The 72089-nt window shown below is 37.9% G+C and overlaps 1 protein-coding gene and 1 long non-coding RNA gene across 2 annotated transcripts; both read left to right on the top strand.

The window, feature by feature from the left end:
- The first annotated feature begins 9919 nt into the window (after positions 1-9919).
- LOC104106235 ((+)-neomenthol dehydrogenase) lies at positions 9920-56061 on the top strand. The gene is made up of 4 exons (XM_009614733.4): positions 9920-10103; positions 10295-10553; positions 13072-13254; positions 55480-56061. The coding sequence occupies exons 1-4, from the start codon at positions 10048-10050 to the stop codon at positions 55876-55878; spliced, it is 897 nt and encodes a 298-aa protein (XP_009613028.1). The 5' UTR covers positions 9920-10047; the 3' UTR covers positions 55879-56061.
- LOC117279190 (uncharacterized) lies at positions 11811-12480 on the top strand. The gene is made up of 2 exons (XR_004509608.2): positions 11811-12104; positions 12264-12480. It is a non-coding gene; the product is annotated as an uncharacterized lncRNA (long non-coding RNA).
- Positions 56062-72089: the final 16028 nt, after the last annotated feature.

Here is a 72089-nt window from a genome sequence, read left to right on the forward strand (position 1 = left end):
TAAGACCCATGAATAGAAGATATAATAATAAGACACATGGGAATTCAAGAACATAGGCACCCCTAGTGCTTCTATGAATAGAGGTATTTATGAAAGTTGTGCGTTTGCTCGTTTCGTTTGTATCGTATGAATCATGCCAAAAGGAAAGAAGGGGTAGCCTTAACATACCTGAGCCGATTCTCTTGACAATCCCTCTAACACGCGTCAATTGTGACAAAACACATAACGACGGATCGAAGTAGGGAAAAATCCGTATGATATTCTTGAGAAAGATTGTACCGTGCTCTCTTAGAATTTCATCACACGTTGATGTAGCGTTATGAAGTTTCCTTTGAACTCATTTTTGAAAATTCCCCCAGCACTTAGCAAATCTTAGCATCATACTTTTAACAAGATAAGAAGACCTCTTGAAGTTATAGGTTATAGGCCCCAGTTTCTGGCTTAGTCTTGGCCAAAGAATTCTCTATTTATGCCACCTATCTCATAAACCAAAGAGTCACCATTAGATTTTGAATCTCTTTTCACTTGCTGCCACGTGGGAGGCCTTTTAGGCTCATCCATATCCATAATTTTCAATTACATTGTTAATCTCCCACCAAAAATTTATAATTAACCAATTATCCGCATCATTAAGAATTATCTCAAATTACTTAAAATACTACTCAGTTTTAACACACTTTATATAGCTTTCTATCATGGTCATGTGGTACCTTGTATGGCACTAGCCCATAAATATGGGGTATTATAGCTTGGACCGTATTTTATCACAAAATGTCAAACTTCGACGAAACTCATTTCTTCGATTCGCTTACCCTCTCACCTTTATTAATTTACTTATCACTTGTTTGAAATAGCATAATACTTATAACCTCAAAATAATCTCATTCCCGAGCTTACGTCGATTAACTTACGACGAAACTCTAACGTACGAAAATGCGGGATGTAACATCTTATTTTCGAGCTTTCATTAATTTACTTATGGCGTACTTTCACGTACGAAAACATGGGGTGTAACATCATTTCCCCCTTTGGAACATTCGTCATCGAATGTTGACTGATGCACTTATCATTATCATAACCTATAGCTCTTGCGAATACTTTAGTACTCTCCTTGCCATCTAGGCAATTGTTATGTGAATAAATCTAAAGGCCAGGGCATTCCCCCCTTTAGGCATCTTTCTCACACCACGACTTTTGGTCGGAATTCTTCCAATCTCGTAACTGTTGCTACCTTCTGTCATGCAGCCTGTAGGACTTTTTCCTTGTATGTGCGCCTATATGACTTTTCCCTCCAGCTTTTAGCCAATTTCTAGGCCTCACTTTGTGAACATATGCATAATTATGACAAGTTTCCCATTTGGGAACCTATATGTGTACTGATGTTCTTCACTCGGTACTTTGTTGAACTTACGAATATTGCTATATCTTATTTCATAGACCTGATTATCTATCTATATGATTTTACTGCATCTAGGTAGGTCATACTATACCATAACTCTTACTTCAATTTATCGCTACTGAGGTCTGCTACCAAACTCCAGTTTACTCTTGTTGCTTATCCTATATGTATAAATCTAAGTCCTGTAACGCTTCTCTTCATTATTGTTCATCTTAAGACTGATGGCCTAATCTCATCTCATACTTTGTAACTTTTATCCATCCATTGTTGATTGGCCTCAATGTTGATCTACAATCTACCACTACCAACTTGAAACTTCTTACATAATACATTGCTACTAGGGCTTACGTCTCATCGGGGGATATCTGAATTGACTTGCCTAATCCACCTAGGGGCGATACTATACTTTACTTCAATAACCATATTTCATAGCATCTCAACGTGATTCATCTTATGGGTGGGGGTATTCTAATCTCGTGTCGTCCATGAAATCCTCTTTTTTCCCTTCAAATCATCACTCAATCGAAGGCCCAAATGTCATCCTTTATCTATCACAATTACACCCTCATTCTATTACCAGGGCAGCATTCCATCTCTTCTAAATGCTATTAGTTTTAGACTCCTTTGAGTTTATTCAGCCTATACTGAGCTTTCTATAACTTAGAGAAACCATTAGCTCTCTTATTTTCATGAGCTTAATCCTGAGGACTTATCCATTCTCGTCACCTTCTCACTCGCTCTTTCTTATCCTTACTCCTATCTTCCATAAACCTTGTCGTTTTACCATACTTTAGCTTGTGACCTACATATATCTATTTATATTACACGCAACCTTCCTTCAACTTACTTGCACCATAAATTTCCTTGTGTTATTTTGGAATATCAAGCGAGACATCACATCGTTTCTAACTCTTCTTTACTCTCTTAACTAGAACTCTCAGTACCTAGAAACTATGGGCTAGAAGATATGCCACTAACGATGCCGCTATCATTCCTGGATACTGAATCCCAGCGCTTCTAGCCTTCTATCTGAACTATTTGAGTATTCATAACCTTCTGCATTTGAATATCTCATACGTTGTTCACCTTTACCTTACTCACCTTAAAATCTCGCATCACATCTGCTATCTCTTTCATGACCTCCCTTCCACATAGGTATAATTCACATCCATAACTTGAAACTCTATTATAATACTTGCACCTCTGGTGTATACACAATCCGGTGGGAGCTTCATACTAACTTCTTATGAGACTGGTACTCTTCTAACTAGCTTTCTCGTATAGCCGTTATAGAATATGGTTGTTGTACTATCTCTCTTGTATCTATGATACTAAGAGTAATTCTGCAATGTTTTCAATCACGATTTCTATAATTTTCTAGGTCCAATAATCAGACTCCTGATTTACTTGGTTGATGTAACTCTTTAGTTTCCTATTCCCTCTGATCAGCCTTTATGTAGGCTTAAGCTATCTTCCGATCTGTGGCTCATGGTATTAGTTATTACTTTATCCTTTCATGGACGCTATGAAATATTCATGATACAATCTTCTAACAATTCAATCCTTTGTCTATGACCTGGACTCAATTCTTTCTTTTAACTTATACCAGAGTCTTCTACGGTTGTATGATTGTCAATATATATGCTGCATGGATAATACTCTGAAATCTTAAGTGTGTTCATAACGTAACTAACTCTGGATCATTGCTCGAATAATTCCTTTCATTCCTTCTCAGCTTTCTTTAAATGTAAGAAATTACTTTTCCTGGTTGTTCTGCCACTTGCTGCATGGATACTTAGCTCATCTTAGTGCCCACACATATTGGAATTCCATACAACCCATATGATCTTGAATATCACCTTTTGATATTTTTTCTTCTTCCCGTTCATTAGCCACGATAGGTGCCACTTTCTTATAGAGTGCATACAATGTTGTTGTGAGACTGCTATTACAAGACCATTTCTTCTTCAAGTTACTATGCTTAGGTTGAAGCCTTCTTCCATATTTCCTCAGCTAGTCTTCCGTTGTAGTACTCTTGTAAAGCTACGAGCTTATTACATCGTATACCCGATGTAATTTTTGATGTTCATACTCACCTATAATTATCCTTAGTTACTTACCTCCACACTCATATGCTCGTAGAGTTGCATTTGAACTGATGTTTTTACTGTCTTCCCAGTGGGACTCTCTTTTATTTCCGTAATACTCATATGTTACCTTTAACTACCCCAACTCCTATCTAAATATTTCTCAAGGGTCATGATTTCATATCTGCGAGACTGAATTTCCTATGTTGGGTTTTACTATATTTATCTTGCATGATCTGCTGATGTGTTTGTATCCTCTTATCTAGACATAACTAGGCTCTTCCTGAATCAACTACTAACTACTTATTGGCCCATTATCATATCAATATTCCGCGTAATCTTTCTTGGATTATTTCCTTTATCTTAACTTATGTCTCGTACTGGCTCCTTATTTATCAATAACATCTCGGGCAGGAACCCTTTTTTTCTCTCCTTGACATCGTGTTTGCATAATATTCTGGAATCGTAGCATATTTGTGGGATTTGAATAAGTGCAATCTCATTCGTTTCTCATTTTTATCGCATTCTTCCTTTACCATTACATAGTTACTAGAACCACTTAATCCTGACTTAATGTCACATCACTCCATATTCCCCCCTTTAGGGGAGTACTAAGATTTAGTGCTACGATGATCTACGTATTGTTGTTTTACCTCTTCATCTTTGGCGTCTTTTCACATCATCGATGACCCTTACTCGCCTTGCGATAATCCTTCTGTACCAAGGATAACAAAATTCCTTACTCACGAGGGTGACACCTAGTCTGACTGGCACACATAGTCCCCTAAGCTTAACTTTGCTCACATTGCTTGCTTTAGGGAAGCGTCTTCCTGAATGACCTTTAAAGGTTCTGTCATCCATTCTATTATTTCCAGAACGCAATCTCTAAAATTCTCATGATGCCGACTATTATCAAATCACTCAATCCCTAATTCATGTTTAGTTTATCTTGTTCATCAACCCATACTGATTTCTATTATTGTGGAGTCTAACTTTTCCTTCTGGTAATCACGTTAGAGTCACAAACTTATTTCTCGAAATGAGGATATGACTTTATGGCCTATACTCTTTTGTTATCTCAAGGCCTGTCACCTCTCATCTTTTCCTTCCCTTGACTATAGATTCTGTAATACTGTCATTTGTTTTATCTACCGTTGTCGTCCATGTATCACATCTTACACATAATGCTTCATTATCTCTCTTCTTATTTCCCTGCTAATATTTTTGTCTATCAATTTATTTTGAAAACTTCAACAAGACATTCTTTCGCTTTTAGCTCCCCTTGCTCCATCCACTAGCTCTTTGTGTTGCCTAACCTTCTGTCTCTACTAGGGACGGGAGCCATACTAAGATAATATTTATCATTCTAGGATTCCCACTGCCTATTTTCTGAATTTTTTTGAACATTCTAGTATTTATATCTGACTATATAATTCTAGAGTGCACTATGTGGGTGTCTCACAAGGAGATCTATTACCACGTTTGCACTGTCCTTTGGAAATGTCAACTAACACTAATAATCCATCCACAATTTTGGGTTACACTAACCCCAGCCGAATCCTGATATCCTATCTTTCTCTTAAGCCATATATGTTAGCTCCCATAGGGCATAACTGAGATCGGTACAGCCAATTGTACATACATCTGTTACTGTTGAAGGCAACCCAAAATACTTATATTTTTCTGCCTGAATTGTAATACTGATAATCTTCATTAACCGGGTACCTCGTACCCTTCTTTATCTTGCTTCTTTTACTTATTGAAACTTGTATCTACCTTCAAATTCTCTTTTTCTTTTTACCATATGGGTGGATAGATATTCATATCTTAGGGCGCCTTATCAAGAAGCTTACATATTTTAGTACACACATGGTCTGCTAAAGACCTCACATTTACTCATCATAAGCATGATGCAAAATCGAGTTCCTCTGACTCAACTCTTCCACAGCTATATCTCTTACCAACCGTCTTTCTAGATGTAGGCATCATTGTATTATGAATAAAATAGAGTTTAGGAAATTGAGTTCTTCCAACTGAGCTCTACCACACGATCTAGAGTAAGAAGAAAGAGTAACAGTCCTAAATGCCGTGTAGCCTCTTGCTTATAAGTGTGGTGCACAATACACCCATAAACAAGACTCTACTAGACACAACTTGTAGACTCCCTATGACAGAACTGCTCTGATACCACTTTTGTCACGACCCAAACCGATGGACCGCGACGGGCACCCGGTACCTTACTCAATCGAGTACCAACGTAACGTATCTTTTCATATCATACTATTATAGGTAAATGAGACGTTTCACTTGCTGCCATGTGGGAGGCCTTTTAGGCTCATCCATATCCATAATTTCCAATTACATTGTTAATCTCCCACCAAAAATCTATAATTAACCAATTATCCACATAATTATGAATTATCTCAAATTACTTAAAATACTACTCACTTTTAATACACTTGATATACCTTACTATCATGGTCATGTGGTACCTTGTATGGCACTAGTCCATAAATACAGGGTATTATAGCTTGGACCGTATTTTATCATAAAATGCCAAACTTCGACGAAACTCATTTCTTCGATTCGCTTACCCTCTCACCTTCACGAATTTACTTTTCACTTGTTTGAAATAGCATAATACTTATAATCTCAAAATAATCTCATTCTCGAGCTTACGTCGATTAACTTACGACGAAACTCTAACGGTTGAAAATGCGGGATGTAACATCCCATTTTCGAACTTTCATCAATTTACTTATGGCGTAGTTTCACGTACGAAAATATGGGGTGTAACAATAATGATACTACGAGACAGAAGATTTGGTAGCCATGATAGCTCTGGACTGCGGCTTGATTTGAAAGATTTGAAGGATTGGAGTTCCACTGATCGTTTTTGAGTTTGAGTTCGGATCCTTGGCCAGCTTATGAGTTTGTTGTCTCTTATAGTATTGTAGCTTGGTTTGCTGCTTAGAAGAAGTTTCACATCGCGATGTATGTTCCTGCAAAAATAAAATACACACATACCCATATATTGTAATGCAGATATGTTAAGATGTGATGTAAATGATGCAGGAATGATGGTGCCTGGATGCCGGCTAACCGCTATTTGAGATTGGGACGACGAGATACTTGAATTTGACTCGATTGTTAGCCGAGCTATGTACTGTTCCGTAGCTGTCGGAGCATTAAGTCTCCTCACATTAGGAGTATCCTCATGCGATGGAAGTAGTTGACTTGTAATGTAGAATGTATCTTCACGTGATGGGAGTAGTTGCATTGAAATGTAAAATGTATCTCCGTGTGATGGGAGTAGTTGCATTGAAATGTAAAGTATCTCTGCACGATGGGAGTTTCTGACTTGAAAATGTAATCATGCCTGTAAGCTGCGTGAGCAAAACGTCAAAACATTCAAGATAACATAAAGAAATAAGGAGCATGCCCAAGAGATATAACCGCTACAGCTGCTAGAAGAAGTAGTTAAAGACATAAACTACAATTAAAAAATAAAAGTAGTGGGTCTTCTCCAATTTTCATCACAACATTCCTAAAAAGGTAAAATATTACAGCTACAACAGCTAGGAATTACAAAAGTTGACCTAAAAAGTATTTTTCGTCTATTTATAGTGTCCAAAATTTCGCTGGCAGAAATACCCTTCGAGAGGTTCTGCGGCCGTACAGTTCCATGTGCGGACCCCACTTTTCTTCTGCTCTTGCATTAAGAGGAAATCTGCGGCCGCATAATTGTCTCTGCGGCTGCACTTCAACTTCTGCGACCGCACAATTTGGTTGCGGACCACAATTTCAAGAGGCTTCACACTTGGCCTTCTGCACCTTCTCTAAACTTATCAAACTTTGTCAGTACGACCAACTTTTGCGGTCGCACAATTTGGTGTGCGGACCACGCTTCTGCTAAAATCCTGTGAGGCTTCAAGGGATCTTCTGCGGACCGCATAATTATCTGTGGTCGCAGAATTACTTCTGCGGACCGCACTTCTGCTTGCATTTCTCCTTTTTGCCTTGTTGAGATGGAATACTCATTTTTGAGTTAGATTTCTTCATTAAGCTCCAATCCTCCAACATGCATGTAATTCAAACAATTTTATTAGATTTGAAAATAAAAATTACTACTTTCGAACTAAAACTAAAACAAGAAGGTGCTAATAAATGGTTAAAATCCACATTTATCATGCACGCAATTAATAATAAATGAAGTTGTTGGAGATCTCGAAACACTTAAATTAAGGTTAGTATTCAAAATGACCTATCGGATCGTCACAATCTCTCTATTTATTTTAGGACGTTCAGGAATTTAAATTATTCAGTTTAAACTCTTAATTTTACTTTGATCTAATGTTTCTTTGTTAAACTAACTTTCATCCACCACTTAAACATTTATTTTAAGCATCACTGGTTTCACACGCGTAAACTCCGTTTAGCCTAGTATGTCATATGAAAAGGATGGAGTGAATAAAAGACCGAAAACGACTGTACCCTTAAGACAAATTCTGTTACAAGTTATTGTATTATAACCAACTTTGTAATCACTTCAAAACCTCAAAAGGGGCTTACTTAGAGAGTATAAGACAAACTGTTATCGGTTGATTTGACAGTGGAGTTGATCATGACAATATATAGCTAAAAAGGACAAGAAAATAATTGAAAGCATAAAAGAGAAATAAATGATTTACTCCATCCGTTTTAATTTATGAGAACCTATTTCTTTTTTAATTCGTACAAAAAAGAATGACATATTTTTCTATTTGAAAACAATTTACCTTTATCAATGATTTATAGCCACATAAAATATATGTGCTTTATTTTACACCACAAGTTCAAAAGTCTTCTCTCTTTTTTTAAATTTCATGTTCAGTCAAATGAGTTCAACGTAAATTGAAACGAAAATATAACGGAGGGTATCTTTCCCGGGAAATGATGCAAGGAGCAGTTACTTTAATTTGTGACATGAGTAGAAAAGTTTCTATTTTCGTGCATTTAGTAATACCGTGGGAAGGCTGTGAACAGTGATGCACATGTAGTCTAGAAGTCATTAATTTGCCTAACCTCTAAGAATTTGGACCATAGTGCAACTTTCAAGTATTACATACTTTTAAATTTGGAAAATGGTCAAATATATTTCTTTACTTTGGTATATTATTCACATATATCCTCTGTTATACTATCGAGATATATCTATTTTTATCGTTAGCCAAACTTTTTAAAAATACCCTTCACCTACCGGAAAGCCACCAAATTAAAAAAAAATATTTTTTTAAAAACTCATTAATAACCCGTTAAACTTTTTTCATTTGCTGCACTTCTTCCTCACATATTAGTCATCTGCTTCGTAGTTACTTGTTGAACTCAAGAAGTGAAAGATATAAAAATACTGACAACTATATATTCATTTATATATTGAGTCCCGATTCTTTTAATTTCCTTATTGTATGTTTATTATATTCAACCTTTTCCATTTTTTTTCTTCTAGCTTCTCTCTCTCTTTTTTCTACCATGTCGAACTGTACCGAGTATTCATCATGATTTTCTTTCTAACATGACTTAGAATCTTTATAGCATCTTATTAGGTTAACATTTCTGAAGTCTTAAGGCAGCAACCGAAGTATTTCTTCCTCCAACAGTGAGCCTTTGTTGATGAGTATTCACGCACCACAATTTTCTTATTATACTTTAAGCATTTGGGCAACAAGTAATTATCGCCAAATCACGCCTAAAGTTAGATTTCAAACTATGGGATGTGATACTCATAATTCTTAGTAACAACTGAACTTATAATGAACAAAAATTTAAAAATAATTAGAGGAGATTCAATTTAATATCAAGCTACAGTCTACGAAGTTCATCAAGAAAAAAAAGAAAGCATACCAATAAGTTGGAAAGCAACTTAACAATCTAAGTACACTAACTTCATGTATTAACCAAACACAAGTATTATTAAAGTATATATCAGTTGTTACCAACACACAAACCAACTGTCAAGTGTGTATTACATTAGACAAAGAGATGCCATATTATAATCACACACAAAAAATAATCAAAAGTGATAACATGACATCCTAATGCCACCATGAACAACTAATAATCAAAAATATAGGTTCTTACTAATTCTACTTCACCATCATTCTCGGTCTCTCTCTAAATAAATAAAATATATTAAGACGTCGCATAAATTTCGGTTTTGAATTTTTAAATGATGGGTTTAACGGGTATAGGTAATGAATTTTTTTAAATGATTATTTTATTAATTTGGTGCCTTTCCGTTAGGTGAAGGGTATTAGGTGAAGGGTACTTTTAAAAAGTTTGGCTAACTATAAGGGTAGATATGTCCCGATAGTACAACGGAGGTAGATGAACAATATACTAATTTGCCCCTTTTCCCTTTAAATATTTATCATCCTCGTGTATTTGTTTACTCATACCACGCTGTGTGCAATTCAAAAAATAAATAAATAAACTAAAATAAAATAAAGAATCTATGCATGCTCCCTTTTACCTATATATACATATAGAGTTATTCTCTCTTCTTCTCCCCCTTGCACTGCAATGGCATCAAGACAATCAGAACTATCTTCTTCATGTTCCACCCTTCTTAAATCCAGGTAAAAACATTCATTGCTTGTTCCAAATATCTACTCCAATCTAAATAATTTATCGTTACACATATATAACTACGTTTCAACATCTAACTTTTCCATTAATATATAAGAGATGTTTCTTCCTTTTTTTTTCTTTAGATAAATGTATGAGTGTAAGAAATATATCTATTGAGTTTTGTTTGTGAAAAATGTAGATGGTGGTCGAAAGAGACAGTGGCAATAGTGACAGGATCAAACAAGGGCATAGGTTTTGCCTTAGTAAAAAGAATGGCAGAATTGGGATTAACAGTGGTTTTAACTGCAAGAGACAATACAAGAGGAATGGAGGCAGTTGAGTCTCTAAGGAAATTAGGCCTATCTATCTATTATCACCAGCTTGATGTGTCAGATACTTCCTCCATTAAAACATTTGCTTCATGGTTTGCCAAGAATTTCACTGGCTTAGATATATTGGTGAGTTTCAAAAACTTCTTTATTTCATCTGTATTCTAATTTTTTCTTTTTTCTTTTTATATTTCACATTAGTTTTAAGTAGTTAAATATCATTGCTGTCCTATTGTCTTTTTCTTTGGCATCTTTTGAAAACTGAAGTTAATATATAAGTCATTAGATTTTGAGTGCTTTCACTCAATTAATATATCAATGGCGAACGATTATGACAAATAAAGTATTACTATAACAAATTTAATTTATTTAAACCGTTTTCTATCAAAAGAATTTAGTCTATTGTGCGCGTCTTTACTATCGATGGTTAGTAATTGGTAGTTACCTGTTGTTTTTGGCAAATAAGGTTTCTTTCACGCAGAGTAACTTAAGAAAATTACAAAAATGTGACAGTTTTTGGAAGTAGTGTTTTATTTTTTACTGCTGTTTGGACCATAAACAGAACTTTAAGGTCAAAAGTTAATAGTGTTTCCCATAGGGTAAGCGAGGACAGTATTTATTAAAATTAAAATTCTATCCATGAGAAAAGCTGAATAATTCAAGACCATCCACTTTAAAAGATTTTATTTTGGGTTAAAAGGGATGTTATATCACTAAGTAGCATAACAAGAATCGTTCAAGGATGTCCCATTAGGATCAAGTCCATGGGAAGTAGAGATACTAGAACTTTGAGGGCTATGGCCAAATACTCAAGTTAGTTCATATTTACAATTTGATTCTACATATCTGAAAAGTTACTTCTTTTCCGGTTATGCACCAAAAAAGGTTATTAAAGAACCTACAACTCGGTCTAATAGAATAATGACAAACAGAAACAGAAGTTGAACCATATATAAACACAAGTTTTAAGTTTCGTGAGGTCACGGCATGTTTCTTGATTTTTGTAATAGACAAAAGTATTTAATGTTCTTCAGTATTCACTTTGATTTATCCAAAGTCAGTACCACACTAAGAAGAAATTATGGTGGTGTGTGTTTTATAAGTCGTGAATAAAACAATTGTTCCTTTCCTTCCATTTTATAAGGTTGGATAGCTTAATAAATCTCCACAAATATAAAATAAATATATAGCATTTCAAAATACCTAAGCATCTACTGGGCAGGTCTTAATATTTGCATATAAATTGCTATTAGAATACACTATACATCAATCATGGCAAACTCGGAATGTTAAAATTGAAATTTTTTAAATATACAAATATGTCAATTTTTTTTATTGAACTTATAAAAAGGAGTGGCATATAAAATGAAATGAGAGAATAAGAACTAATATGTAGTTAGTATAAATAAGGTGAAATTAAATTGTTTATTTTTTAGGAAATCAAAAACGAAAGTAAAAAAGTTATACTAATTCTAAGAAACCAAATTCATGACTGATATTCCAAAAACAAATTTAAAATCGTATACAACTTAACTTGATGGTTATTCTATTTCAAAGAAGTTGTTTCAAAATCACACCCAAAAGAAAATCCAAAAGAAGCCTAAAACTGCATGATGAAAAGTAGACCAATCTTTGCCTTACAAGACAACCAGTTTATAAAAGAATGAGTGGCGATCGAAGGTTTATTATACGTTTGCCTTTTGGACTATTCACTTGTCAAAGCGGAACGGATAGATGATAATGCAAAGTTTGAGTGTTTGACCGTATGAGAAACTCTTCTGTGGTCAGAGTCAGAGTACTCAAACTCAATAACATATCACCATCAATTTTAAGGAAAAGAAACCGAGACAGGCTGTGGCCTGTGAGTTACCCATCAATTTTATCCAAATAAATTTTTGGTGGCATATATTTATAAGGTGAAATACCTATATATCTGTTTTGTTACACATGAACTTTGGGATTCATAAGTTTAATGAACTCGATAAATGTCATTAGTTATCGTTTATATAAATTCATAATGTTAGCAAAATTTTGGCCAAATATTCAAGATTGAAAAGGGAGTAAATAATGATAACTGCTGCTATTTGTTGACTAGAATATATAATAAATATTTGCAGATATTTGTGAAGAAATGTTCTTTTCTTTCATAATTTATTAGTCATATGGGGATGCGAATGAATTAACCCAGCCCACTAGGCACATGGTTAGATTTGTAAGACGTGAATCCGCACATGGTGGACATTTTTATTAATGTGAGTGCGGGGCGCATTGCAGATGATAGATATATTTGGTTTTCCCTTTTTCTTTTGTTTACTTTCTCTTCTTCTTTTTTTTTCCTTTTCATACATGCCTTCAAGTAATGTCCCATCTCATAGGGTGAATGATGTAGAATCTTGGCATCAGTTACTAAATCCTTGCTTTTGAAAGTGAAATGTCACATGCACCAATATAACCTAGAGATTAAGCTAATGTTAGTTAAATAACTAATATTTCATTTTACTACTTCGAAAATGATCGATGAACATCCAATAATTCAGGAAAGGAGAAGAATAAACAATCTCACTTAGATAAATATAATGTATCTTGTTGAAGTTTCCAGTTGATATATATTGACTTTTGATATAGTGTTAAATACTATTTATTTCAGGTAAATAATGCAGCTGTATCATTTAACGATATTCACGAGAACTCCGTGGAACATGCAGAGACGGTAATATCTACAAATTTTTATGGGCCCAAACGACTCATGGAAGAACTCTGGCCCATGTTTCGTTGTTCATCCACTGTCGCTCGAATTCTTAATGTTAGCTCCAGACTTGGGCTTCTTAGTGTAAGTAATTTTATCAATACAACCTCTCTCTTTTTCCTAATTCGCCAATAAATAAATAAATAAAATCTGTGTTATGTGTGTATCTATACTAGATGAGGCACGGGCCCAACATTATGAATTCTTTAAAATTTACTTGGCTGGAAATCAACTACCATTTCCTGATGAGGTAGTTCGTACAAAAGTTATAAAGAAGCTAGAACTATTGAAAATACCATCTGGATAATTGCATACACTAAATTTTGCACTCTTGGGGTCTCGTCTAACATAATTGAGATCTCATATATGTTCGTTTCTCTCTCTTGATCAGGATAAGAAAATATTAAATCTCTCTCTGATCTACTTCCCAAGGACAGGGTGAGCATCTAGTTCATCCTTAATGCTTCTTCTGCTAGAACTTACCTTCTCCATTCTCTGCCATTAGCACACGCAAATTTATAATTTAAACTGCAACTACTATTTGAATAGTACATTCAACTGACGTATTATGACAATTTTAAATGAGATAGATTAACTGCACGCTTTCGGTGAAGAATGAAACCAAAAGAAGAGTCAGAAATTTTTTGGAATACCACTGAAAATTAATCAATTCTTCCTAAGTCAACTATGATGAAGTAGAAATCTAAAGGAATTTAGGCGAACTAAGTCCAAAGAAGATATAAAGTTTGTATTATTTTAGCTTGAAAGTGCATGTTTGGTATAGGTTGACAGAAAAGAACATAAAGACAGCGACAAGGAGACATAACGATAAATGGATAAAGAGTCTATATATTCTAGCACTTATAAAGACACTGTATGGAGAGCTCTAGATAGTTGAGTCACTTCCCTTCGGTCTGAGTTAATAGAATTAGTATCAACGACTTGTTACAACCCTGAGAAATTATAGTTATATCTAGAGCATAATTTCCTTGAGAAATGACTAATAGCAATATAGTTAAATCTAGAGCAGAGCTTTCAACATCTAATTCTCAACAATTCCTTTTCCTTTGTCAGGGTAGTCACATTGCTTGAAGTAGATTTAGGTTGGTTTGTCTCCGACAAAGGTATCATCAGTAGGTATAACATCAGATTTATCCTCAACTTGATCGATATATTTCCTCTTCTTTTCCTCCTTCATGCCCAAACCTCTAAATCAAAGTTTTTAGCAGATTCACCGTCGATTTGTCTCCTTTGGTAGTATCATCAGTAGGTATAATCCTCAAGCTTATGTGTTTCCCCTTTTCTTTTTTTGATGTGTTTCCTTTTTCTTTCGAACAACTCATTGTCTTCTTTATCCTCCTCCTAGTAATATTTTAAATCAAAGCTTCTTAGGGGTATATATATTATTCAATAAGGGCTCTCTTTACCCTTAAAATTTGATAACAATTAAACTTATAATGTGGTTCTAAGGACATGTGATTTCACTTAATACCAATTGATAAATATGAAGATTAATAACAGAAATGAACTATAAAGTAAAGCAAATCAGTGTTAGAATGGAACTCAGCCCTCGAGTTTGGATACCCTCGAACTGGTTGATGCAAGAACAATTAAAATATAACAAGCTGATGACCAATAGTATAAACGAAAAAGAGAATTATATTGCTTTGATATCTGTGAACAATGTGTGTTACAAATGATTAGAATCCCTCTTTAAATAGTAGAGGAATTCCACTTATGGTATAATTCTAATTACAGAAGGAAATCTCATGATTAACTAATTAACCGTTTCTGATTTGATCCGTTCCGAGATTTACGCCATGATCCTCGACCAGTCACGGATATCTCGCCTTTATGTTATTGTGCTATCTTCGATCTTGCTCGATGTCTGTCTCATTTGGCTTCGATCGCTACTAGCCTCGATCTCGACAGATACCTCGATTTTGAACTCGGTACCTTATCCTCGTGATTTAGTCAGTTCTGTTACGAGGCCGTCCTTCGATGCAACCTCCCAGTCTCGGTCAAATAGTAAAATCGGATGGGCCCGATTTTAACCATATACAGATAGTCCCCTCATTTTTTGGAGTGAAGTGACAAGAAACGAATTGAGCCTTTGATTTTCTACCTCGACCTGTCATGACGTCATCCTCGTGACGTAAGCGACGGGAGTGACGAAACGTCCCTTCGGTACAGTTACCCAAGTCATTAATGAGTGTCAGTTGGTGTTCGGCCACTAGTGCCTTTGAACTGTCGTCGTGAATCCAATAAATAGACCCCTTTCTCATTGATTCAAACTTTACTTTCACTTCCTTCTAATCTCCAAAACGTTTTACATCTCTTAAGTTCATCCCTTCTACAAATTTTCAGGTCTTGCTGTTAATCCTTTCTCAAATGTCAAGTCCTATTATCTTCCTTTTCTTCAAACTTACACAAAAATGGCAAAAACATCGAAAACGGTACCACAAAAAGAAGCTCCTTCATCTTCTCAAACGGCCGGCAGGAAAATGCCAGTGGAACCCCGTCTTAAGGAATGCATTCCTGGGGGTGCGCGCTAAACTCCGATTTCAAGACCGATAAAGCCTCGTCGATTCCTGGTCGATGCGAGCCAATGTCGATGTATATATGCTCGATAACTGAGAAATACCTTAAGCAGGTAAAGAAAGACTGCAACTGGGAGGGCAAAAAGGTGGTGATCCCGACCCCCGAAGAAGACATCACCACCCATGTGGAAGGGTTTCTAAGTGTTTACACTTACCCTTTCACGCTAGGCCACCTTGACCCCATCATCGTTGATTTTTGCCGTCAATATCAAATAACCCTAGGCCAAATCCATCCTTCCTTTTGGCGAATTATTATTCTGCACCGATTCTTCGTGAGCAAAGTTGAGGGGCTCCCTTTCACCCTCGATCACCTTGTTAGATTGTATAGCCCCCGCCTCTATCGCGGCGGGTTAATAAAATCCAATGTTGGGCTACCAAAGTGTTGTTCTCGAGCATAGACGAGGACAAGGATCGAGGCTGGATGGTTCGGTTCAATCGAGTGAGGACGTCCAACATAATCCCAACCGAGAAGATGCCATTTCCTGAGAAATGGAACCTGAATCGTAAGTACCGTCTCACTGTTAGCTTCCATGTATTATTTGTTCCTTTGTCTTTTCTTATTGATGTCTTTTTCCATGATGTAGCGGTCGCTTCGATGCCCTGTGCGATTCCTGGTCTCGAGAGCTGGGTTCAGAACCTGGCCTCGACCTCTACATACGTCGAGCGCTCATGGCGCGATTTAGTAAAGGGCCGATGGGAGGCCAAAAATCATGGTAAGCCCACTTTTTGTCTATTTGATGATTTGATTAAAATGCCCTTCTTCTACTTATTCAATTTCCTCGTGTACAGGCCTGGGCAAGGATGCGATCATGAGGCCCCCGTCTGGTGAGGAGGAGACTTCGACCCCGGTTCCGAAGCTGGCGAAGGATAAGAAGAGGAAAAGGACCTCAACCTCCGAGGATCCAAAGGCTAAGAAGAATCTGGTTCGTAAGCCGAAGAAAGACACCGTTGCCCTGCCTGTGGATGTGATTCAACGGCTAAGGGAGGAAGAAGAAGAAGAAGATGAAGATGATGGCTTGGAACTGGTGGCCCGAGTGAAGAAAACCATCGAGGCCCCAAAGGCCGCTGAGTCGGTGGTGGTTGAGGAGATTCCGCCTCGAGTCAAGGGGATCTTGGAAAAGGACTCGGGCAAACTCTCCGAGTCATCGATATCATACTTAGTTTATTTCTTCTCTTCCTGTCTAATTTCCTTTCTTTTTTTCGTATATGCTTTGGCACTCCATCAGGAGGCATTTTCAAAGTCCCGAGCAGAGCTGAGCCGATGTAAGGCCGACCTCCAAGGGTTCACAGAGGAGAGAAATGCCCTTAAACTTCTCAGTGGGCAAAAAGAATAGGAGATCAAGGACCTCCGAGCCGAGTTGGCCAAGGCTCACAAAGATCAGACCGACCTGATCGAGCAGGACATGAAAATCTTAAAAGCTCATGGGCTCGATTCGGGAACGGTGGCTAACATTTCAATCTCACAGCTGCAGCAGAAGGTCGAGAGGATCGAGCAGTTCCGCGAGGAGGTCAACATGATGAAGGCGGAGACCTTGGGGTGGAAAGAAAGTATGGACCGCTTTGCTGCTGAAAAAGAGGCTGCTCGAGCCCAATTGTCATTGGTCGAAAGTCAGCTTTGAGGTATGAAGGAGAAGAGCTCAGCTCAGGCAAAGAAAATAGAGGAGCTCGAGGCTCGGTTGGCTTTCGAACTTGCAAAGGCCAAATCTGAAACCGAAAAGGCAAAGGCCGAGGCAGATACGATCGTGGTCGTCTACCGGGATGATGCTGAAGCCGCTCATGTCCAAGCGAGAGAGGCAGCCGAGATCGCTCAAACTCGAGCACATTGGATTGCTGAACTCGCCAAATGCCAATCTCGGAGGGAAACCCTCGAGGAGATCCATGCTCAAGGTTTCGATCTTACCGACGAGATAATAAAGGCTAAAGAGCATGAAGCTGATGCTAGAGTGCTGGCCTCTTCCGATGATGATGATGATGATGGCAGCAAGAGCAGGTCCGAGAATGGGGAGGAACTCGATAGTGGAGAAGCTGCCCCTGAGGAAAATTAGGAATCTTAGGTTTTTTCTTTTTTGATTTTTTGTGTGGGACCCTGATCGATCCTTGTAAATATTTTCGTATATATAAAAGATCATTTTTCTCTTTGACTTATCTTTATTCTATTTCCTGCCTCGTGAAAATTTTATTTCATTCATGCCTTCATGCCTTTTGGAGATTTTGCTCACAAGTTTGGGACTTTAGGCAACTAGACCGAAGTTGGACCAGTGTAGTCTTTAAAATCGAGTGAGTACTTGCTCGAACTCGAAGTAGAGTGACCCTTAGGTTTTAGTTGAGTAAGGACGATTTCTCGAACTCAAAAAATAAAATGGCCCTTAGGCTCATGAATTAGGCCAATATGGCCTCAAAAGAATGGCTTTTCCCCTTTTTCAGCTTGAAAAATTAATCATAAATATTTGTCATGCCTTAGCAAGAGATAAATTTATACCCATTAGGTTTTTCGAGGATTGATGTTATCGAAATCCTTTGCTTTGTTATGCCTTAGCATAAAATTGTCCGGGAGTTCTAACAATTTCATACCCCTTAGGATTTTTCGAGGGTCGATATTATCGAGACCCTTATTAATTCAGCCGAGGGTTGCCTTTTTTAACCGGTTTATGTGAATATTTGAAGGCCTATTTTATAACGGATTTCGAACGTCTCCGAACCGTGTTAATTTGGCCGTAGCCTTTAGTTTGGGATTTGCCCCTTAGGCTTGTTTCCCTGCTATACTTCGAACTCATTTGAAGTGTCAGTCCCCGAGTGGGGTGGCCGTGGCCGTTGCCTATAAAATCGAGGATTGCCCTTTTAAGGTCTTATGATTTTGAGGTTTAGTAATTCGATCATGTCGATTTTTTAGACGGCAGTCCCCGAGTATAGAGTAAATTGTTTGAACTTCAGTTGTGATCGGCCCTTAAGCAAGTTTCCACAATAGATCATAAGTATGAAATTGTAAAGTATAAATTTCTCTAAGGCATGGAACCTCTGGTAAGGAAAAATACTTCTTTCAATAGATTATACATGCGTACATATTTTTCCATTAGGGCTCGAGTAATCTACATAGACACGGTTCATTTGACCGTTTGGTCCTTTACCTATCGAGACTCTATCGACACAAAGTATTTTCCTTGTAACTATCCGAGGGTGATGCCCCTCAGTATTCGAGGTTGATTGTAAAGGAGCCTTGGATACTGTTGAATTGCTTTAAGTTAGCACGAACAATGGTTTCCGCGTTAAAAACCTCGCCGGAAAAACCCATTTGGGGCAAATACCGATCTAAGGGAAAAAGAGTGCAAAGCGTGCTTTCAGACCTAAGGACTTTGGGTTTGAAGAATCCTTTGGTGTCTTCGATTAAACACCTGCAAAATGGTTAGTATAAAATATAAACAAAAATGGAGAAGGTCTGTCACGACCCAAATCAATGGGCCGCGACGGGCACCCGGTACCTTACTCAACCGAGTAATAACATAACGTATCTTTTCGTATCATACTATCAAAGATAACTGAGCCGCAGAGGCTGCCGTGAGATAGGTAGAATACAACATGTAATACCAACTTATACATAAGACATATGGGCCTATAAGACCAAAATAACCACTCGTACACTTAACATAGGCCGACAAGGCCATATAATCCTTTACGTACATGACATCTATCTATAAGCCTCTAAGAATACATAATTGTCATAAAGGTCGGGACAGAGCCCCGCCATATCAAACAATACACATCTAAATCATACTGACCAAAAAAGCAACTCCGGAGCAAATGGAGTACACCAACGTATTCCGTTGAGCTGATCGCCTACTTGGAGGAGTCTCGGCCTGTCTATCGAGACCAGCGGGCATGAAACGCAGCGTCCCCAGGTAAAAGGGATGTCAATACAAATAATGTATCGAGTATGTAAGGAATGAAAATAAGTAAATAATGGACATGAGAGAAACATGGAGTAAACGACTCGACATGTACGTCTGCATAGCTCTGTGAATCATTTCATTTTTTATAATGTCATGCATATACGTATAATTGTCATACCATGCATAGGTATATGCGTTCATAACATCATCAAGCCTCTGAGGGCATCCCATCATATCATTTCGGCCACTGTGGGCAAATCATCAACATATACCAGCTGATCAGGTGGTGGTGCGTATATAACGTCGTAACCTTTATATATATATATATATATGCGCCATCTGGTCATGGGTCAATGTACATGTATAAATGCATGAAATGCATAAGAAATACGTTAATAAGATTTCTCGGAATGTCATAAAAATAATATGCCTGTCGGATAAACTTTATCAAATACGTATTTTTCTGAAACCCGTGAATAGAAGATATAATAATAATTCACATGGTAAATCAAGAATATAGAAACCCCTAGTATTTCTATGAATGGAATCATTTATGGAAGTTGTGCATTTTGCTAGTTTTATTTGTATTAGTTGCATCATGCCAAAAAGAAAGAAGGGATAGCCTTAACATACCTGGACCGATTCTCTTGACAATTCCTCTAACTCACGTCGTTTGCGACGAAACACGTAACGACAAATCGAGGTAGGGAAAAATCCGTATGATATTCTGGAGAAAGATTGCACCGTACTCCCTTAGAATTTGTCAAATCTCATGTTCTTAAGACGCCATGAAATCTGGTTTGAAACTTATATATGTATCTCTTTTAACATGCCAAATCTCTCTTTAAATTGATATATGTTCTTAAGGTGCCAATCTCACGTTTTGAAGAAAATATTGAAGCAACTCACGTTGCTAAGATTATATGAAATTTGGTTGAATCTTTGTTGAACGTTGTCTAACACTTTGCTATAAGACCTCTCTATGACTTAGAGAGGTTTTATGCCTTAAATGGAGTGGGCCTCACATACTAATGACTAAGCCTTATAATCTTACTCAATTGTGCCACATTTCCATTATAACATAAGAGTCACTAAAAAAATAAAAAGGGGCTGCCACGTGAAAGACATTCCTTATCCACTAAACTAATTAATTAGTTAGTCTTCCACTAAAATTACTAATTACCTAATTATCCATATAATTAAGAATTATCTCAGATTACTTAAAATACTACTTACTTTTAATACACTTTATACACCTTACTATTATGGCCATGTGGTACCTTGTATGGTACTAGTCCATAAATATCGAATATTTTAGCTCGGACCGTATTTTATCCCAAAATGTCAAACTTCGACGAAATTCATTTTCTTCAATTTTCTTACCCTCTCACCTTCACGAATTTACTCATCACTTGTTTGAAATAGCATAATGCTTATAATCTCAATATAATCCCATTCCCGAACTTACGTCGATTAATTTAAAACGAAACTTTAACGTACGAAAATGCGGAATGTAACATCTAATTTCCGATCTTATATCAATTTACTTATGGCGTACTTCCACGTACTAAAACATGGGGTGTAACATCATTCCCCCCTTTGGTACATTCATCCTCGAATGTTGACTGATGTACTTATCATTTTCATGACTTATGTCTTCCGAATACTTTAGTACTCTTCTTTCCATCTAGGCAACTGTTCTGTGAATAATTTCAAAGGCCAGGGCATTCCCCCCTTAGGCCTCTTTCTCACACCACGACTTATGGTCGAAATCCTTCCAATCTCCTAACTGTTGCTACCTTCTATCATGCAGCCTGTACGACTTTTACTTTGTAAGTGCGCCTATGCGACTCTTCTCTCCTTTTTCCTCCAGCTTTTAGCCAATCTCTAGGCCTCACTTTGTAAACATATACAAAGCTTAATAAGATATCCCTCTGGGCATCTATAGGTATACTGAACTTCTTTGCTCGGTACTTTGTCGAGCTTACGAATATTGCTATATCTTATTTCATAGGCCCGGTTATCCATCCGCATGACTTTACTGCATCTAAGTAGGTCATACTATACCATAACTCTTACCTCGATTTGTCGTTACTGAGGTCTGCTACCAAACTCCAGGTTACTCTCTTTTCTTATCCCATATATATAAATCTAAGTCCTTTAATGCTTCCTCATTACTATTCATCTTAAGTATGACGACCTGGTCTCATCTCATAATGTTGAACCTTTATCCATCTATTGTTGATTCACCTTAATGTTGATCCATCATCTACCACTGATAACTTGACCTCTTATATAACACTGCCGCTAGGGCTCACGTCTCATCGGGGACATCTGGAGTAATTAGATTGATCCACCTAGGGGTGATACTATACTTCCATAACCGTACTTCATAGTATCCCAATGTGATTCACTTTACATGGGTGTTTTAATCTCGTATAATTCATGAAATCCTCTTCACGTCATTACTCAATCGAAGGCCCAAACGTCATCATTTATCTATCACAATCACACCCTCATTTTACTACCAGGGCAGCATTCCATCTCTTCTAAATGCTACTAGTCTTAGACTCCTTTGAGTTCATTCAGGCTATACTGAGCTTTCTATAACTTAGAGAAACCATCATCTCTCTTGTTTTCACGGGCTTAATCCCGAGGGCTTATCCATTTTCGTCACCTTCACATTTGCCCTTTCTTATCCTTACTCATGTCTTCCTAAAACCTTGTTGCTCTACCATACTTTAGCTTGCGACCTATACATATCCATTTCTACTACTCACAGCCTTCCTTCAACTTGCTTGCACCATAAATTTCCTTGTGTTATTCTGGAACATCAAGCGAGACATCATATCATCTCTAACTCTTCTTTTACTCTCTCAACTAGACCTCTCGATACCTAGAAACCATAGGCTGGAAGATATGCCACTGATGACGCAGATACCATTCTTGGATACTGAATCCCAGCGCTTCTAGCCTTCTATCTGAAGTATGGACTATTCACAACCTTCTGCACTTGAATATCTCGTACGTTGTTCACCTTTACCTTACTTACCTTAAAATATCGCCTCACATTCTTCTATCTCTTTCATAACCTTCCTTCCACACAGGTATAATTCACTTCCTCAACTTGAAGCTTTATTATAATACTTGCACCTCTGGTGCATTCACAATCTGGTGAGAGCTTCATAACGACTTTTTATGAGACTGGTACTCTTCTAACTGGCTTTCTTGTAGAGCCGTTATAGAATATGGTTGTTGTACTATCTCTCTATTACCTCTGATATTAAGAGTGATCCTGCAATATTCTCAATCAGGAGGTCTGTAATTTTCTGGGTCCAATAATTAGACTACTGATTTACTTCATTGATGTAACTCTTTACTTTCTTCTTCCTTCTGATCAGCCTTTAGGCTTAAGCTATCTTCCAATCTGTGGCTCATGGTATTAGTTATTACTTTAGCCTTTCACGGACGCTCTGGAATATCCGTGATACCATCATTTAACAATTCAATCATTTGTCTATTACCTGGACTCAATTTTTTTCTTTTAACTTATTCCGGAGTCTTCTACGGCTATATAATTGTTAACATATATGCGGCATGGATAATACTCTGAAATCTTAAGTGCGTTCATAACGTAACTAACTCTGGATCATTGATCGAATAATTCCTTTTGTTCCTTCTCAACTTTCTTTAAACGTAAGCTATTACTTCTCCTGGTCGTTCTGCCACTTGTTGCGTGCATACTTAGCTTATCTTAGTTCCCACTCATGCCGAAATTTTATGCAACTCATATGCTCTCGAATATTACTTTTGGTTTCATTTCCTGCTCATTAGCCATGATAGGTGCCACTTTCTTATGGGGTGCATACAATATTGTTGTGAGACTATTGTTACAAGACCATTTCCTCTTTAGGTCACTGCGCTTAGGTTGAAGCCTTCTTCCTTATTTCCTCAGCTAGTCTTTTGTTGTAGTACTTAGGGAAGACCCTCTGATTCTTGTAAAGCTGCAAGCTTATTACATCGTATACCCAATAAATTTTTTGATGTCCTTCCTCGCCTATAATTATCCGTAGTTACTTACCTCCATGGCCTTGTGCTTGTAGGGTTGCTTCTGAACTGATATTTTGACTGTCTTCCCAGTGCCACTCTCTTTTATTTCCGTAACACTCATGCAGTACCTTTAACTACCCCAACTCCTATCTGAATATTTCTCAAGGATCACAATGTCATAACTACGAGGCTGAATTCACTATATTAGGTTTTACTATGTTTATCTTGCACGATCTATTGATTTGTCTGTATCCTCATGTCTAGCCATAAATAGGCCCTTCCTGTATCAACTACTAACTTCTTGTTGGCCCATTCTCATATCAGTATTTCGCGTAATCTTTCTTGGGTCATTTCCTTTGTCTTAACTTACATCCTGCACATGCTCCTTATCTATCAATAACATCTCGGGAAGGAACTCTTACTTCCTTATCTTGCCATCGTGTTTGCATAATGTTCTGGAAAGGTAGCATATCAATAGGATTTGAATAAGTGCAATCTCATCCTTTTCTCATTTTTATCGCATTCTTCCTTTACTATTCCATAGTTACTAGAACCACTTAATTCTGACTTAATGCCACATCACTCCATATTCCCCCTTTAGGAGAGTACTAATAGTTGGAGCCACGACGATCTACCTATACATGTTTTACCTTTTCATCTTTGGCATCTTTCTAAATCATCGATGATCCTTACTTGCCTCACGGTGATCCTTCTGTACCAAGGATACCGAAATTCCTTACTCGTAGGGGTGACACTTAGTGTAACTGGTACATATTCCTTTTGTTCCTTCTCAGCTTTCTTTAAACGTAAGCTATTACTTCTCCTGGTTGTTCTGCCACTTGGTGCGTGCATACTTAGCTTATCTTAGTTCCCACGCATGCCGAAATTTTGTGCAACTCATATGCTCTCGAATATTACTTTTGGTTTCATTTCCTGCTCATTAGCCATGATAGGTGCCACTTTCTTATGGGGTGCATACAATATTGTTGTGAGACTATTGTTACAAGACCGTTTCCTCCTTAGGTCACTACACTTAGGTTGAAGCCTTCTTCCTTATTTCCTTAGCTAGTCTTTTATTGTAGTACTTAGGGAAGACCCTCTGATTCTTGTAAAGTTGCGAGCTTATTACATCGTATAACCAATAAAATTGTTGATGTCCTTCCTCGCCTATAATTATCCGTAGTTACTTACCTCCACGGCCTTGTGCTTGTAGGGTTGCTTCTGAACTGATATTTTGACTGTCTTCCCGGTGCCACTCTCTTTTATTTCCGTAACACTCATGCGGTACCTTTAACTACCCCAACTCCTATCTGAATATTTCTCAAGGATCACGATGTCATAACTGCGAGGCTGAATTCACTATATTAGGTTTTACTATGTTTATCTTGCATGATCTGTTGATTTGTCTGTATCCTCCTGTCTAGCCATAAATAGGTCCTTCCTGTATCAACTACTAACTACTTGTTGGCCCATTCTCATATCAGTATTCCGCATAATCTTTCTTGGGTCATTTCCTTTGTCTTAACTTACGTCCTGCACATGCTCCTTATCTATCAATAACATCTCGGGCAGAAACCCTTACTTCCTTATCTTGCCATCGTGTTTGCATAATGTTCTAGAAAGGTAGCATATCAATAGGATTTGAATAAGTGCAATCTCATCCTTTTCTCATTTTTATCGCATTCTTCCTTTACTATTCCATAGTTACTAGAACCACTTAATTCTAACTTAATGCCACATCACTCCATATTCCCCCTTTAGGAGAGTACTAATAGTTGGAGCCACGACGATCTACCTATACATGTTTTACCTTTTCATCTTTGGCATCTTTCCAAATCATCGATGATCCTTACTCACCTCGCGGTGATCCTTCTGTACCAAGGATACCGAAATTCCTTACTCGTGAGGGTGACACTTAGTGTAACTGGTACATATTCCTTTTGTTCCTTCTCAGCTTTCTTTAAACGTAAGCTATTACTTCTCCTGGTTGTTCTGCCACTTGTTGCGTGCATACTTAGCTTATCTTAGTTCCCACGCATGCCGAAATTTTGTGCAACTCATATGCTCTCGAATATTACTTTTGGTTTCATTTCCTGCTCATTAGCCATGATAGGTGCCACTTTCTTATGGGGTGCATACAATATTGTTGTGAGACTATTGTTACAAGACCATTTCCTCTTTAGGTCACTGCGCTTAGGTTGAAGCCTTCTTCCTTATTTCCTCAGCTAGTCTTTTGTTGTAGTACTTAGGGAAGACCCTCTGATTCTTGTAAAGCTGCGAGCTTATTACATCGTATACCCAATAAAATTTTTGATGTCCTTCCTCGCCTATAATTATCCATAGTTACTTACCTCCACGGCCTTGTGCTTGTAGGGTTGCTTCTGAACTGATATTTTGACTGTGTTCCTAGTGCCACTCTCTTTTTTTTCTGTAACACTCATGCGGTACCTTTAACTATCCCAAATCCTATCTGAATATTTCTCAAGGATCACGATGTCATAATTGCGAGGCTGAATTCAATATATTAGGTTTTACTATGTTTATCTTGCACGATCTGTTGATTTGTCTGTATCCTCCTGTCTAGCCATAAATAGGCCCTTCCTGAATCAACTACTAACTACTTGTTGGCCCATTCTCATATCAGTATTCCGCGTAATCTTTCTTGGGTCATTTCCTTTGTCTTAACTTACGTCCTGCACATGCTCCTTATCTATTAATAACATCTCGGGCAGGAACCCTTACTTCCTTATCTTGCAATCATGTTTGCATAATGTTCTGGAAAGGTAGCATATCAATAGGATTTGAATAAGTGCAATCCCATCCTTTTCTCATTTTTATCGCATTCTTCCTATACTATTCCATAGTTACTAGAACCACTTAATTCTGACTTAATGCCACATCACTCCATATTCCCCCTTTAGGAGAGTACTAATAGTTGGAGCCACGACGATTTACCTATACATGTTTTACCTTTTCATCTTTGGCATCTTTCCAAATCATCGATGATCCTTACTCGCCTCGTGGTGATCCTTCTGTACCAAGGATACCGAAATTCCTTACTCGTGAGGGTGACACTTAGTGTAACTGGTACATACAATCCCTTAAGCTTAACTTTGCTCACCTTGAGTGATTTAGGGAAGCATCTTTCTAAATGACCTTTAAGGGTTATTCTTCTGTCGTCCATTCTATTATTGCCGGAACGCAATCTCTGAATCTCCCACGATGCCGACTATTATCAAATCACTCAGTCCCTAATTCATGTTTAGTTTATCTTGTTCACTAGTCCATACTGATTTCTATTACTCTGGGTTCTAACTTTTCCTTCTGGTAGTCGCGTTGGAGTCACAAACTTATTTCTTGAAATGAGGATGTGACTTTATGACCTATACTCTTTTGTTGCCTCAAGACCTGTCACCTCTCGTCTTTCCCTTCCCTTGACTATAGACTCTGTAATACTGTCATTTGTTATCTACCATTGTCATCCATGTATCATATCTTACTCATAATGCTTCATTAACTCTCTTCTTGTTTCCCGCTAACATTTATGTCTATCACTTTATTCTGAAAACTCGATTAAGACATTCTTTTGCTTTTAGCTCCCCTTGCTCCATCCATTGGCTCTTTGGGTTGCCTAACATTCTTTCTTTATTAGGGATGGAAGTCACATTAAGATAATATTTATCCCTTCCAGGCTTCCAGTTCCTATATTTGTAGTACTCGTATCTAGTTATACTATTTTAGAGTGCATTATCTGGGCGTCTCACAAGGAGATCTATTAGCACATTTGCAATATCCTTTGGAAATGTCAACTAACACAAACAATCTATTCACCATTTTTGGGTTACCCTAACCCTAGTTAGATCCGGATATCTTGCCTTCTCTTATACTACTTCTGTTAGCCCCCATATGGCATAAATAAGATGGGTATGACCAATTGTACATACCTCTGTTATTGTTGAAGGTAACTCAAAAGGCTTATATTCCTCTGCGATAATCTTCATTAGTTGGGTAGCTCGTACCCTTTTTTATCTTGCTTCTTTTACTTGCTGAAACTTATGTCTATCTTCTGAATCTCTCATTGCCTTTCACCATAGGGGTGGCTAGATATGCTTGCCTTAAGGTTCCTTATCAAGAGGCTTACACATCTTAGTATACACATGATCTGCTGAAGACCTTACATTTATCCATCATAAGCAAGATGCAAAAATCGAGTTCCTCTAACTCAATTCTTCCACAACTATATCCCTTACCAATCGTCTTTCTGGATGTAGGCATCGTCGTTTTATAAATAAGATAGAGTTTAGGAAATTGAGTTCTTACAACAAGGCTCTATCACACGATCTAAAGTAAGAAGAAATAGTGATTATCCTAAATGCCCTGTAGCCTCCATCTTATAAGTGCGGTGCATAACACACCCATAACACAAGACTCTACTAGACACGGCTTGTAGACTCCCTAGGACAGAATAACTCTGATACCACTTTTGTAACGACCCAAACCGATGGGCCGCGACGGGCACCCGGTATCTTACTCAATCGAGTACCAACGTAACGTATCTTTTCGTATCATACTATCATAGATAACTGAGCCTGAGAGGCTGCCGTGACATAGGTAGAATACAACATGTAATACCAACTTATACATAAGACATATGGGCCTATAAGACCAAAATAGCCACTCGTATACTGAACATAGGCCGACAAGTCCATACAATCCTTGACGTACATGACATCTGTCTACAAGCCTCTAAGAATACATAATTGTCATAAAGGTCGGGACAGAGCCCCGCCATACCAAACAATACACATCTAAATCATACTGACCAAACAAGCAACTCCGGAGCAAATGGAGTGCACCAACATATTCCACTGAGCTGATCGCCTACTTGGAGGACTCTCGACCTGTCTATCGAGACCTTCGGGCATGAAATGCAGTGTCCCTAGGCAAAAGGTATGTTAGTACAAATAATTTACCGAGTATGTAAGGAATGAAAATCAATAAATAATGGACATGAGAGAAACATAGAGTAAAAGACTCGACATGTACGTGTGCATAGGACTGTGAATCATTTCATTTTTTATAATGTCATGCAATGCGTATAATTGTCATACCATGCATAGGTATATGCATTCATAACATCATCAAGCCTCTGAGGGCATCCCATCATATCATTTCGGCCACTGTGGGCAAATCATCAATGTATACCAGCTGATCAGGTGATGGTGCGTATATAACGTCGTAACCTTTTCCCATATCCCATATACATATATATACGCATATATAACGCCATTTGGTCATGGGTCAATGTACATGTATAAATACATGAAATGCAAAAGAAATACGTTAATAAGATTTCTAGGAATGTCATAAAAATAATATGCCTGTCGGATAAACTTTATTAAATACGCATTTTTCTGAGACCCATGAACAAAAGATATAATAATAATTCACATGGTGAATCAAGAATATAGACACCCCTAGTATTTCTATAAATGAAGTCATTTATGGAAGTTGCGTATTTTACTCGTTTCATTTGTATTATTTGCATCATGCCAAAAATAAAGAAGGGATAGCCTTAACATACCTGGACCAATTCTCTTGACAATTCCACTAACTCACGTCTTTTGCGACGAAACACGTAACGGCAGATCGAGGTAGGGAAAAATCAATATGATATTCTAGAGAAAGATTGCACTGTACTCCTTTAGAATTTACCAAATCTCACGTTCTTAAGACGCCGTGAAATCTAATTTGAAATTGATATATGTATCTCTTTTAACATGCCAAATCTCTCTTTAAATTGATATATGTTCTTATGGTGCCAATCTCACATTTTGAAGAAAATATTGAAGCAACTCACGTTGCTAAGATGATATGAAATTTAGTTGAATCTTTGTTGAACGTTGTCTAACACTTTGCTATAAGACCTCTCTATGACTTAGAGAGGTTTTATGCCTTAAATGGAGTGGGACCCACATACTAATGACTAAGCCTTATAATCTTACTCAATTGTGCCACATTTCCATTATAACATAAGAGTCACTAAAAAAATAAAAAGGGGCTGCCACGTGAAAGACATTCCTTATCCACTAAACTAATTAATTAGTTAGTCTTCCACTAAAATCACTAATTACCCAATTATCTATATAATTAAGAATTATCTCAGATTACTTAAAATACTACTTACTTTTAATATACTTTATACACCTTACTATTATGGCCATGTGGTACCTTGTATGGTACTAGTCCATAAATATCGGGTATTTTAGCTCGGACCGTATTTTATCCCAAAATGTCAAACTTCGACGAAATTCATTTTCTTCGATTTTCTTACCCTCTCACCTTCACGAATTTACTCATCACTTGTTTGAAATAGCATAATGCTTATAATCTCAATATAATCCCATTCCCGAACCTACGTCGATTAATTTACGACGAAACTTTAACGTACGAAAATGCGAAATGTAACATCTCATTTATGAGCTTATATCTATTTACTTATGGCGTACTTCCACGTACTAAAACATGGAGTGTAACAAGGTCGTACCTTAGCAGTAATATCGTTTGAGGAGTGATATGTTCCAATTGTTTGGTAATTGTTCGCCGTTCATCGTGTCACGTTTGTAGGATCCCTTTCCGATGATATCGAGGACTTGATACGGTCCCTCCCAGTTCGAGCCAAGTTTTCCTTCATTTGGGTCTCGAGTATTGAGGGTGACCTTCCTTAGAACCAAGTCCCCGATTTTAAAGTGTCGAAGATTGGCTCTTCGATTGTAGTACCTTTCAATCAGTTATTTCTGTGCGGCCATTCGAACGAGGGCGACTTCCTATTTTTCATTTAGCAATTTTAGGCTTGTATTCATAGCCTCGTGATTTGACTCTTCCGTTGCATATCGAAACCTGACGCTAGGTTCCCCGACTTCAATCGGGATCAGAGCTTCGGCGCCATATACTAAAGAGAATGGTGTTGGCCCCGTACTGGATTTTGACGTTGTTCGATACGCCCAAAGGACTTCGGGAAATATTTCTCTCCATTTTCCCTTAGCGTCGTTCAATATTTTCTTTAGATTTTGAATGATGGTCTTGTTTGTCGATTCGGCCTGTCCGTTCCCACTAGGAAGATTTAGCGTCGACAGGATCCTTTTTATTTTGTGATCTTCGAGAAACTTTGTCACTTTGCTGCCGACGAATTGCTTTTCATTGTCGCATACGATCTCGGCAGGCATCCCGAATCGGCATATAATGTGGTCCCAGATGAAGTCTATGACTTCTTTCTCTCTAATTTTCTCAAAAGCCTGTGCTTCAACCCATTTAGAGAAATAGTCAGTCATAAACAAAATAAATTTAGCTTTACCTGGGGCCGATGGTAGAGAGGGCCGGCGATATCCATTCCCTATTTCATGAATGGCCATGGGGATAAGACTGAGTGGAGTTGCTCTCCGGGTTGGTGAATCATCGGCGCATACCTTTGACATTTGTCGCACTTTCGAAAAAACTCTTTTGTTTCCTTTTCTATATCGGCCCAATAGTATCCTGCTCTGATGACTTTGTGAACCAATGATTCGGCACCAGAATGATTTCCGCAGGTGCCCTCGTGAATTTCTCGTAGGACGTAGTCGGTATCTCCTGGTCCCAAATATATTGCTAATGGTCCATCGAACATCCTTCTATATAGTGTTCTATCTTCGGCCAATGTGAATCGTGCGGCCTTCGTACGTAGAGTCCTCGATTCCTTAGGATCCGATGGAAGCTTCCCGTTCTTTAGGTACTCGATATATTTATTGCTCCAATCTTAGGTCAGACTTGTGGAGTTGATTTTAGCGTGGCCTTCTTCGATTACTGACCTTGAAAGTTGTACGATAGTCCCCGAGCTAATCTCGTTGTCTTCGACTGATGACCCCAAATTTGCAAGGGCATCGACCTTGCTGTTTTGTTCTCGAGGCACATGCTGTAGGGTCCATTCTTTAAACTGATGCAGAGTCACCTGTAGTTTGTCCAAGTACCTCTACATTCGATCTTCTCGAACCTCGAAGGTTCTGTTGACTTGGTTTACCATAAGCAGGGAGTCACATTTGGCCTCGATGACCTCTGCTCCCAAACCTTTAGCTAGTTCGAGACCTGCAATCATGGCCTCATACTCGGACTCATTGTTAGTTAACTTGGAAGTTTTGATAGCTTGCCTAATTGTATTTCCCGTGGGCGGCTTGAAAACGATGCCCAGCTCGTACCTCTTCATGTTCAAAGCGCCGTCTGTGAAGAGGGTCCACACCCCCTATGATGTACCCGACTTTAATAATAGTTCCTTTTCGACCTCGGGTTCGAGGGCTGGCATAAAGCCGGCCACAAAGTCCGCTAAGATTTGAGACTTGATGGCCGTTAGTGGTCGATACTCGATATTGTACCCACTGATCTCGACGGCCCATTTAACCAATTGGCCTGAAAGTTCGGGCTTATGCAAAATATTGCGAAGGGGATAAGTAGTCACCACACAGATCGGGTGACACTGAAAATATGGTTTTAATTTCCTAGAGGCACTTATTAGGGAAAACGATAATTTTTCTAAGTGTGGGTACCGGGTCTCGGCCTCACCTAAAGTTCGACTAACATAGTAAACAGAAAATTGCATACCTTGTTCTTCTCGAACTAGGACCCCACTTACCGTGATTTTTGAGACTGCTAAGTACAAGTAGAGTTGCTCGTCCGCTTTCGGAGTATGAAGCAGTGGCCGGCTCGAGAGGTACCGCTTTAATTCTTCCAATGCTTGTTGGCATTCCGGGGTCTATGCAAAATTGTTATTCTTTTTGAGCAATGAGAAGAACCTGTGACTTCTATCTGAATACCTCGAGATGAATCGGCCTAGGGCAGCTATGCGCCCTGTTAATCTTTGTACGTCCTTAACATTGTCCATGACTGTGATGTCTTCGATTTCCTTGATCTTATCGGGGTTGATTTCGATCCCCCGATTTGATACCATAAAGCCGAGGAACTTGCCTGAGCCGACCCCGAATGCACATTTTTCCTTAGTATATCGAAGGTCTCCTGCAAATATGTCAAATGGTCCTCTGCTCGTAGAGACTTAACTAGCATATCGTCAATATAAACCTCCATTGGTTTTCCTATTTGTTCTTCGAACATTCGATTTACTAAGCGTTGATAAGTGGCACCAACATTTTTTAGTCCAAATGACATTACATTATAACAATAGGTGCCGTACTTAGTGATGAACGAAGTCTTTTCCTGATCCTCTAGGTTTATTTGTATTTGACTGTACCCGGAGTAGGCATCGAGAAAACTAAGGATCTCGTGGCCGGTCGTGGCATCGATCATGCGATCGATATTCGGCAGAGGAAAAGGATCTTTAGGACATGCTTTGTTTAAATCTTTATAGTTGTACGCACATTCTAAGTTTATTTCCCTTTTTAGGGACTACGACTACGTTTGCTAACCATTCAGGATATTTTACTTCCCGAATGGATCCTATTTTGAGAAGTTTGGCTACCTCGTCCTTGATGAATGTATGTTTTACCTCAGACTGAGGCCTTCTCTTTTGTTTTACCGAGCAGAACTTCGGGTCCAAGCTCAGTCGATGTGTAGTGATCTCCGGCGGGATCCCTGTCACATCTAGGTGGGACCAAGCAAAATAATCTATATTATTGATAAGAAATTTAATGAGTTTTTCCCTGAGCTCGGGGGTTAACCCTGTACCCAGGTATACCTTTCGATCAGGTAGATGCTCAATCAGTATGACTTGCTCCAGCTTTTTGACTGTCGATTTGGTGGCGTCGGAATCCTCGGGGATTATGAAGGATCGAGGGGTCCAGTAGTCATCGTCCTCGTCCGTTCCCTGCTTCTCCGACTGAGTCGAGGCTGGTGGCTGTGGTTGCTATTTAGCTTCATGTTTTCCTTTGGACTCCGATCCCTTTGTTGACAAAAGCGCCGATACCAGTATTACTTCGTCGACCACGAACATCTCTTTGGCAGCATGCTGTTCCCCATACACCGTTTTTACTCCATCCGGTGTTGGGAACTTCAGCATTTGGTGAAGGGTTGAGGGGACCGCCCTCATGTTGTGAATCCAGGGTCTTCTGAGCATTGCGTTGTATCTCATATCGCCCTCGATCACATGGAACTTTGTTTCTTGAATAGTTCCGGCTACATTTACTGGTAGGATGATTTCACCTTTAGTTGTTTCACTCGCCATGTTGAAGCCATTGAGAATCCGAGCTGTGGGTACGATCTGATCTTGTAGGTCGAGCTGCTCCATGACCCTCGATCGAATAATATTGGCCGAGCTTCCTGGATCAATTAAAACACGTTTAACCTGAATTTTATTCATAAGGATAGAGATTACCAAAGCATCATTGTGGGGTTGTGAGATCCCTTCTGCATCCTCATCATTGAATGATAAAGTGCCTTCTGGCACATAGTCTCGAGTTCGTTTTTCCCTAGTGATTGATACTTTAGTGCGTTTGAACACGGGCCCTTATGGAATATCGACCCCACCAACGATCATGTGAATCACGTGTTGTAGTTCTTCCTGCTCGTTTTTGCTGTTTGCATCCCTGTCTCTGAAATGGTTTTTAGCTCGGTCGCTCAAGAATTCTAGAAGGCGACCCTCGTTGAATAGACAGGCCACCTCCTCCCTTAGTTGTCTACAGTCTTCGGTTCTATGACCATGTGTACCATGGTATTTGCATATTTGATTGGGGTTTCTTTGGGATGGATCAGTTTGTAGGGGTCTGGGCCATCTAGTATCTTTGATTCTCCCAATGGCTGACACAATACCTGATGTGTCGATGCTGAAGTTTTATTCTGATAATCGTGGTGCATCTGTAGGATCGACATGTTTATCGAAGCCACTTTTGCCCATTAGCCCTCGAGAGCTCTGTCCTTGATCATTCCTTTGATCATTTCGGATGGGATTGCTTCCTGGGCAAGTGCATTTTCACAATTCAAGCCATTATGGACATGTTTCACTTAAAAAAGAAACCAAAATATGTTGAGGAACTTTATGGTAGTAGAGTGCAGACGTGTTCTCACAAAGTAAATAGTGACATGCATCCTTTGAAGCTCTAAACATCTTTTTATCAGATAGGCTCTTGAGTTCCCTTTTCACTAATGAAAACAATTAATGCAAAAAAGAATCTGCAAACTTTATAAAAGAAATCTGATCTAAAAGCTCCCAGCGGAAAATCAAAGTTTCACGATACAAAATCCACCTAGTCGTGATGGCACCTAACCCAATCCGCTAGGTAAGCTAAATAACAGTCAGCACAACTCAAATGAAAATAATAAGAAATTAATAAGTGAAATAACTGAATTCCTATACAATAACCCAAAGACTGGTAGTACAAGTCATGAGCTACTAAGACTAAGATTTACAAAGCTGGTAAGAAAATAAATACAACATCTGTGTGGAATGTACGCAAACAGAACTTGATTCTAAAACTACCAAAGACAAATGGTAGATATATCCAGAAAGTAGGTATATCTTCAGTGCCAGCTCCTGTCATCCGCGATATCTAAGCTCCAAGATCTGCATGCAAGGGGCAAAAGTGTAGTATGAGTACAACCGACCCCATGTATTCAACAAGTATCAAAACTAACCTCGGCGAGTTAATAGAAGCAAGAATTATAAATGATACCCGCCAATCACCTATACAAGCTCATAAATTCTAACAAGTATAGAACAGAAATATGATCAAATCGTGAAATCACAAATAAAACTACCTTGGTGCTCGCAATTTTCTTAATGTATTCTGCTCAGTCAACAATCTAGCATATAAGGAAGATATGCAATTGAATCAGGCAACAGTCAAGGGAACTTGCAAGTAAAGATGAAATGCAATAACCAAATATCAATCCATTGCGGGTGGCGCGACCCCATCCTAAATAGAAATCACATCACGGCTCTAAGGCCCACATCAGAATCTCAGTAATCAAACCAAACCAATGATCAGCTCTCTAAGAGCCCACATCAACAAGAAACACATCAGTTTTTCACAATCTGCGTGTACACCATCAAGAAGACACATGAGAGGGTGACCCTAGGGGGATGGATCCATATCCACACGCAACATGGACAACCCACGTGCTATCATAATCTGCCGGGCATGATCACAAGCTCAATACCATAATCTGTCCGGCATGGTCATATGCTTAATATCACGGATCCGCCCAGCGTGGTCACAGGCTCAATATTATAATCCGTCTGGCGAGGTCACATGCTATATCACAATCCGCCCGGCGTGGTCACAGGATATATCACAATCTGTCCGGCATGGTCACATGCTATATCATAATCCGCCATGCATGGTCACTGGTTACCCGTCCAATTCATGTCACACAGAAAGAAGATATACAAAAATACATGTACATGATCAAAGAACATCAAATTTCATACTCTTGGACTGGCATAAGTGACATGCTAAAGTGTATTCATGTGAAAAGTATGCTATCATAGCTCAAATTAGGTAAATACATCACGAAAGTAGGAATTATCAGTTTCAATCAGGAGATCAACTTCTATGCAACCTCAAACATGGCTCAAATAGCTCACAACATGGGTACAAATATAAGAACCATCACAGCATGAAGCTTAGCAAATCAATCCAAGGCATATCGTAGCCTAAATATTACCCCGAGCATGGAAAATACTCCGGTGCACACACATGGGCTCAACCCCACACATATACGCCACCCATAGCACGTAGCTATCACAAATAACTCAGGTAACTAGTGCCTCAATCAAGTTTAGGTATGATGCTTAACTCAAGCAAGCAAAATCAATACTCTAGAAGTGCCATCCCGCATGAATCGACCTTTGAACGACTCAAAACTAGCTAAAAGCAACTCAAAAACATCAAATAATACCATAGGAATCAAACTCAAACGATAAAGGTCGAATCTTTAATTAAATATTGAAAGTCAACTAAAAATTCAACCTGGTCCCGCACCTCAGAACCCGATAAAACTCACAAATTTTGATAATCCATTCAAATACAAGTTCAACCATACTAGTTTCACTGAAATCTGACTCCTAATCGATGTTCAAATCTTAAATATTCACTTTAGAAATATTTTGAAAAAACTCCAAATTTCTCTTTTAGATTCATCAATAGAATGCCAAATCAAAGGTAGAACCATGTAAAATAATCAAATCCGAGTGAAAATACTTACCCCTAATCCAAATCGTGAAAATCCTCTCAAAACATGATGAAATAACTCAAAGTCCAAAATAGTGTACCTATATGCGTTGCCCGGGTAAACCCTTTGCAATCACGGAACCCACTTCGCGATCGCGAAGAACAAAGATGAACAATGCCAGAACGCACTTCGCGTGTGCGTTGCTGACATCGCGAACGTGATGACCACAAGCACCATAACTGCGCAAACGTGACAATTTCCATGCGAACGCGATGGTAGACACCCCTAGCTCCCATGCTGAAACGCGATCACGAACTTAGTTCTACGAATGCAATGGCCAAACATCTCAAACTTCCACGAATGCGGTACACCCCTCGCGAATGCATTGAATAAAACACCAGCAGCTCCCAGAACACTACGCGATCGTGGCCTCTCTCGCGATCGCGATGAACACCCCCAGCACTAGAAAAAACAGCATCTCATGCAAACTCTGAAATAATCCAAAACAAACCCAATTCCCTCGGGACCCTGTCAGAACATGCCAATAAGTCCCAAAATATAACAAGGACCTACTCGGGGACTCAAATCACACATAATAACTTCAAAACCATGAATCACATCTCAATTCAAGGTTAATGAACTATTTCGAATTTCCAAATTCTAAACTTACGCCAAACACGTGTAAACAACTAGGAATCACCTCAAATTTGATACACAAGTTCCAAATGACACAACGAATATATTCCAACTTCCAGAACAACAATCCGAACCCGATAACATCGAAGTTAACTCCCGGTCAAACCTATAAACTTTCCAAATGTCATGACCTAAAATCTATCTAGTCGTGATGACACCTAACCCAACCCGCTAGGTAAGCCAAATAACAGTCAATACAACCCAAATGAGAATAATAAGAATAAATGAGTAAAATAACTGAATTTCTATATAATCTCCCAAGGATTGACAATATAAGTCATGAGATTCTAATACTTAGAATTTACAAAGCTGGTACGAAATGCCAGCTCCCGCCATACACAACAACATCAGCTCCATGATCTGCACGCAACCTACAAAAGTATAGTATGAGTACAACCGATCCTATGTACTCAATAATTAACAAACCTAACCTCAGGTTGAAAGTAGTGAAGAGCTTGGAAGAAGGTTAGTGTCCAACACCAATATCCAATAATAACTCATAATAATATAATGAGAACAATAAAGGTAAATAACTCAAGAGATATATGCTCAGCTTGTTCACAGTTACAGAAAAGTAGGCATGCTTTTCAAGTAGAACAATAAATCCCAAATCTCTCCACTGAAAGGTAACTATACATGAGTTTATCAAAAGAATTGTATTCCTAATTCACAGCACCAGATAAAAATTTTCATTTACCAATTAGCATGAGAAAAGTACATCTCTATACCTACATGTCAATATACATGTCAAGTCATCAATTATCATATACAACCTAGCATGAGGAATATACATCTATATGCCTACATGTCAAATATACATGTTAAATCATAAATGTCACATTACCGTCTAACATGAGGAAAATGCATCTCTATACATGCCAAGTATGCATGTCAAACGAATGTTTTCACGGTGATATTCCCAAGTATTCTCATCCTCAACATACTCAAGCTATCTGACTCAAATGCTCACTTTATCACACACACACACACATAATCACTCAGCAATGTACGGGTGCCTGGCTCATAAGTTCCTCACCAAAGCACATGTATCTATATCACTGTGCCTGCGCTCACTGCTAGTATGTCAGACTTCGGAGGGGCGGATCCTGCCCAAGCACTAATCCAAGCCAATAAGGCCTACTGTGGCGTGTAACCCAATCCATAATAATAATAAAGCCAATAAGGCCTGTTGCGGCGTGCAACCCGATCCACAAACACACTCTCAACATGGCTCTAATGCCCACCTCAGCCATCAACCTCTCAAGTCTCAAGGGCTCACAATCTCATATCACTTAGCCCAATAACTCCACATATGGAAACACAATGATATCATGCGATGTAACAATGAATGATGAACATAGACTAAAATATGATATGTAAAAAAAGAACCATGACTGAGTGTAAAATTACAGTTAAATTGGATAATTCAAAACAACAAGAATAGCCTCATTAGGTCTCAACCGAATAAGCACATAGCCTAAACATGATTTTTAATATGAATCACAGCTCATGTAATCAACAAGTAGGGGAAAACACGGATATAACAAGATATGATAGCAGACAAATCTCATACTAGTCAAAAGGTCAACACGAATCATGATTACCCCGGTGCACGCCCGTCACCTAACATGTGCGTCACCTCAACACATCACAAATAACATGGTTCCCCGGGATAATTACACTCAATTCTAAGTTTAGAAATACTACTTACCTTGAACAAGCCAAATCCAATACCGAGCAAGCCAAATGACACTCTAGAAATGCCATCCTGCACGAATCAACCTCCGAAGGGCTCGAAACTATCCAAAAGTAACTCAAAGACATCAAATAATACATACAGAAATAATCCCAAATGATAAAGGTCGAATCTTTACTCATTTACTCAAAGACAACCAAAAAGTCAAACTCGGGCTCGCACCTCGAAACCCGACAAAACTCACAAGATCCGAGAACCCATGCAATTACGAGTCCAACCATACTAATTTCACTCAAATCCGACTCCGAATCAACGTTCAAAACTCAACAATTCACTTTAGGAAAGTTTAGACAAAACCCCCCAATTTCTCTTTAAAATTCATAATCCAAATGTCAAAATGGAAGATAGATTTATGAAATATAGTCAAAACCGAGTAGAAAACACTTACCTCAATCCATGTGGAGAAAATCGAATCCAAAATCGCCCAAATTCGAGCTCCCCAACTCAAAATGTGATAAAATGAGCATAGCCTTCGAAATTGAATACTTTATACACTGCTCCAGGTATACTCTACGCGAACGCGGAAGAACCATCGCGTTCGCGATGAACAAAAAAATGCACTTCCAAAATATGCCTTACGTGTTCGCGACAATTCCCATGTGAACGCAAAGAAGGATTCACCATCTCCCAACTTACCAGTGCGAACGCGACCTCGCCAATACAAATGCGAAGCTCAAGTTCCACAGCCTCAACGAATGCATTTAATACTCGCAAACACGAAGTGATAAAACAGCCCAGTCCAAATTTCCTTTACACGATCGCGAGCCTAGCTCTGCGATCTCGATGCTCTGCAGAGACACCAGCAATAAGCAATACAAAATCCATCCAAGATGATCCGAAACTCACCCGATCCCCCGGGACCCCGTACGAACATGCCAACAAGTCCCAAAATATAACATAGACCTACTCGAGGCCTCAAAACTGACATAACAACATCAAAACCACGAATCGCACCTCAAATCAAACCTTATGAACTTTTGAACTTTCAACTTCCAAAACTTGTGTTGAATCATATAAAATCAACTCAGAATGACCTCAATTTTGCACACAAGGCCCAAATGACATAACAAAGCTATTCCAATTCCCGGAACCACACTCCAAACTCGATATCATGAAAGTCAATTCTCAGTCAAACCTATGAATATTCCAAACCTTCATATTGCCAACTTTCGCCAATTAACGCCAAAACCTTCAAGAAACATCCAAATGCAAATCTGGGCATACGCCCAAATCTAAAATCACCATTCGGACGTAACGGAATCATCAAAACTCCGATCCGGGGTCAAATACAAAAAAGTCAAACTTGGTCAACTCTTCCAACTTAAAGCTTATTGGTTGAGAATCATCATTCCAAATCAATCTCGAATCACCTGAAAACCAAAATCGACGATTCACACAAGTCATAATATATCATATGAAGTTACTCAAGACTTCAAACAGCTGAATGGAATACAAATGCTCAAAACGACTGGTTGGATCGTTACACCAAACCTTCAAATTGCCAACTTTCGCCAAATGGTGCCAAAACCTTCTAGAAACATTCAAATGCAAATCCGAGCATACGTCCAAGTCCAAAATTATCATTCGGACCCAACGAAACCATAAAAAATCTGATCCGAGGTCAAATTTATAAAAGTCAAACTTGGTTAATTCTTCACACTTAAATCTTCTAAAATGAGAATCATTCTTCCAAATAAATCTCGAACCACTCGAAAACCAAAACTGACAATACACACAAGTCATAATACATCATATCAAGCTGCTCATGACCTCAAACTACCGATTTGAATGCAAATTCCTAAAATGAACGGTCGGGTCGTTACACTCTCCCCCACGTAAACATATGTTCATCCTCGAACGTGTAAAGAATCGTTCCAAAGCCATCAAATCACTAACTTCACTCCCCGTACACATACCCATGGGTGATACCACGTCACCCCAATCCATATAAGCCTGAAAACATAACCTAACTGAAGATCATTACTTCAACCTTAGTCCATAAACCTTAGAATTCAATTTCCAACATCTGAAACTCATTATAAGACCTGATTCTCGCATCGATACACTGCATATAATCTAAACAAATTGTATCAAGCCATAACCATATTCTAGAATATAATCACATGATATACCACATAACTCAAACACTCGTAGAAATAACTTCCGATCACAATAGCCGCCTAATAACAAACCCGGTAACGGTAACAAACCTCATATCAAATAAAACCTTGTTCTAAACCTCAGTACACTGTCGATAATGAAAGAAACACGCAAAAACTAATAACCATCCATCAAATCAACAAGGCGTGGAGCTCTCTCGCCCGCCAAGAACCATAGCCAAATTTTGAGCTGACTAATGACGTTACTCTTTTAAAGATACCTTAATCAAATTCGATAGAGCTCATTCCAGGTCCAATAACCTCATCTCATCCAGTACAAGCTGCACGACCGACATGTCACATCAACAATACCTCGAGCCACATACCGTATAACCCGTGCATCAAACAAACACAACTCGAATGTAACCAAAGATGGAAGAAGAACCAAATGAGAGAACCATCCTACAAGCTTGATAGATATCACCACAAAGCACAATGCTATGAACCCATCTGACCGAGAAGAAGCAAACACATAAAATAAACACAAGGATCATGTTCCAACACAACTCCGCTGCAATGCGTGACCCAATCTGAACACTGACCTACATGGAATACCTCGAGCCGTGATGATCAAAATCAATTACCATATGCATATCGACAACAAACACGTGAAGTAAATGACCATAACCATGGAGAAACCAATAGAAAAATATACCACAGAAAGGAAAGCCATAACCAAGGTGCAATCCATCATTCAACACCTCAAGAACCATCTCACTCGAATGTCACCACAAGGCTTAAATAGAACCGCATCAAGTATGTAAATAGCCAATAGTCTCACAACCCATTGTAGCTCAAGAGAGTAACACATGGAACATATCAAATACGAATAAGATCAACTCTAATCGAATGACATACCCTTCAACAATATCTGTGTCGAGTAAACAAATCCGACCTAGTGTAGGATACGCATCCTCATTAGGCCTACAACTGGTGGTCTCAAAATCAATTCTAGTCTCCCAAAATAGGTAGATAATATCCAAAATATCCATAATAACCTATCCATAACAGATACAATCAGTCGTCAACCTCTTAACATACCTTCACCGTCCGCACCCAAGGAATAATCTGCCTGTGAGAACCCTCCTAGAATTCAAGAATCTCCATGTCTGATCCTAACTCCACCACTCAAATGACTAACACATCCCTCATACATAATCATCTCACGAGAAATACTTCCACAATTATTTTGTGCCACAGAGAAAAATCTAAACATCAATAGTCGATCAACCTAGCGATTATTATAATACCAGTCAAGCATTCACAGGTCAAAACACACTGTGCCTTCTGAAAGGCGCACCCTTCTCAGTTGATAACAGATAGTACCGGCATTCTTCTAAACATCCAAAACCGTCCATGTTGTTTAGAACCCATGACATTTCCTTCAAATCTGAACCGCAAACTCGTACATGCAAATCTCAATCTGATACATCACACCGCATCTATTATGCCATCATATAAAAATACGAGAGCCCCATTATTAACCCTGAATCACAAATGGGATACACATTCCATCAGCCAGAAACCTTCCACTAGACCTCCATTCAATAGAAAACCACAACATGCAACATAATCCTTATGCCGCTAAAAGACATCCGCCCCATGCCATAGTTGAAACCATCGAGAACTCTTCGAAACACATTAGTATAAACCAGGATATCAGAACTGAATCCCTCTAAGTTAACCAAGTCATGCAGATCGCCAAGACCAAGAATGTTGCTACAAAACACATGTAGAGTCTCACCACCAAAGGAAACGATCACTTCTATTACTATGCTGATCCAAACCACTAACAAGCCGACCTATTTCTTCGAGTCCCCATCGACTTGCCTTCAAGTTAACACTTCTATTTGCCAATATACTACGATCCTTAACCAAAGCTCATCACAAGAGATCCTAGCATGATACCACGTCGTCCTAAAGCCCATAAGCCACTGTATTCCTTCTTAAACACCCAGAATACCGCAATCGAGATACCCACTCTGAAGAGACCTTATGTGAATTTGAAGTTGTTCCTTTAACCTTTCTGATACTGAAATGTGGAACCCCTAATGTTACAGACGTACCGCAAGTCTCGACACCACCCACTATAAATCTCATATCTTATCCATATACAAATTCAGGTAGTCCTCAAATACCGCATCCGAATCTTGAACTCATTAGAACCTCCTCGAGAGTCATCCACCCTGCTCCAATCTCCAATATACCACCTATACGAGCTGAAAGACTTGTACCCCATTATACAAAAATACCTAGAGACGTAACCCCCATCTTTTATGCAACCGAGAAAATCCCTTCTCCTTGTCCACTATGTCTACCACAAATAACAAACCCGAATTAGTCCAAGATTCCCATATATCCATAAATCATAATATATCATGCACCGAAATTTCCTTACTAGAGTCATCCTTGAAATCAACCTCTTGAAGTCATAACTGATGCACAAGTATGCCTTAGACAAAAACTAATATAACACATGACCATGTAATATAATCATCAATAGCAGACTCCCCTACTTGGCTCGAAGACATAGAACGCCACATCTGATAACCCATAATACCCTTGCTCCATAACTGCCATGTTCCCACACTATAGTTCAACTCGATCCTTCATAAACGTAGGTAGCACTAATCAGAAAATATCTCAAATCATCTACTAAGTGCATATTCATCCTCGTGATAGTCTGTCACGACCCAAACCGATGGGCTGCGATAGGCACCCGGTACTTTACTCAACCGAGTACCAACATAACGTATCTTTCTTATTACATCATCATAGGTAAGTGGGCCAGAAGGGGCGTCATGAGATAAAAAAAGTAAACATGATGGAATTTCCGGACATAGAACGACCCAACCTGATATAAAACCTTATACACGTGACATACGGGCCTATAAGGCCAATACGATCATTTATAAACTCAAAACATAGGCCGACAAGGCCATACAAGTATCCGTACACATGACATATGTCTACAAGCCTCTAAGAGTACATACTTATCATAAAGGTCGGGACAGGGCCCCACCATACCAAACAATATACGTCTAAATCATAATGACCAAACAAGCAACTCCGGAGCAAATGGAGCGCACCAACATCTTCCGCTGAGCTGATAGCCTACTTGGAGGACTCTCGACCTGTCTATCAGGACCTGCGGGCATGAAACATAGCATCCCCAGGCAAAAGGGACATCAATACAAATAATGTACCGAGTATGTAAGGAATGAAAATCAGTAAATAATAGACATGAGAGAAACATGGAGTAAAAGACTCAACATGTAAATCTGAATAGCTCTGTGAATCATTAATATTTACAATGTCATGCATATGCGTATAATGTCATACCATGCTTAGGTATATGCGTTTGTAACATCATCAAGCCTCTGAGGGTATCCCATCATATCATCTCGGCCACTATAGGCAAATCATCAACGTATACCAGCTGATCAGGTGGTGGTGCGTATATAACGCCATAACCTTTTCCCATATCCCATATACATATAATATTCGTGTATATAACACCATCTGGTCATGGGTCATCATTCTTCGCTCGGTACTTTGATGAACTCATGAATATTGTTATACCTTATTTCATAGATCCGTTTATCCATCCGTACAACTTTATTGCCATAACTCTTACTTTGATTTATCGTTACTGAGGTCTGTTACCAAACTCCAGGTTACTCTTGTTGCTTATCCTATATGCATAAATCTAAGTCCTTTAATGCTTCTTCATTACTGTTCATCTTAAGAATGATGGTCTAAACTCATCTCATACTTTGTAACTTTTATGCATCCATTGTTGATTCACCTTAATACCGATAGCTTGACCTCTTATGTAACACTGCTGCTAGGGCTCACGTCTCTTCAGGGAACATCTGAAATGATTAGACTAATCCACCTGGGGGCGATACCATGCTTTCATAGCATCCCAATGTGATTCACATTACGTGAGTATTTTAATCCTGAGGACTTATCCATTCTCGTCACCTTCTCACTCGCCCTTTCTTATCCTTACTCCTGTCTTCTAGAACATTGTCGCTTTAGCTTACAATAGCTTGCGACCTACACCTATCTATTTATATTACTCGCAACCTTTAAATTTGCTTGTATCATAGATTTCCTTATGTCATTCTGGAACATCAAGCAAGACATCACATCGTCTATAACTCTTCTTTACTTTACTCTCTTAATCAAGCTTCTCGATACCTAGAAACCATAGGCTAGAAGACATGCTACTGACGACGCCGCTATTATTCCTGGGTATTGAATGCCCGCACTTCTAGCCTTCTATTCGAAGTAAGGACTATTCACAACCTTCTGCATTTGAGTATATCGTACATTGTCCACCTTTACCTTACTTATCTTAAAGTCTCACATCATATCTTCTATCTCTTTCATAACCCTCCTTCCACATAGGTATAATTCAAATCCACAACTTGAAGCTCTCTTATAATACTTGCACCTCTGGTGCATACACAATCTGGTGGGAGCTTCATACTGACTTCTTATGAAGCTGGTACTTTTCTAACTGGCTTTATCGTAGAGCCACTATAGAATATGGCTACTGTACTATCTCTCTTATTCCTCTGATATCTAAGAGTAATCCTGCAATGTTCTCAATTACGAGGTCTATCATTTTCTAGGTCCAATAATCAGATTCTTGATTTACTTCGTTGATGTAACTCTTTAGTTCCCTCCTCCTTCTGATCAGCCTTTATGTAAGCTTAAGCTATCTTTCGATCTATGGCTCATGGTATTTGTTATTACTTAGCCTTTCATGGATGCTATGGAATATCCATGACACAATCTTCTAACAATTCAATCATTTGTCCATGACCCGGGCTCAATTCTTTCTTTTAACTTATACCGGAGTCTTTTACGGTTGTATGATTGTTAACATATATGCTGCATGGATAATACTCTAAAATCTTGAGTGCGTTATAGTATAACTAACTCTAGATCATTGATGGAATAATTCCTTTCGTTCCTTCTCAGCTTTCTTTAAACGCAAGTTATTACTTTTCCTGGTCTTTCTGCCCTCTTGTTGCGTGCATACTTAACTTATCTGAGTTCCCACGCATGCCGAAATTTTTATGCAACTCATATGGTCTCGAATATTACTTTTGATTTTACTCCCCATTCATTACCCATGGTAGGTGTCACTTTCTTTTGGAGTGCATACAATTTTATAGTGAGAATGTTGTTACAAGACCATTTCCTCTTTGGGTCACTGTGCTTAGGTTGAAGTCTTCTTCCTTATTTCCTCAGCTAATCTTTCATTGTAGTACTTAGGGAAGACCCTCTGACTCTTGTAAAGCTACGAGCTTATTACATCACATTCCCGATAGAATTTTTGATGTTCGTACTCACCTATAATTATCCTTAGTTACTTACCTCCACACTCATTAGCTTTTACGGTTGCTTCTGAACTAAAGTTTTGACTGTCTTCCCCGTGGGGCTTTCTTTTATTTCCATAACGCTCATACGGTACCTTTAACTTCCCTAACTCCTATCTTGCATGATCTACTGATTTGTCTGAACCTCCTATCTAGCCATAACTAGGCTCTTCCTGAATCAACTACCAACTACTTGTTGGCCCATTCTCATATCAATATTCCACGTAATCTTTCTTGGGTCATTTCCTTTGTCTTAACTTACATCCCGCACAGGCTCCTTATCTATCAATAATATCTCTGGCACGAACCCTTACTTCCTCTCCTTGACATCATTTTTGCATAATGTTCTGGAATCGTAGAATATCAGTAGGATTTGAGTAAGTGCAATCTCATCCCTTTTCTCATTTTTATCGCATTCTTCCTTTACCATTTCATAGTTACTAGAACCACTTAATTATGACTTAATGCCACATCACTCCATATTCCCCCCTTTAGGGTAATACTAAGATTTAGTGTTACGACGAGCTACCTATAGACATTTTACCTCTTCCTCTTAGGCGTCTTTTCACATTATCGATGATCTTTACTCGCCTTGCGGTAATCCTTCTGTACTAAGGATAACAAATTTCCTTACTCGCAAGGGTGACACTTAGTATAACTGGCACATACAACACCTTAAGCTTAACTCTGCTCACATTGCTTGCTTTAGGAAAGCGTCTTCCTGAATGACCTTCAAAAGTTATTCTTCTGTCGTCCATTCTATTATCGCTGGAATTCAATCTCTGAAATTCTCATGATGCCAACTATTATCAAATCACTCAGTCCCTAATTCATGTTTATTTTATCTTGTTCACTAGCCCATACTGACTTTCATTACTCTGGGGTCTAACTTTTCCTTCTGGTAATCACGTTAGAGTCACGAACTTATTTCTCGAAATGAAGATATGACTTTATGGCCTATACTCTTTTGTTGTCTCAGGGCCTGTTACCTCTCGTCTTTTCCTTCACCTTATTATAAACTCTGTAATACTATCATCTTTTTGATCTACCGTTGTGATCCATGTATCACATCTTACTCATAATGCTTCATTAACTCTCTTCTTATTTTCCGCTAACATTTATGTCTATCACTTTATTCTGAAAACTCGAACAATACATTCTTTTGCTTTTAGCTCCCCTTGCTGCACCTACCGGCCCATCGGTTGCCTAACATTCTTTCCCTACTAGGGACGGGAGCCATACTAAGGTAATATTTATCCCTTAAAGGCTTCCAGTGCCTATCTCTGTAGTACTCATATCTCTGTACTATTTTAGAGTGCACCATCTAGGTGTCTCACGAGGAGATCTATTAGCACATTTGCAATATCCTTCGGAAATGTCAGCTACCCCTAACAATCCATCCACCATTTTGGGTTACCCTAACCCTATCTAGATCCTGATATCCTGCCTTCTCCTATTCTACTTCTGTTAGCTCCCATAGGGCATAATTGAGATCGGTGTGGCCAATTGTACATACCTCTGTTATTGTTGAAGGTAACTCAAAAGGCTTATATTCCTCAGCCTGAATTGTAAATACTGATAATCTTCATTAGTTGGGTACCTCGTACCCTTTTTCACCTTGATTCTTTTACTTGTTGAAACTTATATCTACCTCCTGAATCTCTCATTGCTTTTCACCATATAGGTAGATATTCTTACCTTAAGGCTCCTTATCAAGAAGCTTACACACATGTTCTTCTGAAAATATCACATTTACTCATCATAAGCATGATGCAAAATCGAGTTCCTCTGACTCATCTCTTCCACAGCTATATCTCTTACCAACCGTCTTTCTGGATGCAGGTATCGTTGTATTACGAATAAGATAGAGTTTAGGAAATTGAGTTCTTACAACTGAGCTCTACCACACGATCTAGAGTAAGAAGAAAGAGTGACAGTCCTAAATGCACTGTAGCCTCCTGCTTATAAGTGTGGTGCACAACACACCCATAAACAAGACTCTACTAGACACGACTTGTAGACTCCCTAGGACAGAACTACTCTGATACCACTTTTGTCACGACCCAAACCGATGGACCGCGATGGGCACCCGGTACTTTACTCAACCGAGTACCAACATAATGTATCTTTCTTATTACATCATCATAGGTAAGTGGGCCAGAAGGGGAATCATGAGATAAATAAAGTAAACATGAGGGAATTACCTGACATAGAACAACCCAACATGATATAAAGACTTATACACGTGACATACGGGACTATAAGGCCAACACGATCATTTATAAACTCAAAACATAGGCCGACAAGGCCATACAAGTATCCGTACACATGACATCTATCTACAAGCCTCTAAGAATACATACTTATCATAAAGGTCGGGATAGGGCCCCGCCATACCAAACAATACACGTCTAAATCATACTGACCAAACAAGCAACTCCGGAGCAAATGAAGCGTACCAACATCTTCTGCTGAGTTGATAGCCTACTTGGAGGACTCTCGACTTGTCTATCGGGACCTGCGGGCATGAAACGCAGCATCCCCAGGCAAAAGGGACGTCAGTACAAATAATGTACAGAGTATGTAAGGAATGAAAATCAATAAATAATAGACATGAGAGAAACATGGAGTAAAAGACTCGACATGTAAATTTGAATAGCTCTGTGAATTATTAATATTTACAATGTCATGCATATGCATATAATGTCATACCATGCTTAGGTATATGCGTTCACAACATCATCAAGCCTCTGAGGGCATCCCATCATATCATCTTGGCCACTGTGGGCGAATCATCAACGTATACCAGTTGATCAGGTGGTGGTGCGTATATAACGCCATAACCTTTTCCCAGCGTATATAACGCCATCTGGTTATGGGTCAATGTACATGTATAAATGCATGAAATGCATAAGAAATACGTTAATATGATTTCTCAGAATATCATAAAATCAATATGCCTTTTGGATAAACTTTATCAAATACGTATTTTCCTGAGACCCATGAACAAAAGATATAATAATAATTCACATGGAGAATCAAGAATATAGACACCCCCTAGTACTTCTATGAATAGAGTCATTTATGAAAATTGTGCATTTACTCATTTCGTTTGTATCGTATGGATCATGCCAAAAGAAAGAAGGGATAGCCTTAACATACCTAAGCTGATTCTCTTGACAATCCTTCCAACACACGTCAATTGCGACAACGTGTAACGGCATATCGAAGTAAGGGAAAATTCATATGATATTCTCCTTAGAATCGCAAAATCCCTTTGCTATTATCCTATGAAATCTCGTATGTATTTTTGTAGCAATTCCGTATGATCACTTTGTGAATTTGATCACAACCTTGTAAGATACTTACTGAAGCAATCACGTTGAAAGTCTTTATGGCTTTTTGTGAATTCCATATCTTTGTGAATAATCCAAATCTTGAATTTGAGAAGTTATTCTTCAATCACTCCTTTAAAGATTGCCACCTTGCAAAGTTATTAAGAGTCATTTATGGCTTATGTATGTGGCTGCCACGTTGGGGAAATTTCCCACCCAATAGTTATCCACTTAATTAGGAATTATCTCAAATTACTTAAAATACTACTCACTTTTAACACAGTTTGTACACCTTACTATCATGGTCATGTGGTACATTGTATGGTACTAGTCCATAAATACCGGGTATTATAGTTCAGATCGTATTTTATCCCAAATTGTCAAACTTCGACGAAACTCATTTTCTTCGATTCACTTACCCTCTCACCTTCGCGAATTTACTTATCACTTGTTTGAAATAGCATAATCCTTATAATCCCAAAATAATCTCATTCCTGAACTTACGTCGATTAACTTACGACGAAACTTTAACGTACGAAAATGCGAAATGTAACATCTAACTTTCGAGCTTACATTAATTTACTTATGGCGTACTTCCACGTACGAAAATATGGGGTGTAACATCGTCATACGAACTCATTCGAGCTATCCAAACTCAAATTGCAACACATATAATCCACTGATAGAATGAAAACTCTCCACATAAACATCATAAGGATCATACAACCTCAAAACATCCCACAGGAGATAACCCTCATGCTTAGCCACAAACTGACATCTCTCTACGCCCTAACATGGTCACAACCACTATGCACTCGCTAAATCCCCTCGAGTGTGAACTCATCAACAAGGCATAAGAATCTACTTCATTCCACAAGTAAAAAACTGAAAGATCCCTAACATACTCATAACTCAAAGACTGTACAACACATCAAGGCAGAAATTAAGTGTCCATAGTCCTTCACATCCTGAGCAAGATCTTTTGGTCACATCCAAACCATCTAAGCATATTTTGTCGTCACATAACACTCATCATATAGCTATCCAACCACTCACTGAGCCATCAATCTCACTCCTAGGGCACTATCAGACACACAAGTCCAAAAGCATATACTCACATAACTGAAAGCACCGAGCCCACGATATGGTTTAAACCTGACCTTAAGTCTTACGGATTGGCCTATCTCCATAACACGGGGAACACATCTCGCACCTTATCCATGATATTACAAGACATCAACGCACAGCTGATACCGAGTGCTCACATAACATACGAGTGGATGGAAAGAAATCAAAGATATTCACTTCAAGCTGAATCAGTGCCACCCGATAAGGAAAGCGATGGGAAATTTTCCTACATGCCCTGTAGCCTCTCGAAGATAAGTATGGACGTTATCATACCGATCCACAAGACTCTACTAGACACTTGCTAATGACTTATAAAACCTATAAACCTAGAGCTCTGATACTAATGTGTCACGACCCAAAATCCACCTAGTTGTGATGGCACCTAACCCAACCCGCTAGGTAAGCCAATTAACAGTCAACACAACTCAAATGAAAATAATAAGAAATTAATAAGTGAAATAACTGAATTCTTTTACAATAACCCAAGAATTGGTAGTACAAGTCATGAGCCATTAAGATTTAGATTTACAAAGTTGGTATAAGAATAAATACAACATCTGTTTGGAATGTACATAAACAAAATTCAATTCTAAAACTACCAAAGACAAATGGTATCTATATCCAGAAAGGAGGTACATCTTAAGTGCCAGCTGCTGTCATCCACATCATCTCAGCTCCAAGATCTGCAAGCAAGGTGCAAAAGTGTATTATGAGTACAACTGACTCATGTACTCAGCAAGTATCGTAACTAACCTCAGCGAGGTTATAGAAGCAAGAATTGTAAATGATACTCGCAAATCACATATACATGCTCATAAATTCCAACAAGTATAGAGCAAAAATATGATCAAATCATGAAATCACAAATAAAATCACCTTGATGCTCACAATTTTCTTAATGTATTTCACTCAGTCGACAGTCCAACATATAAGAAAGATATGCAATTACATAGGCAACAGTCATAGGAAATTGCAAATAAAGATGAAATGCAATAACTAAATATCAATCCGTTGCGGCGCGCAACCCGATCCCAAATAGAAATCACATCACAGCTCTAAGGCCACATCATAATCTCATTAACCGAACCAAACCAATGATCAGCTCTCCCAAAGCCCACATCAACCAGAAACCGTTGGTTTCTTACAATCTACGTGTACACTATCAAGAAGATACATGAGAGGGTGACCCTAGAAGGGTGGATCCATATCACACGCAGCACGGACAACTCATGTGCTATCACAATCCACCGGCATGGTCACAGGATACCAGTCTAATTCACATCATACAAAAGCAGATATACAAGAATATATGTACTTGATCAAATAGCATCAAATTTCATATTCCTGGACTGGTATAAGTGACATGCTAAAGTATATGCATGTGCAAAGTGTGCTATCATAGCTCAAATAAGGTAAATACATCACAAAAGTAGCAATTATCAGGTTCAATCAGCATATCAACCTCTATGTAACCTCAAACATGGCTCAAATAGCTCACAACAAGGATACAAATTTAAGAGCCATTAGAGCATGAAGCTTAGCAATCAATCCAAGGCGTATCGTAGCCTAAATACTACCCCGAGCATGGAAAATACCCCAATACACGCACATGGGATCAACCCCACACATATGCGCCACCCATAGCACGTAGTTATCACAAATAGCTCAGGAAACTAGAGCCTTAACCAAGCTTAGGTAAGATACTTACCTCAAACATGCCAAATCAATACTCTAGAAGCGCCATCCCGCCTGAATCGACCTTCAAATGGCTCGAAACTAGCCAAAAGTAACTCAAAAATATCAAATAATGCTATAGGAATCAAACACAAACGATAAAGGTCGAATCTTTAATCAAATACTCAAAGTCAACTAAAAAGTCAATCCGGGCCCGCACCCCAAAAACCGATAAAAATAAACAAATTCTGATAACCTATTAGAATACAAGTCCAACCATACTAGTTTTACTTAAATCCGATTCCGAATCAATGTTTAAATCTCAAATATTCACTTTAGAAAAGTATTAACAAAAGCTCCCAATTTCTCTTTTAGATTCATCAATAAAATGCCAAAATAAAAGGTCGAATCATGTAAAATAATCAAATTCGAGTCAAAAATATTTACCCAAATACAAAATGGTAAAAATCCCCTCCTAAATCGCCTAAATACGAGCTCCCAAACTCAAAATATGATGAAATAAATCAAAGTCCGAAATAGAGTACTTATATGCATTGCCCAGGTAATCCGTTCGCGACCGCGGAACCCACTTTGCGATCGCGAAGAACAAAGATGAACACTGCCAGAATGCAGTTCGCGTTCGCGTCACTGACATCGTGAATGCGATGACCACAAGCACCAGAACTCCGCGAACACGCCAATTCCCACGCGAACGCGTCAATTCCCATGTGAACGTGATGGCAGACATCCCCAGCTCCCATGCTAAAACGCGATAACGTACTTACTTCTGCAAATGCTATGGTCAAACATCTCAAACTTTCACTAACATGGTATGCCCTACATGAATGCATTGAATAAAACATCAGCATCTCCCAGAACACTACGAGATCACAGTCCTCTTCTCACGATCGCGATCAACAACCCTAGCATTAGAAAAAACCAACATCTCATGCAAACTCCGAAATGTTCCAAAATTAATCTGAACACACCCAAGCCTCTCGGGACCCCGTCCGAACATGCCAATAAGTCCCAAAATATAATACGGACTTTTCAAAACCTCAAATCACACATAACAACTTCAAAACCACGAATCAAGCCTCAAATCAAGCTTAATAAGGTATTTCAAATTTCCAAATTCCAAACTTATGTCGAACACATCTAAACAACTAGGAATCACCTCAAATTTTGTAAAAAAGTTCCAAATAACACAACGAATATATTCCAACTTATGGAACAACAATCCGAGTCTGATAACATCGAAGTCAATTCCCGGTCAAACTCATGAACTTTCCAAATCTTCAAATTGGCAACTCTCGTCAAATGGTGCCAAAACTTTTTAGAAAATATCCAAATGTAAACCCGGACATACGCCCAAGTCCAAAATCACTATCTTGACCTAAAGGAACCATAAAAACTCTAATTCGAGATTAAATTCACAAAAGTCAAACTTGGTCAACGCTTCCACCTTAAAACTTCTAAAATGAGAATCATTCTTCCAAATAAATTCCGAACCACTCAAAAATCAAAACCGACGATACACACAAGTCATAATATACCATATGAAGCTTCTCATAACCTTAAACTACCGAACTATATGCAAATACTTAAAATGACCGGTCGAGTCGTTATACAAAGACGATAATTTCCTTCGAAAAATAGCTGCATGCTAAAATATTTCCAAAATATATAAAAATAAAAAAGAATTTCCAGGTAAGGAACAACGAGAATCGACATAGGCGTGGTTTTAAGAAAACATGGTATATAATGTAAACTTGTAAAATCCACCAGAAATGATTACAGAAAACCCTAAATCAAGAATAAAAAAATAGAAAAAGCAGATTGAACTCTCCAGAAGCAACCAAAGAGCCATGGTCCCCATCATCAATTGTCAATACATTTCATTTACCAGGAAAATCAGTAATAATGAGATGATAAAATAACTTTGACTATTCCTCTTAGGTATTGCCAAGCCCTGTACTAGATTCTCTTTTAGTCCAGATGATACAGAGAAAGGATAATAACTTAACACAAAGGAAACAAAAGAGGGAGATTGAGGAGATTGAGAAGGTAGAAAAGATGGAAAATGTGGCAGTTTAAAATGCAGGTTTAATTATATTTTTACCCTTGATCGACCAACTATGGCTCTTCTTTATAATAGAAAATTTATATATATATATATATATATATATATATATATATATATATAATGTTTCATTCCTACTTGAACTGTCCGATTTTTGCTTTGACGATATATTCAACTATATTTTGAAGTGATACTTAATCTAACTTTTGCTAAGTTTAGGAGTATCAAGGGAACATAACGGTTTTGATGAATCTTTATCACATTACTATTAACAAGTAAAAGAGTTTGACGAGTGCTTTTTATTTTTTTATTCTAACATTTTCTTTCTGGTTGCATGTAAATATTAAATAAAATAAATAGGTTATGATTAATGTTCACGTCATTATTTCTTTCATATTGCAGAAGCTCAGAAATGACAAACTAAGAATGATTTTATTGGCCGAGAAAAGCCTATCAGAGACACAGATCGAAGAAATGGTGAATTTATTTCTAGAAGATGTGAAAAATGGGACATGGGAAACCAAAGGTTGGCCAGAGTTATGGACAGACTATGCCGTGTCAAAGCTTGCATTGAATGCATACTCTAAGGTCTTGGCCAGGGATTATACAGGAAAGGGAATAAGTGTGAATTGTTATTGCCCTGGATTTACACAGACTGCTATGACTGGTGGCAAGGGCAAGTACACGGCAGAATGCGCTGCCGAGATCGGAGTAAGGCTGGTTTTGTTACCACCAGAAGAGCTTCCAACAGGGAAGTTTTATTTAGGGGCTAATCCCCCAAACCTTTATTCCAAGATTTAAGAGTATTATCTAGTTTACTAATAACAATCCAAGACTCCTTGGGTGAAGTTTTATGATATGTTATTATGAATTTTTTTAAAGTTTAGTGTCTTGAAGAGTTGGACAAATTGGGCCAAGATATTTATATGGTTGAGTTGGCGTATTGTTGAATGGTTTACATGATTAAGGTCACCTTTTTTATCATCTTGATTTCTTTTAGTTTAGCTAATTTGAATTAATATCTTACCACTCTTGTGATCTGCCGTAACCCCTATCAAATGGGCATGCTATGTCCACATCGCCACGCCTAGTTTCTAGGCATCAAACTCGTACATCTTAATACTCTTTCAGTCATCTATTGATAATTCCCAGAATAATTTTGGTTACAAAATTTCCTCCTTAATCTTTAACCATTGTAATCATATCACGTCATTCATGGTCTTAGTATCTGTATTCAATTTATGGCACTCATGGCCTCTTTACATATATCTCTTTCATTATTATACTGTAACGACTTGGCAGGTCGTTTTATGTATTTGAACCTTGTTTTCCCATTTAATTCTTCTATGTGCTTAGTTGTTATTTTGTGACTTGCGGGGATATTTAGTTTGATTCCGGGAAGGTTTTGGAGTTAGTTGGAATACTTAGTTCTATTGTTGGACGCTTAAGTTATAAGAGTTGACCAATATTTGACTTTTATGTTAACGACACCGGATTCATATTTTGATGGTTCCAATATGTTTGTATAGCAATTTTGAACTTAGGTGTATGCCCAGATTTGGATTCAGAGGTTTTTATGATTATTTGACTCTTTTATCCGAAAGTTGGCAATTTGAAAGTTTAAAAATTTCATAAGTTTGACCATGGGTTGACTCTGTGGCTATCGGGTTCGAATTATTGTTTCGAGGCTTGGAATATGTCACGCCCCGAACTTGGGGAGCACGACCGGCGCTCAACCGAGTGTACTTAGTCAAGCAAGCCTGTTAGATACTTTCTACCCAAACTCACTTATGAATAAAGAGAATACATATTTTCGTTAATTAGACAATAAGGAGATCATGTATACAATACAAATTCATTACCATTAGTTATTTTATTTTAAAGTCTCAAATTACACATATTTTCATAGTCTGAAGTGGAACAAGTAATTCAAACACAGCATAACCTGTTTGATTTTCCCAACACTAATATACAACCCACACTATGTCTACGGAGCCTCTAATAGATACAAAAGAGTACTATGATAGTGCCGGCAACAAGGCCCCGACTATACCTCAAACACAATATACAAGGAACAAAAGATGCATGACCCTGCAATGAAGTGGGGCTCACCAAGTCAGCTGGGAAGAGGGTGTACTGCTATCACTGATCAATGTCTCCTGCTGTGGAACCACCTGCATCCATTGAAGATGCAGCGCCCCCGCAAAAAGGGACGTTAGTACATATGAAATAGTACTAGTATGAATGACAAAACACCATCTTAATAGAATGATTAATAATAGAAGCAAGAACAAACATAATATCAGTAGAAGCCTCAAAAAACATCAAACCTCAAGTTAGGACCAAGACAGTGTTCAAATAAATTTCCATATCTTAAGTTGAGAGATTTTTAGTACCAATATGCCACCGTTCACAATACTACCTGTAACACCCCGAAATATTTCGAAGTAATTAAGCGCTATTAAGAAAGTTGATGTGCGATAATTGTATTATTTTGTGTGTAGACAAGGACTATTATATGAATTATATCAATTGATTATGATAATATATGTATGAGGTGCATTAAGAAAGGTTTATGGTGTAATACCCCGGAAAATTTCGAAGTACTTAAACGCTATTAAGAAAGTTGATGTGCGCTAATTATATTATTTTATGTGTAGACAAGGACTATTATATGAATGATATCAATCGATCATGATAATATATGTATGATGTGCATTAAGAATGGTTTATGGTCTAAGAAGAGCCCCAAGGCTAAATCAAGTTAAAAATTTTATGATGGGATAATGTTTCTAGTGAGTTCGCACAAGATCCTACTTCAAATGCATGCTTCTACCACACTATAATTACTTAGGAGATGATTTACTTATCAAATTAAAGCCCTTTGAGTCTAGTTTCCAACGCTTTAAACCGTTCATCATTTGAACACTCCTACAAGAAGTTATGATCATATTACCAAAGGCCGGAAAAATGCGATTCTGCGACCAATTTTGCGATCGCAGAATAATTATGTGATCGCGAAAGTGCTTCTGCGGCCGCAATACTGGTCGTAAAATGGACCAGTACAGCCCAGGTTTTGGCACCAATTTTGCAGTGCATTTTGCAACTCGCATAGCCATTCTGCGGTCCATTATACGACCGCATACCTGATTTCGGAGGGTTAATTTTTTTATTTTCATAACCCGACCCCATTTTGATAAATAGGCTTTGGGGCTTATTTTGGGGCAATTATCTGAGGTTTTTTATTTAGAGAGAAGTGAGAGTGTTCTAGAGAGAGAAAGTAGATGAAGTGTTTATTCATCAAGATCTTGTCCAAGCTTTGAAATCCAATAAGGAAATCTCAGAAGTTCTTCATCTAAGAGGTAAGGTTCCATACCCTAGTTTTTAATTTCGAATTTGGGTAGAAGATGGTTGATTAGGAGTATGATCCTTGGGTATGAGAGTATTATTTATACATTTATTTGCCAATAAGGTTTGTGGAAAGATGGTTGAGCTCAAATAAGTAAATATTGGGTTGTGGAGTGAAGAAAATCTTGTAGAAGAACCTTGTAGTTAAATTTGCACACATAGTATTTGATAAAATGTTCAAATGAGCTGAGCCCATGAATATCTTCCTAATTATGGTTCAATTTTATTATGTCTCAAAATAGATTGAGATTGCTAGAATTTTCGGAACATTGTAGTAATTTAAGAAAAGCTCAAAGTGAGGTATGTTGGCTAAACTTCCTTCTTAGAATTGAATTCAATGACGTTCCCGTAAGTTTCAAGTATGGATGTATCAAGTTCCTTATTCTATGTTCCGGGTTGTTCCCAATAAATTCGAATGTCCCGAATAAGCAAAGTGTCGAGAATTATGTACTCAAAACGTGTTTGCGAATGTTCCCATCACATTATGTTAAATTTTGGGAATGTGTTCAAGAATGATATGTGTATTAAAATGTTATGTCTTTGAGTGATGCTTCAAATGAAGGTTATGATGTCAAATTGCATGAGAAAACTCAATATACTTAAGACTCTTAATTGCTCATATTGATACTTAAACTCAATATACTTATTATTGATAACCTATAAAGATGGTTGGAAGTGAAATAAGTAAATCGGGGATATAAAGTGTGGCCAACGTGCCAAGAGTGAAAGTTATACTTGTGGCCAATGGTGCCAATGAAATGAGATGATGTGAGAAAGATTATGAAATAAGCTTTGATTCAACTATTCTAAAATTGACTTTCAAAATAGAATTGCCTAAAAACTTATGAACTCATGTGATGCCCATATGTGGCTGTTTTAGCTAATGATATGTTTAGTGAGTATTTTCAATGTGTTTTGCATTCTTACATATTCGTGAGTGGAAATTGTATATTGTCCTTTGTGGGAAGAAGTATTTCAAGAATAAATGATGTGTTACTTGTTTATGATTTTAACTTGTGCTTCGATTGCCAATCATTTTACTTCATTTCTTGGAAAGAAATCCATTGTGTTTAAAGTCTTCATTACTAATGAACCGAAAGTTGTGATTTCCAAAATATTGTATATGTTGATATTTATGATGATGATCCATGAAAGGAAAGATATGAAAGTGTGGAATATGATATACGGCCATTGTGCCATAAAAGAAAAATCATATGTATGGCCAAGAGAGCCAATAAAATAATAATATTATAAGTGGTTGAAAGTACAGATTATGTGATATATGGTGTGAAAGGTTATGATATGTACGTATTTGTACTTTGGTTTCCAATGTGTTATAAGCCCCTACGTTCTTGCGAGTAAAGACTATGATGTTCCTAAATGTTCTAAATGCTCTTAATGCTATATGATCACCTATGGCAAGTACAAGTAAGTGATAGTATGAATATGAAATGTGGTCGTTGTCTAAATGACAATTATGAAGTGTTGTATGTCCCAATGGTTTCAACTATAGTTGAATGCTTCTGAAATAATGTATGTAAATGACTTCGATTGTTAAGTCTCCAAGAGTCATGAACCTAGATAATAACCTCAATAGGTCAAGGGAGTGAATAATGAGATGGAAGGGAGATGTTCTTTGTTAAATGATGATGAACCTTAAGAAAAGGAATTGGGCCCACATGCTATTGAAATCGACTTATTGATTTACCATGCATGTGCTAATGTAATGAGTTGTGTTTCTCCATGATGAGCATGAACATGAAGTATTCCAATGATATGAGTAATTACGACCTTAAATGTAATGACAAACTATGTCTCTTTGAGTTTATATATGGTATTGTGATTGGGATTACACCTCCACCCGCATATATTGGGGTGAGGTGGCAAGGCCACTTTGTGTAGGGATTGTGATATTGTGATACACCTCCACCTACATACATTGGGGTGAGGCGGCAAAGCCGCTTTGTGTAGAGTTTTGGTATTGTGGAATACACCTCCACCTGCATACATTGGGGTGAGGCGGCAAGGCCGCTTTGTGTAGAGTTTTGGTATTGTGTAATACACCTCCACCCACATATATTGGGATGAGGCGGTATGACCGATTTGTGCAAGGATTGCGGTATTGTGATACACCTCCACCCACATATATTGGGATGAGGCGGTAGGACCGCTTTGTGTAGGGATTGTGGTATTGTGGAATACACCTCCACCTGCATATATTGGGGTGAGGCGGCATGACCGCTTTGTGTAGGGATTGTGGTATGGTGATACACCTCCACCCGTATATATTGGGGTGAGGCGGCAGGGCCGCTTCGTGTAGAGATTGTGGTATCGTGATACACCTCCACCCGCATATGTTGGGGTGAGGCGGTAGGGCCGCTTTGTGTAGGGATTGTGATATGGTGATACACCTCCACCCGCATATATTGGGGTGAGCCCGTTACAGTTCTAGTGGGTGTTTGGGTCTAGTTAATTTTATGTATATAGGTATCTATTATCATATAAGCTCCATGTACAATGTGGGTCATGTAATTAAAGATTTGAGTATTGTCATATATTTATGTTTACATTATTAACAGCTATTCATAGAGCCGTGTAACCATCACGAAAAAGAAAATATGGGCCATTGAACCAAATGTGTTTAATATGAAAGTCAAGATCTTATTATGTTATTGTAAATAATGCATGAGTAATGATGAGAGGTTAATGCAAATTAGGCTTGCTTGAGTGGGTTTACTCGGTTGAGTGCCGATCGCGCTCCTTGATTTCGGGGAGTGAAAAACTTGGTATCAGAGCATGGTTTAGGAGTCCTAAGGTGTCATGGAGCAGTGTCAGTAGAGTCCCTCTTATCGGTGTGTTGCCGACCACACTTATAATAGGGAGGCTACAATGACATATAGGAAATGTTTCTTTGTTTTTTAAGGTTCCAATTTAGTCACTGAGTTCCCTTGTTAATACCAAGGAATATAGCACATTGTTCTACGAAATGAGAAAGGCATAATGATTAAAGTAATGATGCACATGACAGGCATAATGTGTGAGGTGCCCAATTGTCCTCGTAATGGAGGAAGAAAAAGTCAAGGATACAACCAAGGTAAGCAAGGTCATACAGTTGGCCTCGAGAGTCATAGTTGTTGATTTCATGTATAAGGTGCAATGTGGTGTTATCTATATGTTGTTTAGGATTGATTTCTGGGATTCTCTGACAGGTGGATAGGCCCAGTTACAGGGAAAACACTGTCGAAATTTTTAAAACTTTGTAAAGATAGCCAAATTTTAAGGGCCCTAAGTAAGTTGAGATTTTGGATAGGAAGTATAAGACCCATGTAGTTGTAAGTTCGTATGCATAATGGTTTGAGGTAAAAGGATGGTAACTCTATTATTAGAGGTGACTTTTAAAACATTCGAGGACGAATGTTCTTAAGTGGGGGAGAATGTAACACCCCGAAAAATTTCGAAGTACTTAAGCGCTATTAAGAAAGTTGATGTGTGCTAATTATATTATTTTGTGTATAGAAAAGGACTATTATATGAATGATATCAATTGATCATGATATTATATGTATGATGTGCATTAAGAATAGTTTATGGTCTAAGAAGATCCCCAAGGCTAAGTCAAGTTGAAAATTGTATGATGGGATAAAGTTTCAAGTGATTTCGCACAAGATCCTAATTCAAACGCATGCTCTTACCAAACTATAATTACTTAGGAGATGATCTACCTATCAACCCTTTGAGTCTAGTTTCCAACTCTTCAAACCGTTTATCATTTGGACACTCCTACAAGAAGTTATGACCAAATTATCAAAGGCTAGAAAAATAATATTCTGCGACCAATTCTGCGATCGCAGAATAATTATACGATTGTGAAAGTGCTTCTGCGACTGCAAAACTGGTCGTAAAATGGACCAGTACAACCCAATTTTTGGCACCAATTTTATGGTGCATTTTGCGACCCGCATAGAAATTCTGTGGTCCATTATGCGACCGCGGACCTGATTTCGGAGGATTTATTTTTCTATTTTCATAACCCGACCCCATTTTGATAAATAGGCTTTAGGGCTTATTTTGAGGCAATTATCTAAGGTTTTTTTTAGAGAGAAGTGAGAGTGTTATAGAAAGAGAAAGTAGATGAAGTGTTTTGTTTATCGAGATCTTGTCCAAGCTTTGAAATCTAACAAGAAAATATCATAAGTTCTTCATCTAAGAGGTAAGGTTCCATACCCTAGTTTTCAATTTCGAATTTGGGTAGAAGATGATTAATTAGGAGTATGATTCTTGGGTATGAGAGTATTATTTATACATGTATGTACCAATAAGGTTTTTGGAAAGATTGTTGAGCTCAAATAAGTAAATATTGGGCTGTGGAGTGAAGGAAATCTTGTAGAAGAACCTTGTAGTTAAATTTGCACACCTAGTGTTTGATAAAATGTTCAAATGAGCTGAGATCATGAATATCATCCTAATTTTGGTTCAATTTTGTTATGTCTCAAAATAAATTGGGATTGCTAGAATTTTCGGAACATATGTAGTAAATTAAGGAAAGCTCAAAGCGAGGTATGTTGGCTAAACTCCCTTCTTAGAATTGAATTCAATGACGTTCCCGTAAGTTTCAAGTATGGATGTATCAAGTTCCTTATTCTATGTTCCGGGTTATTCCCAATAAATTTGAATGTCCCGAATAAGCAAAGTGTCAAGAATTATGTATTCAAAATGTGTTCCAAATTTTCCTATCACATTATGTTATCTTTTGGGAATGTGTTCAAGAATGATATGTGTATTAAAATGCTATGTCTTTGAGTGGTGTTTCAAATGAAGGTTATGATGTCAAATTGCGTGAGATAACTCAATATACTTAAGACTCTTAATTGCTCACATGTGTACCTAAAGTCTTGATTGGAAATGTCTTATTATTGATAACCTATAAAGATGGTTGGAAGTGAAATAAGTGAATTGGGGATATAAAGTGTGGCCAACGTGCCAAGAGTGAAAGTTATACTTGTAGCCAATGGTGCCAATGAAATGAGATGATGTGAGAAAGATTATGAAATAAGCTTTGATTCAACTATTCTAAAATTGACTTTCAAAATAGAATTGCCTAAAAACTTATGAACTCATGTGATGCCCATATGTGACTGTTTTAGCTAATGATATGTTTAGTGAGTATTTTCAATGTATTTTGAATTCTTACATATTCGTGAGTGAAAATTGTATATTGTCCTTTCTGGGAAGAAGTATTTCAAGAATAAATGATGTGTTACTTGTTTATGATTTTAACTTTTGCTTCGATTGCCAATCATTTTACTTCATTTCTTGAAAAGAAATCCATTGTGTTTAAAGTCTTCATTACTAATGAACCTAAAGTTGTGATTTCCGGAATATTGTATATGTTGATATTTATGATGATGATCTATGAAAGGAAAGATATGAAAGTGTGGAATATTAAATACGGCCATTGTGCCATGAAAGAAAAATCATATATATGGCCACGAGTGCCAAGGAAATAATAATATTGTAAGTGGTTGAAAGTACAGATTAAGTGATATATGGTGTGAAAGGTTATGAGATGTACGTATTTGTACTTTGGTTTCCAATGTTTTATAAGCCCCTACGTTCTTGCGAGTAAAGATTATGATGTTTCTAAATGTTCTAAATGCTCTATGATCACCCATGGCAAGTACAAGTAAGTGATAGTATGAATATGAAATGGGGTCGTTGCCTAAATGAGAATTATGAAGTGTTGTATGTCCAGATGGTTTCAACTATAGTTGAATGCTTCTGAAATAATGTATGTAAATAACTTCGATTGTTAAGTCCCCAAGAGTCATGAACCTAGATAATGACCTCAAGAGGTCAAGGGAGCGAATAATGAGATGGAAGGGAGTGTCCTTTGTTAAATGATGATGAACCTTAAGAAAAGGAATTGGGCCCATGTGCCATTGAAATCGACTTATTGATTTACCATGCATGTGCTAATGTAATGAGTTGTGTTTCTCCATGATGAGCATGAACATGAAGTATTCCAATGATATGAGTAATTACGACCTTAAATGTAATGACAAACTATGTCGCTTTGAGTTTATATATGGTATTGTGATTGTGATTACACCTCCACCCGCATATATTAGGGTGAGGCGGCAAGGCCGCTTTGTGTAGGGATTGTGATATTGTGATACACCTCCACCTACATACATTGGGGTGAGGCGGCAAAGCCGCTTTGTGTAGAGTTTTGGTATTGTGGAATACACCTCCACCCGCATACATTGGGGTGAGGCGGCAAGGCCACTTTGTGTAGAGTTTTAGTATTGTGGAATACACCTCCACCAGCTTATATTGGGGTGAGGCGGTAGGACCACTATTTGTAGGGATTGTGGTATTGTGATACACCTCCACCCGCATTTATTGGGGTGAGGCAGTAGGACCGCTTTGTGTTGGGATTGTGGTATTGTGGAATACACCTCCACCCGCATATATTGGGGTGAGGCGGCATGACCGCTTTGTGTAGGGATTGTGATATGGTGATACACCTCCACCCGCATATATTGGGGTGAGGCGGCAGGACCGCTTTATGTAGAGATTGTGGTATCGTGATACACCTCCACCTGTATATGTTGGGGTAAGGCGACAGGGCCGCTTTGTGTGAGGGTGGTTATAAAGGATCCCCAACTTAATATCTATATATTGGAGTGGACGCTCTTAATAAATTTTCTTGACGTTAACGGCTATCTAAGCCCATGTATTGTTATCATCATTCATCATATTCATGTTGATTTCTAAGCCCTTGAATAGGTGTATTTGTATTGTGTAAGTGAATGTTGTGGACGGTCTATGAGACGCATAGGTGTATAATATGATATGTGAACACTAAGGACAGTCTATGAAATGTATATGTAAAAAATAAAGGAGGAAGGTGCCACTTTCATTGGACTTGTTTGTACATGTTGTTACAATTATATTATATTATGTATTCCACGTATAGTTCATATGGATCAGTTGATCCTAAAAGAAGTTTAGAATGATACAAGTATAATAAGATTTGAAATGTGATTCTATGGAATGTTTCGTAGTTTCTTGATGTATTTTATTTGTCTCTTATTTGAGTTACCCTATTTTCATATGTTGTTTTGACTGCCTTACATACGAGTACTATTCCACATTTACTCACGTCCCTCTTGCCGGGTGCGCTGCATCTTTTAATGGATGCATGTATACTTCTACAGGATGATATGGACCTTTGATAGGGATCTTTTTCACTACTTAGCTTATGGGGAGCCCTCTACAGTTCTAGAGGGTGTTTGGGTCTAGTTAAATTTATGTATATAGGTATCTATTGTCATAGAAGATCCATGTACACTATGGGTCATGTAATTAAAGATTTGAGTGTTGTCATGTATGTTCACAATATTAACAACTATTTATAGAGTTGTGTAACCACCACGAGAAAGAAAATATGGCCCATTGAGCCAAATGTATTTAATATGAAAGTCAAGATCTTATTATGTTATGGTAAATCATGCATGAGTAATGATGAGAGGTTAATGCAAATTAGGCTTACTCGACTGGGTTTACTTGGTTGAGCGCCGGTCGCGCTCCTTGATTTCGGGGCATGACATATGGTCTAAAAAGAGCCCTAAGTCCAAGTCAAGTTGGAAATTTCATGATAGACTAAAGTTTCAAATGGGTACGCATAAGACCCAACTTTGAACGAGAATATCTACATATATATATATTGAGTTATGTGATGATCTACCTATCAAATGAAAGATCTTCGAGTCTAGTTTCTAACGCTTCAAACCGTTTGTCATTTGGACATTCCTCGAGACGTTATGACCAAATTACCAAAGGCTAGAAAAATGTGATTCTGCGACCAATTCTGCGATCGCAGAACCATTATGCGATCGCAGAAGTAGTTATGCGACCGCAAAATGGTCGCAGACCTATTCAATGAAGCCCATTTCTAGGCATCGATTTTGCGGTGCATTTTGCGACCCACATACCCATTCTGCGGTCTATTATGTGACCGCAGACCTACTTTCGGAGGGTTAATTTTTTTATTTTTATAACCCAACTCCATTTTGATAAATAGACTTTGGGGCTTATTTTGGGGCAATTATCTGAGGTTTTTTAGAGAGAAGTGAGAGTGTTCTAGAGAGAGGAAGTGGATGAAGTGTTTTATTCCTCAAGATCTTGCCCAAGCTTTGAAATCCAATAAGGAAATCTCACAAGATCTTCATCTAAGAGGTAAGATTCAAACCCCGAGTCTTCAATTTCGAGTTTGGGGTAAAAGATGGGTGATTGGGAGTATGATTCTTGGGTGTAAGAGTATTATTTATACATGCTTGTACTAATAAGATTTGTGGGAAGATTGTTGAGCTCAAATAAGTAAAGATTTGGTTGTGGAGTGAAGGAAATCTTGTAGAAGAACCTTGTAGTTAAATTTGCACACCTAGTATTTGATAAAATACTCAATTGAGCTGAGACCATGAATATCTTCCTAATTATTATTCAATTTTGTTATGTCTCAAAATAGATTGGGATTGCTAGAATTTTCGAAACGTTGTAGTAATTTAAGGAAAGCTCAAAGCGAGGTATGTTGGTTAAACTTTCTCTCTTAGAATTAAATTCCATGATGTTTACATAAGTTCCAAGTATGGTTGTCTCAAGTTCCTTATTCTATGTTTCAAGTTGTGCCCAATAAATACGATTGTCCCGAATAAGCAGAGCGATGAGAATTGTGTAATCAAAACTTGTTCTGAAGATTCCTATCACATTATGTTATCCTTTGGGAATGTGTTCAAGAATGACATGTGTATTAAAATGCTATGTCTTTGAGTTGTGTTCCAAATGAAAGTTATGATGCCAAATTATGTGAGAAAATCTCAATGATCTTAAGACTCTTAATCTCAATAACCTAAAGTCTTGATTGGAAATGTCTTATTGCTGATAATCTATAAAGATGGTTGGAAGTAAAATAAGTAAATTGGGGTTATAGAGTGTGGCCAACGTGCCAAGAATTTAAGTTATGATTGTGGCTAGTAGTACAAATGATTTGAGAGGATGCGATAAAGAATATGATATGAGCCTCGACTCAATTGTTTAAAATGACTTCGAAAATAAAATTGCCTAAGAGCTTTTGTACTCAATTCATGCCCATAAGTGGCTGCTTTAACTAATGCTTTGCTTTATAAATATATCCTGTGTGATTTGAGTTCTTACATACTCTCGTGTTGAAATTGTACATTGTCATTTCTGGGGAAGAGTATTGCAAGACTAAATGGTGTATTGATTGTTTTTGATTTTTATGAGTGTTTTTATTGCTGGTTGGTATGCCCCATTCTTTGGGAAGAAACCATTTGTATTTAAAGTTCCCATTACAAATGGATTTGAAGTATATGATTTCTGAAATTGAAAGAGGTGAAAGTGTGGAATATCAAATACGGCCATCGTGCTAGGAATAAAGAATCTTGTGAATGGCCAAATGAGCCAAGGAAATATTTTCATTGTGAAAGATGTTGAGGTGATTACAATTGTATGTATGTTATCTCTGTGTGCAAATCAAATCAAAAATATTTTTGGGAGCATCATTAGCAAAACCGAGGTAGGGTGGGTCATAAGGCCCACTCCTAAAACTACACGTGCCGGTGTAGGGGTGGATTGTGATTATTCCCCTTATTCAGGATGAAATTGAAATATTGAAGAAATTGTGATATTATTCCCCTTAACTGGGATGAAACTGGTAACAATTGTGGATTGAAAAAGTCAACCCACACGACATATGTGGGGAGGCGTCCTACCTGATCGGGTGGAGATCGGACGCCATGTTGTGCACATGGTGGTACTACTCTTGGTAAAAACTTTCTTTCGCATCACATGTCAAACATGGTTCGTGGGGAGATGGCCTAGCCGATCGGGAGTGATCGGACTCTGTGCTAACAAAGACGTTGGTATATCGGTGCTAATGATTTCCCAACCAAAATTGTATATGAAGTTCATATTTTGAAAATTATTATGTTTTAACTAGACATTTGGATATTGTTGATTGTGACTTGCTGTTTCTATGTGTTGCCTTTTCTTATATGGGCATTCTATTTTGAAAGAGGACTTTTAGCTATACATAGTAGTGCTATTCGATAGTACTAACGTCGCTTTTGCCGGGGGCGCTGCATCTTTAATGGATGCAGGTAGTTCTACAGCAGGCGGCATTGATCAGTGATAGCAGTATGCTCTTTTCAGCTGATTTGGTGAGCCCCACTTTATTTCGAGGTCATGTACCTTTTGTTTCTCATGTACTGTGTTTTGAGGTATAGCCGGGGCCTTGTTGCCGGCATTTTCATATTACTCTTCTATTGTACTAAGAGGCTCCTGATATCATCCTAGGAAGCTCAACTATATTCAAGGACAAGGATGAAGCTTTGGAATCTCAAAGATGGCCTTTAACAATATGTCAAACTTGAGTTGCAAAACAAGGCCATTAGACTTCAAGTGCAAATAAAGAAGTTTTTAATTATCGAGGACGAGCTCAAGACCAAAGGAGATAAATTATACAAGTTTTACAATTATTTGGTGGCCCAAATTGAAGTACAAGAGGATGAAGATTGGGTCCCGAACTCGGCCCTTGAAATCTAGCAAAAGGGCACCCAGAAGAGCCCAAAATCAGCTTAAAAGAGGTCCAAATGGGGGTGTTTGAAATGGAGCCCAATTGGAGTCCAAACCAATGGCCCAAACTAGTAGTTTTAAGGCCCAAATCTAACCCAAAGGGATCTGCCGCCCCTAACTAATTTTATGACTTTTCTTATTTCTTAGCAACCACTCTACCTAATTTTGATGACTTTGTTACCCCTTAGCAGCCCCCTACCTAATTTGATGACTTTTGTTACTCCTTAGCAACCACCCTACCTAATTGTAATGACTTTTTATGCCTTAATATTCCTATAAATAAAGAGTTCTTCTCATTCACAGAGACACTTCATTATTGATTAAGTATATCATACTTTGAGAGTTCTTTTGAACCCTTGTTACTTGTGCTTTGAGATTTATCTTTCAACTTTTACTAGTTCATTGTTCAAGGTAGTAAGATTACTTCTCTATTGTGATATCTTTAAATCCTTTGTGGTATTCTTAGAAGGCGATTAATACTAGTTATTAATTGTTGTCTCAAGTTACTCGTAAAGCGATCAAGATCCGAATCTATTGTTTTGATTTGCTTTTATGTAAAGACGTTTGATTTCTTCAATAAATCAAGACGTTGTTTCTTTGATCTTGTCAAGGCTATAGAACTTACGTTCTTGGAAGTTCTTCGAATTCTTTTCTTGAATTTTCCCATATCCTTTATTTTCTGCCTTTTAGTTCTAGTTTTTCAATTTTCCCATATCCTTTATTTCCTTGAATCAAGACGTTGTTTCCTTGTTGTTATTGCTTTCGCATTTACTTTTCAAATTCTTACTCTAGTTTGGATTCCCGACCTAGTCATTATCAAGTGGTATCAGAGCAGTTCTATTAAGGTTTCGTTCTTGATAATTCTAGGGATTTATTGAATACTAAGAGCGAAAAAACAAGTTAAAAAAACCCATAAAAAAACAAAAATTAATTTTTTTAAAAAAATTGCTTGCTCTCCAGGAACTTTCTTTTGTATCTAATTTGTTTCCAAAAACTATCAAAGGAAACAAGAAGAGTGGATCCCAGATTTCAAAGATAAGACAAAAATTTAATTTTTCTTACTCTTTCTAATCTAAATATATAATCATTTCCTTTTTGTTCGTGTCTTGTTTCAACCGAGCCTAATAGTTCTAGGATTTGGTTCTTCTTTCATTTGTTCCCTCAAAAATCTTAATTTTACTACTAAGAACTTCATACGAGTTGGGTTTAACTATAAATCTACAAAGTATTTTGTTCAAAGGTTATTTCGAGAGGAAAAAAGGCAAAGAGAGGTGAGAGCATTATAGGGAAAAAGCCAAATTTGAGAGACACATATTTCCTTTAATCTATGTCAAGATGTCTCAAACATGTAGTTACAGTGGAAGGAGTAAAGCTATGACTCAACAACTTGAAAAGTCGAACTTACAGTATACCAAATGGAAGGAAGACAATGGTAAAGTTATTTTTCAAACAAGAGTTAAAGTGATGTCTACAATTTATGCCCTTAGAATTGACAAAGCATTTGGCTATAACTTAATTAGCCCTTATATGGTTGAGAAATTGAACTTGCCTTGTGTTGAACATATTGAACCCTACATGTTGAAAGGAGTAAAGGTAGATAAAAGAGTGTTCTTGCCATTCTCTATTGGAAGGTATGAGGATGTGATTTGGTGTGATGTCATTCCGATGAATAGTTTTCATATCTTGTTGGGAAGGCCATGGTATGTCTATAGAAGTGCTTCATATAGTATTGAAAATAGATACTCTTTTGAGATTAATGGGAAGAAACTCATTCTTGGGCCTTTGACTCCCTCACAAATTTGTGAAGATGAAAAGATTGTTAAAGAGAATATGGAATTATATGAGAGAGAAAAGAATGAGAAGAGTTAGGGAGTGCATGTTGACATTCCAAGAGAGGAAAAAGGAGAGGTTGTCTTGAGTGAAAAGAGTGGGATGTCAAGTGAGGTAAAGAGTGATATTGAAAAAAAAGAAAAGAGAGAAGGTAATGAGATAAACAAAGTCTATGAGGTAGAGAGAGAAAAACAAGAGGGATTGAGTGAAAGCAAAGAAAAACTCTTTAGTGAGAGAAAAGAGGCTAAGGGTGAGGAAAACGTTAGTCTTGTGATAAAAGCCAAAGAGAGTGTAAGCAAGAAAAAAGTTTCTTTAATTCCTAACCCATTAACTCTTTCTTATTTTAGTTTTTGTGATTTTGTGTAGCCACGTGTTGAAATACTTTTTGAAAGGGGTGGTGAGGCGCAGGAGATGGTGGAAAAAGATCCAATTAGATTCCAACATGAATTTGGCGATATCTATTCATGTTGGATGGTGGAAGATAAAAGCTTGGTTAAATTCTTTGTTATTGAACCTTTTGACTATTTTGATTCTTATTTACAGGGTTATGTCATGGAGTTGCCTTAAAGCATTTTTAAGTTGGAGCCATTGCATAAACGAATACAAGGTGATGATGTTCAATTGGTAAATAAGTCCAAGTATGGTATGTATAATTGGTTTATTTGCATTCTTGGCCTTTCTAGAACACCTAAGGTATTTTTGGAGGTAATGAATTATACTCTTATTTCTTATGTTGGTGACTTTATAATTTTTATGGATGATGATATTTTGATGCACATCAAGTCATTAACTGTAATATCTAAGTTAAAGTGCAAGAGTAATTTTCTTCCTTTTGAAATTGTGTATGACATAGATCATTATGTATTCCAACTTGGTGGAAAGAGTCATGAAATTTATGAGAAGAGGCTTGTGAATGAGTTAAATATTTATTCTTCTCTTATTCAAGTGGCTAATGAGTTTTCATATGATAAATTACTAGAATGTGATTTTTGTTGTGTGATGGGGAGTCATTCTTCAAGTCATGTTCATTGTGATCTTGTAAAAGTATTTGTTACTAGTAAAGATGATATGCATGATTGTTGTAACACATGTGATCAAATACTCTTTCATGTAGAGGA

The sequence above is a fragment of the Nicotiana tomentosiformis genome, chromosome 6 (assembly GCF_000390325.3).
Source record: "Nicotiana tomentosiformis chromosome 6, ASM39032v3, whole genome shotgun sequence".
NCBI lineage: Eukaryota > Viridiplantae > Streptophyta > Magnoliopsida > Solanales > Solanaceae > Nicotiana > Nicotiana tomentosiformis.

Coding starts and splice junctions, on each gene's coding strand:
- LOC104106235 (XM_009614733.4), top strand. CDS start 10,048: ATGGCATCAAGACAATCAGAACTATCTTCTTCATGTTCCACCCTTCTT. Junction 10,104..10,294: donor TCCACCCTTCTTAAATCCAG/GTAAAAACATTC, acceptor TGAAAAATGTAG/ATGGTGGTCGAAAGAGACAG. Junction 13,255..55,479: donor CCAGACTTGGGCTTCTTAGT/GTAAGTAATTTT, acceptor TTCATATTGCAG/AAGCTCAGAAATGACAAACT.